The sequence below is a fragment of the Tamandua tetradactyla genome, chromosome 21 (genome assembly GCF_023851605.1).
Source record: "Tamandua tetradactyla isolate mTamTet1 chromosome 21, mTamTet1.pri, whole genome shotgun sequence".
Classification (NCBI taxonomy): domain Eukaryota; kingdom Metazoa; phylum Chordata; class Mammalia; order Pilosa; family Myrmecophagidae; genus Tamandua; species Tamandua tetradactyla.
Window position 1 is genome coordinate 2,076,597 of NC_135347.1, and position 72,089 is coordinate 2,148,685.

Genomic DNA, 72,089 nt, shown 5'->3' on the forward strand with positions numbered 1-72,089 from the left:
TCCTGTGAAAAGAGCGTCTTTGCTTTCTCTTGGGTTTTTGCAAACAACAAGCAGAGTCTAAAGCAAAAGCCTATTCTGGTGAAGTCTCCTGTGTCGTAAACACCAAAGAATTTACTCTTCTCACTGGGGTTGAGAAATCAGATTACATATTGATGGTCATTTGGACCTCAGAATACAGTGTGAGAATAAAAAATTTTGCATTTTAAGATGGACCCCATTCATTCAAATGAAGTAGGATTATTGAAACAATAGGCAGGTCTATAACCTGGGAACTAGGAGCTCTCATTCAGACCAATAAAGCTCCAAGTGACTGAGTCAAAAGCTAGTGAAGGCGGGCCACAGTGGCTCAGCGGCAAGAATGCTTGCCTATGATGCCAGAGGACCCGGGTTCGATTCCCAGTGCCTGCCCATGCAAAAAGAAAGAAAAAAATAAATAAATAAGGACAGTTACTACATGTCCAAGTTCTACTTGCCTGCTTGTGTGTGTTTACAATCATAATGGGCGGGCCACGGTGGCTCAGCAGGTAAGAATGCTTGTCTGCCAAACCCGAGGACCTGGGTTCGATTCCCGGTGCCTGCCCATGTAAAAACAAAAAACAAAACAAAACAAAAAAAAGCTGGTGAAGGACAGCAACAGACACTGAAGTGCAAAAAGTACCCAATTTGAAAACTACACACACCTCACCACCCTAGTTGCCAACTGACACTTTTTTAGACCTTGGTCCTTCAAAGTCCATTTGTTATGCTTTTTCACTGCCACCACTGGGCACGTCCTATACACTTTGTTCACTGTCACCATCTCAGGCACGCCATGACCTTGCATATCATCTGAGTCCAAGTCTAATTTACAGCCCGCTTGTGAAGCACAAGCTTCAGGTTCTCAGTCCCACTCTTGCATCCAACATGATGCCAGAAGCCGTGTCCCATCCCGTCCCACCCTGGCACTTCCCATTTCCCTCCCGCAATTTCTCATGAGAAGTGCTTGTAAGTCCCATACTCAAAACAGATGCTCCAACCCCAGCAGGAGGTTAGGATTTATAATTACATGCACAGTCATACCTGTCTTGTCTCTCATTCCAGTGAAAACCTTGCAGTTCATGTTTTAGGATCAAACCATTCACATAATCTCATGCCATCCAACACAATGAAAATACCAGCACCTCCCCTTTGCTGAGGATAGACCAAAGCAAAATAAAATAAAATTTTCTTTAATTTTTTTTTTGTTTCTGCTTAAACTGTATGTTTCATTTCTTATAACCCCAGGAAAAGCACAGAAACCCCATCATAACCATCCCAAACTGGTTGCTAGTAAGCTAGGATTATGGGAACCCTTGTCAAAGCAACTGATGCTGATGGCTCCCAACCCATGGGCACGAATGTGTCTGCAGAACAGATGGAAGAAACAGTAAACTGGCCTAAGTCTTCAAGAACTGACTTCCAAATCAATTTGTATCCTTGAAACTGACAGTGTGAAGAAGGAGGTGGTGTGACAGAGTGAAGTTGACATTGCCTTTTATTATCGCACCCTTTCAACATTAAACAGAGATCAAGAGAGAATTGATTCCAATATTTCATCGTATCTCGTCTTATGCAGTCTAAACCAAAATGAAATCCAATATTTCATTCATAGTATCTCTTCTTATGCAGTCTAAACTGAGAATGTCATGTAAATGGGTCACTGCGAAATGCAGCAATTAAATTTTTCTCCAAACAAAATGAGAAACAAACCAGTATGATATCATTTATATTAACCCTTGAAGGTTTACAGCAGTTCAAGTATTTTTGTTTCTATGAATGAAGGTTAAAAAATATTTTTTTCCAAAAATACAGGAATAAACAACCACAGAATAAAAGTAAAAACTAGAATTCTTTTCAAATTAGTCCCAATTAGGAATTTAGTTGTAGGCTGCTGCACTAACACAATGACAAACCAAAGTGTAGGGTTGGATCTAGTTTAGTTTTGGTTTTCATTTCACTGTGCAATCATGGATTAAGTTCTGGAAATGTTCCAACTGTAAAGAGGGATCTTTTTGGATTCCACCAGGGGTGTGCTCTTAGGGTTGGATGCTGGAGGGTGAGTCACCATTTGCCAGAGGCATGTCGACTACCTAGTAGTCATCAAGGTAAAAAAGTTCATCATCTCTTCCTTTGTATTCCATTCTCTGGAAATCTACTCATTACACCAAGATACTCTAATTCTACCCAATCCTTTCACAAGCTAGGATCTTTCTTGTCACTTCTCTGTGATAATGTCCAATGTAGCTCCAAATTTTTTATAGTTGTTAACAAACCACTCCAGCAGGGGAATGCTCTTAATCAACTCCTGTTCCTCTCCTGTCTCTTTGTGTGTGAAGTGAGATTTATCCTTCTCTTGTTCTGGAATTAGAGAATTTTCTCCTCTTCTGTGTCTTGGCAATGAAGAACATATCTCATTCTATCCAGATTTTCATAGACTATTAGAATCTCTACAGCTTCCATTTCCAAAGTCTTTGAAATAGTTGAAGTCTATCTTCAACTCCAAAACAGTACTTACCCATGTCCTGGCTGAGTTCATCAAAATATCATCCTATTAATTTCTTCTCTTGAATAGATTTCATGTTGGAGAGAACTTTAGTAGACAACTCAATAGTTTGGTTGAATTCATTTTCACTGCCATAGGAGACATCAACTAATTTTAAAACTTTTGATTGCAGCCTCTGATCAAACATATCAGATTGACTTAGTTCAGTTTTAAAGTCAGCTGATCCAGCTAAAATAAGACCAGCCACATTCCATTTGTCCCCAGAAATAAACAGCTGCACAGCAGTCTCGGCTACTTTTGGAACATAGTTATGTCCTTTTTCCATTCTTAAAGGGGCAAAATGCAACATGTGCTGACCTCCTCCACTGTGTTTCTTTGGAAAATCCACAATGAATTTGTGCAGAACTTCTCTTGTTTCCTCAGAGTCTTTGTGGTACAGATGCAATGGCTCCCAGGACTGAAAGGCAGTTTACTCGTGACTTAATTTTAGATTTTAGATGTAGTTCCAAACTCATGGGTTAACATTTTTGCTACTCGTGAAATCCGCTCTTTGGAAGGAATGACCAGCAAAATCATTCCTGTGACACCGTAACAACCAAGAAGGCCAAGGTTTTAAATTTGCGTGGGATCAGGATGCAATGGATTCCTACCCACAGGCCACCTCCAAGCTCTCAATGAGCTTCTTGATCTTCCAGATCTCCACATTCCCATTGGCAGCCCTGCAGTCCTTTGTCTTTCCCCTCCTCTCCCCTAAGGGTCCTGTCCTGGGCCACAATGGCTGCCCCTTCCCAGCGATAGCTCCCAGCAGGGCATCGGCTCCCTCTCTCCACGCAGCTGCTTGTGTTGCAAACAGCTCACATGGGTCCTGAGTCTATAATACTTTTTAAACAATGGCTATTTTTAACCACTGGCAAAAAAATTCCTGAACTTCAATAATCACCTCTTGCAGGTGGGTACAAGTTGGTTCCAACACACCACTAAGTTTCTCTTGCCCACCTACCCAGGTTCCCCAAAAACAGCATGCAAAAATGTTCAGGAATTTTGCTCACAGATATCTATTGGCACTTTCAGAGGGCAACTAGACTTTCTTCTGATGCTCATAGATGAAGAATGTGGGAGAGGTCCACTGGATTATTCCTTTACCACTAGTATTGATTCCCTGCTCCCTAGGATTAAAATTGTCCCAAGTTTCCCAGTGCAAAGCTTCTAATATGTCATCTCACATATGAATACTATAATATTGTGTGGTTCACTGGACTTCAGTTGGGTGGATAATGATGATTGGCAGTGCCCAGTGAACCAGGCATTAGATATGATTTTCATCTCATGGGTGAAGGAGGGCACAGAGCTCCCAATTCAAATTTTGGTTTTGATATTTCCATGGGCCCTTTAATTAGAATATCTATTAGAATAAAAACATGTTTCCAACAAAAATAATTTTTACCCTGAGGCATTACCAATGAAATAAATCTGTATTGAAAAAAACATTTCCTGAATTCCATAATAGCATCTATCTGATTTTGGATTTAATGAGTCCCCATTATTTAATAATAACAATAGTTAAATATTATACAGCTTCTACTCTCAGTAATTTTCATGTATCAACTTGCATCATTCTGACTTTAACCCTATAACCAGGAAATGTGAGAATAAGTGTCTTGCCCAAAGTTATACAACTAGTAATTGTTGGAGCTCCCTGTTCACTCCAAGGTCTGTGATGCTCTGGTTTCTTTCCTGTCCCAACAGGATGGTATTGGAAATGAAGAGCCAGCCACATTTCAGAGCCTCCTCTCGGTAACAGGGGAAGTGCTCGAGGGGTAGTTGAGAGAGCAAAACATTACAAGTTTATTTTGTCACACATAGTCTCTTTCACACAAATTTAGGTTATGCTAAATTCAGAAAAAAATTAGCAAATTTCAATCTAAAGAATGAGTATAAATCAGTGAGTAGCAATTCTGTGCAGGAAATGCAAATGAACAAAGGTAAACTTGCAAGGGATAAGTAACTTTAGTGAGTTTCAGTAATCTCTTCTGAAAAATGAAGGCCTGCTGTCATGATAAAATTTTATAGCATATGTACAGCCCCTGACATATAGCAATGTCTCAAGAAAAATAGCTATTATTAATAACCAACAATAATCGTACTAATACAACATGTTACAACAGAGGTGTATAGTAGGTGGATACAAAGAAAGAGCTACTAAAAGGCTCACGGGAATTATATTTAAATTGGATCTTGAAGAAAAAGAAGGAGATTGCCAGGAGGAAAAGGAACAGAACTATTATTTGAATCCAGGTATCTTTAATTAAAGACCTTTCCCTTTATACTTCATTATACTAATTCCATATAATTATTTGTTTAAACACTCCTGGATAGAAAATGAGCTCGTGCTTATATTCAGTTACCTAGCACAATACTTGACACAGAAAATGGGAAGCTCAGAAATGTTTTAAGTGATTTTTTTTTCACTTTATTGATGTTTAGTTAGGATTCAATAAATTGCACACATTTAAAGTATATACTTTGATAAATTTTGACATATGAACATCTGAAACTATCATGACGGTCAAGAAGATGAAACACGTATCTCCCCAGTGTCCCATCTGTTCATGACGGTCAAGAAGATGAAACACGTATCTCCCCAGTGTCCCATCTGTTATCACCCCAAGTCTCTACATGCCCTCTACAATCCGCCCTCACCGCCTCTCTCCACTCCTGTCTCCAGGTAATCAGTAATCTGCTTTCTCTCACTGTAGATTAGTTGGCATCTTCTAGATTTTTGAATAGACTCACAGTACACATTCTTTTGTCTGGCTTTTTCCATGCAGCATAATTATTTTGGAGTTTTTCTATAGCGTTACTGCTGATTAATTGTCTTTTATATGGCTACATCATACCCTGTCTGTCCATTCACAATCTAATGGGCACTTGGGTTGTTTTAAGTTTTATCTATTACTAAAAAAGCTGCTACAATCAATCATGTACAAGTCTGTGTGTGGACATACATTTTCATGTCTCCTTGTCATTACCTAGAAATGGAATGCCTGAGCTGTATCATGAATATATATTACACTTTTTAAGAAACTTTAAAAAGTCTCCCCACGTGCTTGTTCAAGTCTGCATTCTCGCTGTGAGTTCTGGTTCGTTCACATCCTCGCTAACACTTGCAATGGTCAATCTTTTAAATGGTTCCTATTTAAAGAGTGCATAGTAGTATTTAATTGTGGTATTGTTAACATTTCCATAATGACTAATGATGCTAAGCCTCTGTTCAGGTACTTTTGTCCTACCCATATATCTTCTTTAGTTCTGTCTATCAAAATTTTTCGTCTATTTTCAAATGGTTTGTTTATTTTATTGAATTGTTAAGAGGCTTTGAAAAATTATATATAGTCTAGATACAAGTACTTTGTTGGATATATGCTTTGCAAATAAAACTTTCTCCTAGTCTGTTGCTTGACTTCTTATTCTCTTTTTTTTTTTTTTTTTTTTTTTTTTTTTTTTTAAAGGAAAGACAGAGAGAAGGAAGGAAGGAAGGAAGAAAGGGAAACATCTTTTTTTTAAACATTTTCTTGTTTTATTGTATTCTGTTTCTCCGTTTTTTGTTACATGGGCTGGGGCCGGGAATCGAACCGAGGTCCTCCGGCATAGCAGGCAAGCACTTTGCCCGCTGAGCCACCGCGGCCCGCCCGACTTCTTATTCTCTTAACAGTGAATTTTGTAGCATAAACATTCTTAGTGTGATAAAGTCAAATTTGATGTTTTCCTTTATAGTTCTTACTTTTTGTGCCAGATTTAAGAAATCTTTACTAATTCCAAGGACAATTAAAATTTTCTCTTGTGTTTTCTTCTTCAAAATTTATAGTTTTAGCCCTTACATTAAAGTCTATGGTTCATTTCAAGTGAATTTTTCTGTATGCTGTGTGGGAAAAGCCAGAGATTTATTTTATTTTGTTTTTCCAATATTATCCTTTTCCCATTGCAAATTGACAACTGTTCTAGTTTGCTAGCTGCCAGAATGCAATATACCAGAAACGGAATAGCTTTTAAAAGGGGAACTTAATAAGTTGCTAGTTTACAGTTCTAAGGCTGAGAAAATGTCCCAATTAAACAAGTCTATAGAAATGTCCGATCTAAGGCATCCAGGGAAAGATACCTTGGTTCAAGAAGGTCGATGAAATTCAGGTTTTCTCTCTCAAGTGAAAAGGCACATGGTGACACAGTCATGGTTTCTCTCTCAGCTGGATGGGCGCATGGCGAGCACGGCATCATCTGCTAGCTGTCTCTTCTGGTTTCCTGTTTCATGAAGCTCCCCAGGAGGCTTCCCTGTCTCCAAGGGTCACTGGCTGGTAGACTCTCTGCTTCTCATGGCTATGTCATTGTCTGCTCTCTCAGAATCTCTGGCTTTCTCCAAAATGTTTCCTCTTTTATAGGATTCCAATAAACTAATCAAGACACACCCAAATGGGTGGAGACATGCCTCCACTTGATCCTACTGAACAACCACTCTTGATTAGATCACATCTCCAGGGGGATGATCTAATTGTGGTTTCAAGCATACAGTACTGAATAGGGATTAGAAGAAATGACTGCCTTTACAAAAAATGGGATTAGGATTAAAACGTGGCTTTTCTAGGGTACATACATCCTTTCAAAGCAGCACAGCAACTAATTGCCCATATATTTGTAGATCTATTTCTGTACTTTATTCTGTTTCATAAATCTATGCCTATCTTTATTACCTATTCCAGATGCTCTTGATTACGTAGCTTTAAATCAATCTTTAATCGGGGAATTTTTGTTTCTACAAAAGTAGAAATTTTGTTCTACTTTGTTCTTTTTCACACTTTTTTGGTTGCTCTAGGTTCTAAACTTAGTGACTTAAAAAACCCTGCTGTGACTTTTCTTGGAATTGCATCAAATCTATAGATCAATTTGGTGACAATTCACAACTTCACAATATGAGTCTTTTGATTCATGAACATATCTCTCCATTAATTCAGATCTTCTTTACTCTCAGCAATGTTTTGTAGTTTTCACAGTATAAATCTTGCACACTCAAATGAATAATTTATATTTTTGTTGCTATTATAATTACCATTGTTTTTCACTTGAATTGACCATTATTTTTGCTGATACTTAGAAATACAGTTGATTTTTGTATGTTGACCTTATATCCTGTGAAAACTGCTAAACTCATTTTTGGAGGGCTAATTTCTTTTTGGTAGATAACAGGATCATATCATCTACTCAGAAAAATATTTTTACTTGTTCTTTTCCAGTGATGTCTTTTTTTTTTTTCTTTTCTGTTGCCTATTGTATTGGTTAGAAACTCCAGTTCAATGTTTAATATAAATAGTGAGAAGGGGCATTCTTGCATTGTTTCTGATCTTAAGGGAAAAGCATTCTGTCTTTCACCATTCAGTCAGATATTAGCTATAAGTTTTCTGTAGATGCCTTTTATTAGGCTAAGGGAGTCCCTTCCTATCCTTCATTCTCTGAGAGTTCTTACTGTAAATGGATGCAGGATTTTGTCAAGGTATTTTTCTGCATCCATTGAAATAATAATATGGTTTTTATTTTTTAGTTTGTTAATAAAGTACAGCATTGATTGAATTTCAAATGTTAAACCAACATTGCCTTCTGTGATAAATAAAAACCTGTTTTTTAAAAAACTATATTGTTGAATTTACATGTTATATTATAAATTATATATGTACATATAACTGAATTTTATTTGCTAAATTTTTTGTTTAGAATTCTGGTGTCTGTGTTCATGGGGAATATTGATCTGAAGTTTTCTTGTAATGTTTTCCCTTTTTTTCTAATCTGGGCATTAGTATAATCTAGGCCTCAGAAAATGACTTCTACTTACTTTTCTGGAAGATTCTGTGTAGAATTTATGTTATTTTTTCATTAAATATATATATTTTAAAATCTATAGAATTTTACTGATCTCTTCTCTCTGATTACTGGTACTGGTATTACATGTCTTCTGTCTTTTCTTCTCTGATTAGCTTGGCTACAGGTTTGTTAATATTAATGGGCTCAGAGAACCAGCTTTTGGGGTCAGTGATTGTTCCTTATTTTGTTTCAATGTTCTCTGCTCTCCTCTTTATTGTTCTCTTCTTTTGCTTATTTTGCCCTTCTTTTTATAGTTTCTTAACGTGAAAGCTGATATCATTGAATTGAGACTTTACTTCTTTCCTAACATAGGTGTTTATTGCTATAAATGTCACTCTAATTACTGCTTTGATAATCATGTTTTCATTTCCTTTTAGTTGAAGATATTTTCTAACTTCTTGTTTTATTTCTTGTTTGAGCATGGGTTATTTAGAAGTGTGTTATTTAGTTTCCAAATGTTTGAGAATTTTTCAGATATCCTACTGTGGTTGTTTGAATATTTAATTTTATTGCGTCAAATAACAAAATATATGTGTGTTTTAATCCATTTTAATTTTTTGAAACTTGTTTCATGGCCCAGAATATGCCCTGTCTCTGTAAATGTTCCATATGGACTTGAAAAGAATGTGTAATGTGTTGTTTTGGGTTTTGGGGTATTCCATAACCATCAATTAGGTCATGTTATTTAAGTGTTGCTCATATCTTATGTATCCTTATTGAGTTTATGTCTAGTTATTCTATCAATTACTTAGAAGGTAGTATGGAAGTCACAAATTATAATTGTGGATTTGCCTACTTTTCTTTCAGGTCTCTGAATTTTTGATCCATGTACTTTGAAGCTTTGCATTTTTGATCCACATACTTTGAAGCTTTGATACTAAATATTTGATACTTAAATATTTAGCTGTGTGATGTCTTCCTGATGAAATCACCCTTCATCTTTCTGAAATTAACCTTTCATACCTGTAATTCAATTTTTTCTCATATTCATATAGCTCCTTCAGCTTTCTTTTGATTAGAAACAGCATAGTATATCTTTTCCCATATTTTTACTTTTACGGTATTTGTGTCTTTACATTAAAATGTATTTCATTTGTCTTGCAATTTTATCCAATATGGGGTACCCTTTCACTGTTATGTTTAGACCATTTACATATTATGTGATCATCGATATGGATGATTTCAAATCTATCATTTTTCTGTATGTTTCTATTTGACCAGCCTTCTTTGATTTAATACCTATTTGTGAATTACATAAGGATGTTACAACAGTTGTGCTACTCTTGTTATTCATTTGCTTCTCTATATGTTATAAAACCTACAATATATTTTCTATTGTATTTCCTTTAAAATAGTCAACTATTGGGTTGCCCACAGTGGCAGAGTCCTCACCTGCCATGCCGGAGACCCAGGTTCTATTCCCAGTGCCTGCCCATGCAAAAAAAAAAAAAAGCCAACTCTTTTAAAGATATTTTGAGAATTAGAAAACATGATTTTGATATTCTCACAAATTTACCATTTCCGATATAATTCGTTCCTTTGTGTAGATCCATCTGGTATTATTTTTCCTTCTGCCTGATGGACTTTTAATGTTTGTTTCAGTGCAGGCTTGCTTATGATAACTTTTTTCAATTTTAATTTTCTGATGTATAAAAAAAATCTTTATTTCACATTTGTTTTTTAAATATTTTTTTACTGGATAGAGAATTCTAGGTTGATGAAGTTTTCTTTTGATCCTTTAATGGGTGTTCCTCCACTGTCTTCTGGTTTGGAATGTTTCTTGCAAGAAATATGCTGTCATTGCTATATCAGAATGTACTCTTTTTCTCTTTTATTGCTTTTAAGACTTTCCCTTTATTGTTGGTTTTAGCCATTTTTGTTATGCTTTGCCTTCAGGTAGTTTTCTCGCGTTTCTTGTGCTGGTTGTTCATGGAGTCTCTTGGAGCCATGGGTTTATAGTTTTCATCAGATTTAGAAATTTTCAGTCATTATTCTTTCAAATGTATTTCTGTCTCCTTTTTATCTCTTCTTTAGAGTCTCTAATTACACAGATAATAGGCTGTTTGAACTCTTCCCAAAGGTCACTGAAGTTCTGATAATTTTTCCCAACTTTTTTCTCTGTGTTTCAGTTTTGATAATTTCCATTGCTATTCCTTCAAGTTCATTCATTTATTCTTCTGCAAAGACTAAACTGTTAACCCTATACAATGTATTATTACTTATCTCTGGAAGTTTGAGTTCTGTATTTGTTGTATTTCTCATGTCTCTTCTTAACATGTACATGCTCTCCTCTATATTTTGAACTTATGAAATATCTTTATAATAATTTTAATGTATCTGTCTACTAATTCTATAACTTTTGTCATTTGGGGGTCTATTTCTAGTGAATTATTTTATCTCTTCTTTATTTCTTTTTTGTATGCTCAGTACTAATTTATTGGATGTCAGGTATTTTGAACTTTACTCTGCTAGGCATTGGATACTTTTGGATTCCTTTGAATATTCTTAAAGTTTGTTTGGGGACATAGTTACGTTACTTGGAAACAGCCTGACCCTTTCCACAGTTGCTTTTAAGCTTCATCAAGCAGAACAAGAGCAGCTTTTCGCTAAAGCTAATTTTGTCCAGTATTGAGACAAGAATGTTCTGGTTGTTTTCCCTGGTGGCCCATGTATTACAAAGATTTTTCCACTCTGGCTGATGGGAACATGAACTATTTCCCATCTTTGTAATCTCTGAAACTTTTCTACCTGCTCATTTCTGATAATATTTTCCCCAGCCTTAGGTAATTTCTTCATATTAATGTCCTTATCAGTACTCAGCAAAAGGCTCAAGATGTAACCTTTCCAAATCTCTGGAGTCCTCTGTGTAACTCTCTCTCTCCTTGTACTCCACTCTGAAAATTCTAGCCACCATGGGCTCCCTGAATTTCCAACTCTGTTTTCACTATTCTGGGAGAAGTAGGACTCCATTCGAGTTTTCCCTTTGTCATGGCTAGAAAACATTCTTCAGGCAGGAAACTGCAAGAACCATCCTAGGGCTTATCTTATTCTTCTTCTTTCAGAAATTTATTTCCTATGCTATCTAGCGTCCAGTGTCTGAAATCCATCTGTTTATGTATTTTTTTCTAGTTTTTTAGTGTTTATGTAGGAAGATAAATCTGGCCTCTGTTACTGCATTGCAGCTAGAGCACACATGATCTTTTAGCCATGGATAAAATGACTCAGATTCAAGCTGGTGATTATTAATGCCATTTTTGTAGTTCTTCCCATTTGAACAAACTTATGAATCTTCTGGATATGTTCCATAACTTATTGTTGAGTTCTGCTGAATAATCCACACTTTAAATCTTCTTAGGTAAAATACTTAGGGTATAATATTTCCAGATAGACCTCTTATAATTTCTGGCTCAGCCCTACACCAGGGAAGGACTTAAAGAACTTGGAGGCGGTCATTGCAAAGCCTTTGTGGCTGTCAGGGAAGGGTTAAGGTGGCCAGACATGTCATTGAGAGTTGGAAACTCTCCAATCTTGGCTGCAAACTGTGTTGCCTGATGTCACTTGGGTCAGTAAGCACAGGAGGTGAGAGGTTCTTTGTTTCCTGCCAGTGTTGCTCATGCCTAATTCACTCTGATGTGGTTGTTGGAGTGGAGTTGCATGGAGCGTGCAGACATAGTGCACTCTAGCTCACCAGCCCTGCATCAAGTTTGACTGGTTTTTAAAGAACAGAAGCCCAGTCAAACCAGCTGTATTAAGGAGGATTCTCCAGAGAAACAGAGGGAAGGAGATTATGGGAATTGACTCATACAACATGGGGATTGGCATGTCCAAATTCCAGAGTGCAAGTGGCAAATTGGGAACTCTGATGAAATTTAGTGAAGTAGAAATCGAAATTCTTATATCCAACTGTGGAAATCATCATTTCTCCCTTTGAGGCTTTCAACTGATTGCATAAGACATTTCTCCTTGTTGAAGCCAATCTCTTTAGTTAATTGTAGATCTAATCAGCCAGAGATGTGATCAACTGACCTATGACTTAAATCCACAAAATATCCTCACAGTACCAATCAGACCAATTCTTACTTGACCAGACAACTAAACATCCAAACCTAGCCAAGTTGACACATCCAATTAACCATCATACCAGTTCAAATTAACATGTGTTTTTTGTAGAATGGGAAAATATAATATAAAGAGTTAGGTATGTATGTAGGACTCATAGGAACTGATTAAAATCATCAGGGTCAAAAAGGAGAGCAGTTACTTTCTCTCAATCTCCCCGATGGCCTCATTTTGTCCTACTCCTGCTTATCTCGGTAAATCCATTCCATGCTTCCTCCCCTGCTGACTTGCCTTCTCTTTCACTTACCCACACACAATAATCACAAGTCACCATGAAATAGTACTCTTGGCCCTGGTCCTCAGGATCTTTCAGGCTCTGTATCTCAGGAAGAACAATTTGATTGTCCTGACCTTGGCCAGGTGTTCACCTCGTTCTACTGTGGCCAGAGTTGGAGAGGAGTCACCAGAGCTCACACATCAGAAAGGGAATGCAGACATGCTTTTCTAATTGCATTGACCGTGGTCAAGTATTTAGAGCACCAGGCACCACGAGTAGAATAAACAAGGGAGAAAGGGGGCAATAAGAGCCTGACTTCAGCTACTATGGAGCATTGACTTTAAATGGACACTAATAAGCATACTATGGTCTTAGTCACCCTGAGGCTTCCTTGGTATGATTCAGTCCAACAAAAGGTCATGTCATGTCCCCTGATTGCTCTTCAGTCCTTTGAGGGGTTCTCTCTCATTTTGAGGAAGACACATTTCTAGATAGCTCACATTGGAAGAAATCCCATTTTAGAAGAAATTCTCTGCTCCTCATTAACTTCTCCCAGAGCCAGCTCCTTTCTAGTGTATGGTTCTTCAAGCTCAGGAAATCGCTCCCTGCAGATTGAGCAGAACTGGAGTCAATGATGGTCTTGCTTGAATGCAGCTTTGGATCTCCAGCCTCCTAAAGTGAGCGCTGGGGCACAAGCCTGAGATGCTTAAGGAATCTAGATGCAATATTTCCTCTCACTGCCTACAGTCTTTCCTCAGGGAAATTACACCCCTCTTGCCACATCTAGACTGTGAACCAGTCTATTATGTCCACGTTTTCTTTTTATTTCATTCAAGGAATCCCTGACACTTTACATATATATATATATATATATATATATATATATATATATATATATATACACATATATATACACACACACACACACACACTGTTTGAGCAATGAAAGTGAAGTCCTGTAAGCCATAGGACTTACTGGTCCCAGCAGGTAATTCTATCCTAGTCAAGTCAGTATAAAATATGAAAGAGATTCTAGATTATATCACCAGTAGGGACTATTCTCAAGCAGGGTTCTAAATCCTAAACTACTATAAGTTCTGTTTTTTAGAAGTATGGAAATGTTCACTTAAAAGACTTAAATCTAAGCAAATTTGCCTACCTGGACGACCTATTGATCCCTAGGAAAACACAATGTGTGCTTAAAATTACTGCCTCTTTGTGATTCCTCTCTTCAGTTGCTTGCTCTTTAACAAAATCCTACAAAGATCCAATGGTGACTATCTGTACTTTGCAATTCAAGCTGTTTTTAGAGTGGAGAGAATTTCCCTAGAGCTGCCTCTCGCTCCCTTCCCTCACCTCTTCACCCCTGATTCATTAAAAGCCGGGTCCCTGGCTCAAGTTAAGGGAAGACTTTTAGTTATTATCCTTGGCAAAGGAACTCTCCATTGTGGCTTTGATTTGAACTTCAGCTCTTCAGAGTGCAAGGGTCACATGTGAATTTGTCATGCTTCCTGGCAAATGTTTCAGAAGTAATGAATATAGTGACATTCTCATGAAGTATTTGATTTTTAGTGTTTCTCGAATACACAATAAATTATAATTTATGAGGCATAATTGAAGAAAATTCTGGAGGAAGTTGTGTATAAGATTAGGGGGATTATTAAATCAACTTTATTGTGTTTTCAAAACTTAAAAATGGTTTACAACTATAATAAATTGCTTGAAAGTGCTATCAACCCATAAATTTTAATAATTTAATAAACAGTCTGCAGTTAAGTTGGGCTCATGGCCAAATCCCAGGGCTGAATTTGTGTCATGTGTGGTAATATGTGTTTTAGTTTACCTGCCTGACAAAGGAATGAGCTATTCTTATGCACGACACTTGGTAATGCTCATTAATTTTAATGAACTGAAACTGGGAGCTCAGGTTTGAAGTCAAAAGGTCACATTAGGCTTCTCTATAACCCTCCCCATGTGTTGTATAAGTTCATTGTTGCTATTTAGCGTCTTCAAAGAAAGAAACTCATTTCATTTCCACTAGCCTTTTCACCTTGAAAACCAGTTACAAAAATAATCAATGACTCACTTCCTATTAGGGAGCTGTTAACTGCATTGCTAAAATATTTTTTAAATAACAGAGTTCAAAATACTCATAGTAGTTTGCAGACAGAGGGTTCCTAATGTTCATTGTCCGATTAAAATCAAATCTATTTTTGGTATGTCCATTACAAAAGTAGAAGTGCAGGTAAGCTAGATTTTTCTTTTGTGACACTTGGTGGTCAAATGCTAAACAACTTGCTGAGACCGGCATGCCCTGCGTTGTCAGCCTGGGTGTGCTTTAAATGTGCGCTTTAAGGAAATGTGCTAATTAAGTGAACATTATACAAAACATCATTCACATGTCCGTCTAGACATGCCTGTGCCTAGATTTGAACCAAACTAATTAGTTTATATTTAATAAAACATCATTGGGTTCTTTTTTCTTTTATTCTACTGAAATGAATTAAACTTAAAATTGAAGTGATAGCTTTAATTAGAATTAGATCGTTCTTCATCTGCTTTTAATGATTATCACAAAAAATGGTCAACAGCATACTACAGGAGACTTATGTAAGATTTAAACTATTGACTTTAGACTACACATTCCATATTTTTTAAAAAAAGGGGTTTGATGAATTTTAGCAATACAGGAATCTTCCCCCTGATTATTTAATCCTCACTTTCTCATGTTACTGATATGACTAAAAACATATCATACTTGATGATTTCTATCACCAAAAGAATGTCACTTGGTGACTAGATGTGTGTGTGTTTATTTATTCATCCACACAAGATAGGCACATGCTAATATATGCACTTGCCATGCCTACATTTTCACTTAATGAAGAGCTTAATAAAAATCAGCATTCATAGCCCCTGCATAGTCAGATAAATTAGTTAATGCACAATAAGCAGCTCTTATGTATAATGCAAAAGATTAGTCTGATCATTTGCATAATGTGCTACAAAAGGCCCACTGTTTCCAGCAGTAGAAGCTCCCCCATTAAATGTGAGTAGAAAGCTGAATGACGTCAATAAAGTAATTACGCTTTATTTGGCGTATCTCATTCATTCTCTGGAGTTCAGGACCCTGTGTGAGCTCTGCTGACAGGGCTGCTGAAAGGTACTTTGCTTAGCTCAAAAGCAAAGTGGTGAGATGCTGGGAAGAAGTATGGCATGCTAGAGCTTCCTCTCTCTGACTTGCTCCCCAGCAGAAGACTCCTTTACACTCTGGCCTATGCATGTATTTATGTGTAAATGTGTGTGATTAGGAAGTTGCTAGTGTATACTGAGAATAAAAGAACTTTCCAGCCGGTAAAAATACTTAGATCAGCGACTGCCAGATTTATGAGAATTCCCACTGGAAAGAAAAAGATGGCCAATGAAGGTGTTTCTGTCTTCCTCAGGGAAATGTTTATGCGTACCCAATTCTGTTAAAAGGAAAACAGGATTCACTCTCACAATGTCATTCCTGGAGTTCCTTCTTTTGCCCTCTGAGAAGATTTCCACAACTTTGAGAAATTAAAAGGCATTCTTCAGGGCGGGCCACGGTGGCTCATGGCAGAGTTCTCGCCTGCCATGCAAGAGACCTGGGTGTGATTCCCAGTGCCTGCCCATGCAAAAAGAAAAAGGCAGTCTTCAAAAAATCGATTTAGTTATAAACACACGCACACATGCACATTTTACTGTTGTAAAAACTGAGACCCAAAGAAGTTAACATGGTTTACCTAAGACCCAATTCTTCCAGGCCACTTGAGTGACTTGATAAGAGTCAAGTCAAGACACTTATTCTTAGAGCTAGTGTTTTCCTACTTTGTGTGAGTATAAAAATATGTATATTTCTTTTTATATCTGTTTACTCTCCCAAGGATGGGGAAGCAGATTATTTTGTATTTGTCATGGTCAGTTAGTAAATATTTTTGCAGTTTCATGTTAAAAATGGCAGCTAGAGAATTACCTCTGAAAGATGACACATTTGCATGCTCACAACTGCATTCTAAACCATTGCTAAAAAGCACACCGTAGTCAATCTTTTCTCACCAGCCTCTGCAACAATAGCATTTAGAAAAATGTAGCAAAATTATGACTGTCTTCTGAAAAATGGCATATTATTATACTCCTTGCTGTTAGATTGAGAATCTCTTCTTTCTTAAAGATAGAAAAATAATTATTTTGTTTGCCAGAAAACGCATTTTGTTTTGAGGTCATGTATTCAACATGTAACTATTATCTTCATATTATATTATATCAAATAATAAGTTTTAAAAAACACATCATTGAACTTACTAGTGTTTAGACAATCTCATCATTGTCTCCAGTTAACTCCACCTGTTTTTGTGCTCATGTGACCATTTCTGTACAGTAGTTCTGTCTTGGCAAGGTGAAATATACATCTTGTTACTGAAAGTAGGCTAAAATACTGTCATAAGATCTATGATTTATTACATCTATTTGAAAGAAGCCTCGTATTGAAAGAAGCCAAAATCTAGACCCACTGTTAAAATATGTATGAACATATTTATATCCATAATTCTATTTAAAAAGTAGATATTTTAGGCACTTGAAAAATAAAATGGCAATAAGAGAAAGACAAAAAAAGATAGTCTTAAAGATTTCTTATACTGTAATTATAAGAAATTATTGCATCTCAGCTTGATCATTTTATTTGATTGTTTTTAGCAGGTAAATTTAAATCAGAGTGTACATCACCTTTAGCTAAAGAGTAATGCAAATAATAGACAAATAGGTTACCAAAAAATGTCTACAGAACCTAATTTGAATGGTTCTGAATTGCTACAGAGTCAAATCTGAAATGTAGAAGGCCACTTTTCTACATAATACCAATATCACCAATTTAAAAAAAATGAAGTATCAGTTAAACAGAAATATATCCCCACATGACCAGTTTGAAAGCATTTTTGAGTGACTATACAAATACAGCTTTTGCTACTTTAATATGGAGTTTGGCTGATTATCATCTTGGCTTCTATTGCGTGCATGAATTTGTGTGTGTAAGTACAATAAGAAAATAAGGCTAATTACGTTTTGAGAATTTGGGGGTGGCTATTTTCCATGAGCCTCTCCTCCTTGGTTGATTGAAATGAGGTGGATTATCAAAATCCAACAATGAGAAAAATTATTGTTGTAGTAACACAACTGCATTTATAGGACTACACACTGAGCCGCTCGTGAACTCAGTTCCCTGAATTATGTTTATGCACCAGATACCACGTGAGCTGCAGATGCAGGAGAGAGAGAGATGAAACAGCTCAGTTTCAATGGTCATTTCACAAATTTACCTGGTAAAAAGGAATTACTACATATACTTTGAATAATATTGTTCCCAAACCTTGATATGTAATGTTCATAATTCAGACTGATTTTTATTAAGCGTGTACTTTTATCTTGTGTCCATGTCGACAATAAAGGGTCTCTATCAGGCACTAGTAAGTGATCTTTCTGACTATTGCTATGGCAGTCGGTGCTCTATCTTAATTAGTAGTATTATTTCTAGTTCAGCTAAAATAGCTAACAGGTCCTCCTGGGATCTATTCAGGGATATGATTTTGTTTAATCTTATTATTAATGATAATAAATTTTTACTTTGTTGGAGTATCATCTGCATGCCAATGATTCCATTATTTAAACAAATAATTATTGCACATTACAGCTCCTTTTAGAACACGACAATAACAAATCATAGTTATGGCTTATTCAAAGTAAATTAAGTCTAAATCACTAATAAAATTAATTGCAAGATGTTTGATTGGAAACGAGAGCCAGTTAAAACAGGAGCTCTCCATCGTGGTCTTTGATAATACATTACTCTCTGGAATAAAGCTACCAGCAGAAAATTTCTCAGTGCTTGTTAGCAAACAAAGAATAATTGAAACTTGGTTGCTAGGAGACATTATTTCTCATTGTTGACAATCTTGATTTTCTTTGATTACTGGTACTGTTCTTGCTCATTACACAAACTGAATGTTTCTATAAACTGCTGAAGAAACATATTTTGGAATCCAATTGTTGTATGAACACCACTATGTGTTACCAAAGAATGTTTACTCACAGGTTTGGCAGATTAGCCATCTCTGGTAAGCATTTGTTCAGAAGGCTAGCTATTTATTTATTTATATTTATTTGTTTATTTCTTGCAAAATGTAAATTTGACTGCAGAGTAAATTCTAAGTTTTATAGGACAAAGATTTTTGTATAATCTGCGAAACTAAGACTTTCTTAAACAGAAAAATAATCTTATCTATGTAAATCCAACTTCTTTATTGTAGTGATTTATTTTCTACCTACAGAAGTGTTTCATCTGCATGAACGGAAGTACTGTTTAAAATATGAAAAAAAGTTTCTTTTGAGTGAGATGGAATTTAAATATCCTGGGTAAGAAAGCATGAAGTACAAAGAGCACTGTAGTATCTAGTTTTTCTCTAGTAAAAAATATTCAACTATCTCTCTGTTACAGCATAAGAATTAGCATCATAGTTAGCAAGATTTCAAACATATAGACAACTATGCATTTAATATCTAGAAAATCTTTGAATCCAACTGGGATTCAATTGCTTTTGTGCTATCTAACCTCTAGTGGTCCTGCTAATCTATGACACTAGAATCTGTTAGTTCCTATTCTCACAGCTGTGATAACCACTTTTTTCCATTCTGAGGTCACTTACACCATTCTCATCCTTTCAGATTCTTGCTTTAAAGAAAAGATGGAGGACAACAGACAAGAACCCCTCAATTTTCTCTCTTCACCCCAAAATATTTTTGTCTTCATTCATCCTTATGTTCTTCCCTCTTACCTTGGAAAATTGTACACTTCCATGCTGAAACTCTTTCTTTTGCTTCTCTCCTCTTCCTCTGGACATTTTAGTTCTCATTACCCTCTCTTCCCTTTTGCTCACCAATATTTTTTCCCCATTGCCTTAGCTACATAAGCTAAGCATACAGTTCTATTTTTTGTTAGTTTCTGATTGAGAGACTTCTTAATAGATCATTCTCCATTTGTAAGTTGTCTCGTTATCTAATGCTATGCAATTTGAATCAAATATTCTATCTAAAATTGCTCTCTCATACACTGCAAATGGCCTCTAATATCCAAATCAGCGATTTTTCTCAATTCTTATTCTCTTGATTTCATAGTGCTATTGGGCACCCTCTTCTTTATCTCTGTTTTATCTGATTTCCTTTAAAATAAGTTCCCTAGATATCATTCCATATTTCTTATATGACTTCTTCTTAAACTGCACTTTCTGTTCTTCTATCCTAAAATTACCCAAATTAGGCTTGGCTCACTGCTCTTTTTTTGCTACATTCTCTCCATTTATATTTCATCTGCTCCGAGAACTTCAGCTGCGTATGTATACAAATATCCAGGTAAAATTACATATAAAATCCCAACTTTTCCCATAACTTAGCCCTGTAAATTCAACTGCCTTCCAAACAATAGTCATATAGATGCTACAGTGGCACCTTAAATTCATCAAATCCCATAATTCCTACAGTTACTTTTCAATAAAAATTTCATTCTTATTAGTTCAGTTTACATTGAGGTACTATCATTTTGTAGCCTTTTTTGTTCTATTTTCTCTCATCAAATCAGTTGCTTGGTTCCTTAGATTTTTGTCCTGTTTTCTTTGCCATGTCAGTTGAGGTTTCCATTGATTCTCCCTTGTACTACTGAAGCTCCCTAGGTTTTGTCTACAAGACAGCTGATGCAATATCAGTTTCATATTTCAAGCAAAACTATTTAAGAGAAGATGGTAACATACAGAACTCAACAACATAACATTTACAATTTTCAGCATCCAAAAAAAAATTACCAAAAATGTAAAGAAATAAGAACAGGTGAGCATAATCGGGACAATAATTCAGTCAACAGAAATACACTAAAAAATGGCAAGGACGATGGAGTTAACTTTAATAAATTATAAATATGTTCAAGGTTTTAAAGGATATCATTAACATAAAAATATAGAAATGGAAATAAAAATATATGTTTATAGCCAACTGAAACTTCTAAGATGGCAATTATACTATCTACAATAACTGAAATGAAAAAGTTACTAGATAGGCTTAAAAACAGATTTGAGTCTTCAGAAGAAAAAAATGATCAGTGCTCTTAAAAGATAGCCATGGAAAATATCTAAAATGAACAGAGACAAGAAAAAGACTAAAATAAAAAAAAGCTTCAGTGCCCTTGGAGATTATATTAAGTAGTATAGTATACATTATAATATACATCTTTTTGAAGTCCCAAAGGGCGGGGCTAGAAAAAATTTTTGAAACATATGTGGCAGAAAAATTTTCAGATTTGATAAGATAATAAAATCCACAGATCAAAGGTCAACAAATCTCAAGCAGGATTAACAGGAATAGCAACAAAAATCATAGTACAACTGATCATAATATAATTGCTAAAAACTAGTGATAAATAGAAAGAACTCAAAAGTCATAGAGAAGATATTACATCTGTGAAACAAAGATAAGTATCACAAATTCTTTGTGAGAAACAATATAAACTATGCTACAATGGCGTAATATCTTTAAAATGCTATAGGTAACAAAGCAAAGCAAAATAAGCCCTAGATTTCTATATCCATTAAAAATATTCTTCAGAAATAAAGCTGAAATGATGACTTTATTAGACAAAAATGAACTAGGAGAATTTGTAAAGGATACTGTGATAATGTAATTACTAAACTTTGTTTTTCTCTTGATTATTAATTTATTTAAAAGTTAACTGGAAAAATGCTGAATAGAATAGCTCAAGTTCACCCCTGTTTCAAAGAACAGCTAGAGAAGGGACAAAAAAAAAAGCCCGGGAGAGCAATTCCAGGGTGTAAGTGACCTGGGATGGTCTTCTACACTACATAGGGAGGCTCTGGTTGAGAAAGCAGAAGAATTGAGATGCAGAGAACCAGAGACCAGCCGCCTGGTGTGCCCATTTCCACACAGAAGTCTAGAGCCCTTAGGAGGCACAGACAGGAAGACGGGGACAAGAAAGTAAGCCAAGCCATTTCCTTGAACATGCTACTCTCATGTTCACTGTGACATGAAACCCCCCCCAGCACCTGCACCTTGTCACCTTCTCCCACTGAGCTCCAAGCACCCCAGCCCCAAACTCCTTCCCTTCCTATCCCACCCCACATCTCAGACCCGCACATGCACACACACACCCCAGCCTGACCCACTTCTCCTGCACAAATGCACAGTCTTGACCCACCCCTCCAGAGACACAAGTACCTGTGGGCAGCCCCTTGACCCCCACCTCCCCATCCCTAACCCCTACAGGCAGTCAGCTATGCATCATGGATGCAGGTGCTTCCCTTTTTTCCCAGGCCACACTAGCACCCAGCCCATATAGTCGTTCAACAACACCAGGCCCTGCCCCCACCCCTGAGCCCTGTGCATGTGCACATCAGCATCTGCCTGTGCCTATGCTCACTCATAACCTTGGGGTGGGCGCTGACCTGCACATTCAGTTCACACCCACCCTCAGACCACAGAGGCACAATCCCACCTGCTGCCCCTGAGCTCTGTGCATAAGCACACCAAATGCCCTAACCTGCATTGTAACCCTTCAATGCACTGTTCTGTTCCTCCCCATGCCCACATCCTGCTCCATACCCATCCTGCAAATTTGGTCTACAATTTTAGACTATTGAAGGAAATGAACATCCATAGTAACCTTATCAAGATATTTACATGCCACATAGACAACAGAAGATCACTAACCATATGAAGATGCAGACAGATGCAGTCCAGTCCAATGACCAAATTAAAACACCAGAGGAGACACAAACTTTGGGACAACTAATCAAAGATGCTCATATAAATTTACTAAAGAAGATCATTGGGATGGCTAATGGCATAAAGGAGATCAAGAAGATACTAGAAGAGCAGAAAGAGGAATTTGAAGGAATAAATAGAAAAATAGTAGATATCATAGAGATTAAAGATGCTGTAGACCAAATCAAAAATATACTAGAAATACACAACTGCAGATTTGAAGAGGCAGAAGAAAGAATAAGCAAACTAGAGGACAGGACAACTGATTTTGAAAACACAAAAGAACAAATGCCAAAAAAGAACCCTGAAAAAATTTGAACTGGAGAAATAATGGACAAAATAAAGTGCACAAATATAAGAATCATCAGTGTTCCAGAAGGAGAAGAGAAAAGTAAAGGGCTAGGACGAATAGTGGAGGATATAATGGTGAAAAACTTTCCAACCTTCATAAATGACATAAATATGCAAATCAAAGGAGCCCAGTGAACTCCAAATAAAATAAATCCAAATACGCTTACCCCAAGACACATACTAATCAGTCCATTAAATGTTGAAGTGAAACAGAAAATCCTGAAAGTGGCAAGAAAAAAACAATCTAGATAAGAGGGAAACCACATAAGACTGACTTTAACTATTCATGGAGGTGAGAAGGCAGTGGTACAATATATTTAAGATCCTGAAAGAGAAAGACTTCTAGCCAAGAGTTCTGTGCCCAGCCAAATTTTCCTTCAAAACTGAGGGAAAGATTAAAAGTTCACAAACAAACAAAGGCTGAGGGAATATGTCAAGAAGAGACCAGCTCTACAAGAAATACTAAAGGGAGTTCTGCCAGCTGAAGAAAAAAAAAAAAGACAGGAGAGGGAAGTCTGGAGGAAGGCACAGAGTTGAAGAGTACCAGTAAAGGTAACCTAAAGGATAAAACAGAAAGAGGGAAAAGAACATATAGATCTCACACATAAAATCCAAAGGATAAGATGGTAGATTCAAGAAATGCTTTTCAGTAATAACTTTGAATGTTAATGGACAAAGCTTTCCATGTAAGAGATACTGATCAGCAGAATGGACTAAGAAATATAATCCATCTATATGCTCCTTACAAGAGACTCATCTTAGACACAAGGATGCAAATAGATTGAAAGTGAAAAGATGGAAAAAGTTGATCCATGAAAGCTATGACCAAAAGAAAGCAGGAGTACTTATACTAATATCAGGCAAAGTAGATTTTAAATGTAAAGACATCATAAAAGACAAAGGAGGACACTATATATTAGTAAAAGGGACAATTAACCAAGAAGAAATAACAGTTATAAATGTCTATGCTCTGAATTCAGGATCTCCAAAGTACATGAGACACACATTGGCAAAACTGAAGGGAGCAATAGATGTTTCAACCATAATAGTAGGAGACTTCAATACATCACTCTCCTCTATAGATAGAGCAATCAGAAAGAGGATCAAGGAAATAGAGAACTTAAACAATTTGATCAATGAATTAGACCTAACAGATATATATAGATTGTCACACCCCCAAAACACCACAATATACATTCTTCTCTAGTGGAACATTCTCCAGGATAGATCATATTTTGGGGTACAAACCAGCCACATTGACTCAAAAAGAAATAGAAAATCTCAACAAACCCATCACAAGTAAAAAGATTCAAACAATCATCGAATACCTTCCTGCAAAGAAAAATCCAAAGCCAGATGGCTTCATAGGGGAATTTGATTAAATATTCCAAAAGGAACTAATACCAATCCTGCTCAAACTTCTCCAAAATATTAAGGAAAAAGGAATACTACCTAACTCATTTTATGAAGCTAGCATCACTTTAATACCAAAACTGGGTAAAGATGCAACAAGAAAGGAAAACTACGTACCAATCTCCCTAATGAACATAGATGCAAAAATTCTCAACAAAATATTACCAAATCAAATCCAACAATACATTAAAAGAACTATACACCATGTCCAAGTGGGGTTTATACCAGGAATGCAAGGATAGCTCAACACAAGAAAATCAGTTAATGTAACAGCACATTAACAAATCAAAAGGGAAAAGTCATATGATCATCTCGATTAACCCTGAAACAGCATTTGACAAAATTCAACATCCTTTTCTGATAAAAAACACTTCAAATGGTAGGAATCAAAAGTAACTTCCATCAACATGGTAAAAGGTATATATGAAAAACTGATAGCCAGCATTGTGCTCAAAGGTGAGAAGCTGAAAACTTTCTCCCTAAGATTGGGAAGGAGACAAGGATGCCCTCTTTCACCACTATTACTCAAAATTGTACTAGAATTTCTAGCAAGAGCAATCAGGCAGGAAAAAGAAATAAAAGGCTTCTAAATTGGAAAGAAAGAAGTAAAACTTTCATTATTTGCAGACAACATGATACTATGCTTGGAAAATCCTGAGAAATCTACAACAAAGTTATTTGAGCTAATAAATTCAGCAAAGTGGCAGGGTATAAAATTAATGTGTAAAAATCAGTAGTGTTTCTATACACAAGCAATGGTCTAGTTGAGGAGTCAATTAAGGTAAAAATTCCATTCAAAATAGCAACTAAAAGAATAAAGTATCTAGGAATGAACTTAACTAGGGATGTAAAAGACTTGTACATAGAGAAGTACATAACATTGTTAAAAGAAATCAAAGAAGATCTAAATAGGTGGAAAGATATTTCATGCTCATGGATAGGAAGGTTAAATGTAGTTAAGATGTTAAATCTACCCAAATTGATCTACAGATTCAATGCAGTACCAATCAAAATTCCATCAACCCACTTTGAAAACTTGGAAAAGCTAGTTATCAAATTCATCTGAAAAGGGAAGAGATCCTGAATATCTAAAAGCATCCTGAAAAAGAAGAATGAAGCAGGAGGATTATCACTCCCTGATCTTAAAATTTATTATAAAGGCACAGTGGTGAAAATGGCACAGTAATGGCACAAAGATAGACCTATTGACCAATGGCATCAAATCAAGAGCACAGAAATAGACCATCAAATCTATGATAAACTGATCTTCAACAAGGCCTCAAATCCACTGAACTGGGATAAAATAGTCTTTTCAATAAATGGGCATGTGAGAACTGGATATAAATAGCAAGAAGAATAAAAGAGAACCCTTACCTTACACCCTATCAAAAATTAACTTCAAATTGGATCAAACACCTAAACATAAGAACCAGTAACTTAAAGCTCCTAGAAGAAAATGTAAGGAAACATCTTCAAGGCTAGTAATAGGAGGTAGCTTCCTAAACTTTACACCCAAAGCACAAGCAACAAGAGAAAACAATAGATAGAAGAGAACTCCCCAAAGTCAAGTGCTTTTGCACTTCAAAAGACATTGTCAAAAAAGATGAAGAGGCAGCCAACTCAATGGGAGAAAATATTTGGAAATCACTCATCAGATAAAGATTTGATATGCAGTATACATAAAGAAACCATACAACTCAATAACAAAAGAACAAGCAACCAATTATAAAGTGGGCTAACAATATGAATTGACTTTTTTTTCCTGAAAAAACAAATACAGATAGCTAAAAAAGCACATGAAGAGATGCTCATTCTCCTTAGCAATATAGAAATGCAGATCAAGACTACAATGAGATACCACCTCACACCTGTAAGAATGGCTGCTATTAAAAAAACAGGAAACTACAAATGTTGGAGAGGATGTGGGGAAATTGGAACATTATGCACTGCTGGTGGGAACTTTGGAAGGCAGACTGGCAGTTCCTCAGGAAACTAAATATCTATTTGTCCTATGACCCAACAATACCACTACTCAGTATATACCCAGAAGAGTTGAAAGCAGTGACACAAACAGACATTTGCACACTGAAGTTATTAGCAGCACTTTCACAATTGCTAAAAGATGGAAACAATCCAAGCACCCGTCAACAGATGAGTGGAGTAACAAAATGTGGTATATACATATGATGGAATATTATGCAGCAGTAGGATGAAATGACATCCTGAATCACATAAGATGGATGAGCCTTGAGGACATAATGCTAATTGAAATAAGCCAGACACAAAAAGACAGATACTGATGATTCCACTTTTATGACTACAGTAAAGTTAAAATCAGAGGCTTATAATACAAAATATAGGAAACTAGAGATACACAGAAGTTTAAGATGGGTTAATAGCTTGCTAAAGAGGTTGAAATTAATTGTAAGGGAATAGAAATGAAGGCAGTTCACTAGCGAGTCTGTAAGCAACATTACCATAGTGAAGGTGAATATGATTGAAAGGGGTTGTATACACTCATATGTCCCACCAACTAATACAACAAATATAAATAAGTTCTTGCATGAACTACTGCAAATGTATCAATCTTGTACTAACAGTGTATAATTTCATGGCATAGGGGGAAAATGATATTGCATAATGTAGGTTATGTTTAACAGGAAAACATTAACAGAACTGCAGCAATACCAGGGGTACATAATTGAAGGAGGGACAAGAGTTAAGGGGAAGTTTGGATTTTCTATTTGATGAGGGGGTGTTATTTCCTATCATTCTCTTGAGAACAATGAAATTATCTAAAATTGAGAGTGTTGATGGACTATTGACTTTGTACATTATACATGAGACCCAGTGGATAGAGGTGCCTGAAAGATGCACTGACAGAGAATTAGATTGGCAAACGATGAGGTAAACATATGATCAAACACAGTGCTGCTACAAAAAAGAATAAAATTGTGAAGCATGCAATGATGTGAATGAACTTGTGGGACATTTGGTGAGGCAAAATAAGCTAGAAACAAAAGAGCAAATATTGTATGATCTCACCTAGAAAATATTTAGAAGAAATCTAGGGCCTAGATTGTAAGCTCTTATAGCAGTCACATTTAGTCTGGAGTGACAATTGTTATTCCTGGATTTTGAGGAGCTGTTGTATATATATATATATATATGACCTGCTATTTAGAGGTAAGAATGAAGCCGATCACGTCATGATTGAGGTAATTCAGAATACAGGGGTAAGGAAGACACTGCCTTTATTTTAAAACTCCTCTGACTCTTTGAAACCAAAGGAAGAAAGTTTTATTATGTCCAGAACCAAGGTTTTCTGTAGCAAATGATATAACTCAACTTGTCTGGACAGATCATTTAAACAACCCCAACAAAGGGAACCCACAATAAGAATGAGAACCTTTAATCCTGTATAGCTTAATGCAATGCCTGGATACATCCCTGAGTATATTAAGCAGATAATCAAAAAGTAGTGGCAAAGTCCTTTGAGGGATGGGAGAAAAAATAGGGAACTATTAAACTTTACCATAGGGGAAACCCCAGATATTGTGCCAAACATTAGGGACACCCAAATCAATAGGCCAAGCCCTTGATCTTGAGGCTTACTCTTGTGAAGCTTATGTATGTAGCAGAGAAGCTTAACTTACCATAGGTATGCCTATGAGTCACTTCCAGAGGACCTCTTTTGTTGCTCAGATGTGGCCTTTCTCTCACTAAGCCCAACTCTGCAAGTGAAACCATTGTCTTCCCCCTTGTGTAGGACATGACATCCAGAGATGAAAGTCGCCCTGGGGGCATGGAAGATGACTCCAAGGGATGAGCCTGGCCCTGGCATCATGGGATCAACAATGCCATCCTGACCAAAAGCAGGATAAGAAGTATAACAAATAAGGCATCAGTGGCTGATAGAGTTCAAATAGAGTCGAGAGCTTACACTGGGGGTCACTCTTATGCAAGCTTCAGTTAGACATTGCTACCTATCATAATGTGCCAAACCCCAACCAAAACCATCCCTGCCAATCCTAAAGAATCCCTAGGGCATTATATAAGATTTTACAAAGGTTCTATGCACTAGGGTAACTCTCCAAACCTATAACCTCAAGATGGGTTCCTGAACCAGATTAAGTCCTGAAATGCAGAGGGGCCAGCATTTCCAAAATATCAACTACTTCCATCCCCCATCCCATATTATCAAAAGCCCCTTCCAATATGGAAAAAATTAGAATGAGAATAGCCCAAATACCCTAAAGTGTGGGAGAAATATCAAAGGTGATGTTAGAGTTATAAAGAGAAGGTTGGGTTTAACAAATGAATATGAGTGCTGAATTATTATACTGATATTTCTTTTAGTCTCCAATATCTTAGGACAGATACAAGTAAAATCCTAAAATTGTGGATGTGTAACCCATACAAACTCTGAAATGCGTTCTACATGTAACTCTTGTGATGTGCTTTGAAATTTATTGCTTTTATTTATATGTTATTTAAACAGAAGGAAGAGTATAAAAGAGAAGAAAGGATTTAACAATGAGGATGATAGCTGAATCATTATATTGATATTTCTGTTGGTCTCCAGTGTCTTGGAGCAGCTAGAAGAAAAAATGAAAAATCATGGAACTATAACTCATAGCTGTAACTACTTGCTAAAATGTAGTTGGAAATTTTTGCTTTTGTGTATATATGTTATATTTGGCAATAAAAATGTTAATTGGCTATTTGAAGGAAAAATAATGATATGTTGAGGAGTATATCAAATGTATAGAATAGAAATGACTGTATAGGGAGATGGGGTAAGATGGCAATTTAGTTAGTTGTCTAGAGCATCTTGTAAATAGCCAAGAGCTGTATGAAACCATTTGGGGGGACATCTGTGAAAAGACACACAACATACACCAGTCTGGAATGGATGGAAGGGTCAGGATCATCATGCAGAATTGTAAGTGGAACCCCCAAGCATGAAGGCGGGCACCCCTCTCCCACAGCTTGAGGCTGTGTTGGAAACACTTCCCCATAGAAAAAAGAAGCAGTCTTTACTAGGAGCAAGAGAAGATAACTCAACAAAGCTCCAGTTGCAGTTTTAATTAACAAATCTGGACTACTGAATACAAGTTCTGAACATAGATAAACACAAGAGCAAGCAGGTAAGGAACCCTGAAGTCTCTCCTGGAAGACAGGAGGCTGATGAAAAAAAGGGAGAATAAAAAATAGAGGTTTTGGGAGACAGCCAAGCTCAGAAAACTGGAAAAGACCTGTGCCCCAAGAAGAGGGGCACATTAAGCTGGGTATCAACCGAGTTTTTGACTGGTGAACAGTGTACTCTGAGAGCTAACTCTGAAAAAGTATTTTTAATTATTTAATTTATTTTTAACTATTCTAATTTGCTCTTTAGAGAAAGCCTCAGGCATTTTCAACTGTCAGCAGTGAACCAGGCAAGGGCAGAGTTAAATCAGGTCTGAGAGACAAAGTAACTAGTCAAGTGAAGGAAATAATTTCTTAAAAGGCATATCTTTCTTAAGAAAAAATAAGCTGGGCCTAGCTCAAGTGGAGGTCCTCATTTGGATAATTCAGATCCCAGGACTGGAAAATAGAAACAGCTTAATCTTGTCTTCCACCTCGGCCTCTGTCTCAGCCACACCCATGGCAGGCTGAGAATTAAAGGGAATACACCTCTTTATGCAGGTGAGGAGTTGCGGGTTGACAAGCACCACCTGCTGGGCAGAATAGGAAAAGCACAGGGTCTGGAGGTTTCACGGGAAAGTCTAACAATCTTCTGGGCATCATCATCAGGGAAACTTGATACTGATCGCACCTTTCTCCTGAGACTTGAGCCTGTCTGGTCTGATATGATCAACATATCTAGAGAGACCCACCTCAACAAAAGTTTCCATATATATAAGCAGGGCAAGAACCAGAAAAACAAGAGCTGAAAAATTCTGATCAATTAAATAGAACCTACACTACAGGTCTCGAATAAGTTGAACTGAATGCCAAAGAACAGATAGAAAGCAAAACCAACCGACAAAGAAACCCTAGGTAAAAGAGTGAAAACAATCTTCAGAATGAACTAATCAAGGAAAGCAGATGCCTAGACACAAGCAGAAAATTATGAGTCATACTTGGAAAAATAAAAATATGGCCCAGTCAAAGGAACAAACTAAAATTTCACAAGATTCAGGAGTTGAAACAACTAATTAAAGATTTTCAAACAAACATATTAAATCAAATCAAAAGTCATATCAAGAAGTTGAGGGAAGATATGGTAACAGAGATGAGGGATATAAAGAAGACATTGGATGACCATAAAGAAGATTTTGAAAACTTTGAAAACAAATGGCAGGACTTATGGGAATGGAAGGCACAATAGAAGAGATAAAAACACAATGGAGACTTGCAAAAGAAGGTTTGAAGAGGCAGAAGAAAGAATTAGTGAACTAGAGGACAGGTCATCTGAAATCCTTCACACAAAAGAGCAGATAGGAAATAGGATGGAAAAATATGAGCAGGATCTCAGAGAATTGACTGACAACATGAAGTGAATGAATTTATGTGTTAAGGGTGTCCCAGAAGGAGAAGAGAAGGGAAAAGGGGCAGAAAGACTAATGGAGGAAACAATCACTGGAACTGCCCCATCTCTTATGAAAGACATAAAATTATAGCTCAGTGAATCATGGTGTACACTAAACAGAATAAATATGAATTGACTTACTCCAAGACACTTACTAATCAGATGGTCAAATGTCAAAGACAAGGAAAGAATTCTGAAAGTGGCAAGAAAAAAGTGATCCATCACATACAAGGGAAGCTCAATAAGACAGTGTGTAAATTTCTCAGCAGAAACATGGAGGCATGAAGGCAGTGGTATGATATATTTAAGAAACTGAAAGAGAAAAACTGTCAACCAAGAATTCTATGTCTGGAAAAACTGTCCTTCAAAAATGAGGGAGAGTTTAAAATATTTTTAAATATTTTTAAACACTAAGGGAGTTTGTGAAAAAAGACATGTTCTACAAGAAATACTAAAGGGAGTGTACAGCCAGATAAGAAAAGACAGGAGAGAGAGGTTTGGAGAAGAGTATAGAGTAAAGACATCAGTAACTGTACAGAATAAAGTCATGACACATGCAACAACATAGATGAACTTTGAGGACATCATGTTGAGTGAAATTAGCCAGAAAGCAAAGGGCAAATACTGAATGGTCTCATTAATATGAACTAACATTAAGAAGTGAACTTTGAGAGTTAATGTTGAGAACACAGGTTATCAGGAGATAGAAGAGGGTAGAGACCAGGCATTTGACGCTGAAGGAGTACAGAATGTTCAATGGGATTTATTTTAAAGATCAAGAAATAGCTAGCACAATACTATCTGATAAGTTGTGCAATACTGTAAGTCCACTGGACAAAGCTGAGTGTCAGTAGGGTTGAACCAAGAAGGTTAGGGGTATGTATGATGCCAGAAGGAAAGGTAAAGAACAAAGACTGGGACTACATAACTTAGCAAAACCAAGAGTAGACAATGATGGTGATTAAATGTACACATATAAGAATGTTTTTACCTTTGGGAGAACAAATGAATGTCAACATTGCAAGGTATTGAAAATGGGATGATAGACAGAAAAAATGCAATCAATGCAAATTAGAGTTTATAGTTAATTGTAACATCATAATATGTTTCCATTAAATGTAACAAAGGCAATATACCAAAATTAAATATCAGTAACAGGGGGATATAAGAGAAGGGTATGTTCAAATTAGAATACTATTATTTGAAAGCACATGTCACTGAGTTCAAGATGTAGGTTGTAAACACTCTACTTAAAAGGCAGAGACTTAACACTCCACTTAAAAGGCAGATATATATATATATATATATATAGTTACCTATCTATCTATCTATATCTATATCTATGTGTGTGTATATATATATATATATATATATATATATATATAGAGAGAGAGAGAGAGAGAGAGAGAGAGAGGAAAAGAGAGAGAAAGAGAAATTGTAGGTATTGGCTTATGTGACCATGGAGATTGGCAAGTCTGAATTCTGTAGGGAAGTCTACTGTTGCAAACTCTGATAAAAATGAGGTTGAATTAATCAGGAGACACTGGCTGGCTGAAGTGCAGGCAGAAATTCTTCTTTATGACTTTTGAAATCCTCAGCTTTGCTTTAAGGCTAACAACTGACTGGGTGAGGGGGCTCCACTCATGTTGAAGGCAATGTGTTTTATTGTTTTTGGATGCAATCAATCAGCCATAGATGCAATCAACTGTCTACAGATACAGATCCATGCATACAATACCCTCACAGTGACAGTCAGGCCAGTATTAGCTTGACCAAACATGTGGACACCACAACCTAACCAAGCTGAAACATGAAATTAACCACCACAGCTTCCAAAGCACGGAAAATTAAGACTATAATCTTTTCAACAAATTGTACTGAGAGATTTGCTTTCCACATGGAAAAATAGTGAAACTCAAAAGAAATCATAGATCCAAACCAAGAAAGAAAAACTAAGCATTCTAGAAGAAATCACAGGAGAAATATGTGTGGCCTTGGAGAAGGCAAAGATTTCTTAGAAAGGACACAAAAAGCACAAGCCATAAAAGAAAATAATGAGTAAATTGGGCTTGAAAGATATACAAATTAAAACCACAGTGAGACACTACTATAAATCCACTAGAATGCCCAAAATAAAATAGATTGATGAAACCAAATGCTGGAGACAGTGAACAGCAAGTGAAACTCACATATACACTGTCGCTGGTACAATCACTTTGGGAAACAGTCTGCCGGTTCTTACTTTTTTAAAAATAGGCAGAACTGATAGAATGGTTATTACAAAAAAAAAGGAAAATACTAAGTAATGAAGAGAATATGGAAAAACAGAAACACTCATTCCTTGTTGATAGGAGTGTAAGATGTTGCATCTACTGGAAGAAGTTAGTCAGTTCCTCAAAACAAAAAGTATAAAATTGCCAGATGATCCAGCAATCTCACCTCTGATACTTACCCAAAGGAATTGAAAGCAGGGACTCATCCAGATATTTGCACACTGATATTCATATCAGCATTATTCACAATTTCCAAAAGATGGAAGCAACTCAAGTGTCCATCAATAGGTGAATGGACAAACAAAATGTGGTACATACATACAATGGAATACAATTCAGCCATAAAAAATAAAGTTCTGACACGTGACAATGTGGATGAACTCAAATACACCATGTTGAGAAGAATTTGCCAGACATAAAAGAACAATACTACACATCTCACTGATACGAAATTTAGAATAAGCAAATTCAGAGTCAGAAACCAGAATTTTGGTTACCAGGGGCCGAGATAAAGGGTAGGAAATGGGGGAATTAATACTTATTTGGTACAGAATTTCTGTTTGGGGTGATCTAAAAATTTTGGTAATGGTTGGTGAATTTAACACACTGAATTGTATATTTTAATATATTAATGTTTTAAAAAGAAGGGAAACTTTAGTTGATATGTATGTTACTAGAATAAAAATGTTAAAAAACATAGAACTGTGCAACACAGTGAACCTACAGTAAAATACAGGCTATAGATAAAAGTCCAATTATAATATTATTCTTTTATCAATTGTAACAAAGATACCACATTAATACAAAAATATTAATAATAGGAAAAATTGTGTGTAACATTTTTTTCTTTCTTTTTTTTTTTTTTTAACATGGGCAGGCCCGAGGAAAAAACAAAACCAGGTCTCTGGCGTGGCAGGCTGGAACTCTGCCTGCTGAGCCACCATGGCCCACCCTGTGTAACTTTATTTGCATGATTTTTTGTAAATCTACAATTTCTTTAGTAAAACAAAAACATAACTAATCTTAAGACATAGCAATTCTATTCCTAGAAAATTATTTATAGAAAAGAAATGTCCATAGCTGCTTTACTCATAATAGCCCAAATCAGAAAACTACCCAGATAGGCATTGTATTAGTTAGGGTTCTCTAGAGAAACAGAATCAACAGGGAACACTCACAAATATAAAATTTATAAAAGCGTCTTACATAACTGTAGAAACAGAGTTCAAAATCTGCAGGGCAGGCTGTGAAGTTGATGATTCCAATGGAGGGTCTGGATGAACTCCACAGAAGAGGCTTGCCAGCTGAAGCAGGAAGAGAGCCTTTCTCTTCTGAATCCTCCTTTAAAGGCTTCCAGTGATTAGACTGAGCATCACTCATTGCAGAAGACCCTCTCCTTGGCTGATTACAAATGGAATCAGCTGTGGATGCAGCCGACATGATCATGATCTAATTCTATGAAATGTCCTCATTGCAACAGACAGACCAGCACTTGCCCAACCAGACAAACAGATACCACCACTTGGTCAAGTTGACGCATGAACCTGACCATGACAGTCCACCCCTTGTCAACTTGGCAGCTATATATATCACCTGAAACCATACCTGATTTCTAAATCAAAAACATTAAACCCACATTTTTTCTTTTCACCTAACAATACTCAACTGTCTTGTATATAACTGGAAACACAGTAACTCTCTCCAGAATAGGGTGCAAGTCCTTGGGAAATATTCATTCTTAAATTTGATATCTTACAACTTAAATAGTATAACATGAACAAAACAGCATTACAGTCCTTGTTTCTATAACTGATCATGTGGTCATAGTACATATTTATCACTACCTTCTTCCACTACCCATTCCATGTTCTCTTTATCCTCAGCAAGCACTTCAGCTCACCGTGGTTCTTTGTCTGGTGGAGTGACCCAAACCTTCATTCTTGAAGTTTCAGAGCCATTGGTAGTCCTGTCTGGAATGGGTTGTTGCAGTTTTCCATTGATTTTAATCACAGGGCATGGTAGTACTGAAAGACACCCTAGGGGATCTCCTATACTTCAAGAAAATTCTTCTCTACCTTCATTGTATACTTGCAGTCCTACTTTCCCCTGATAGTCAGGGTCAATCACCCCAGACGATAATGCAATCCCCTTCGTGGCTTGTTGATCCAGGGGCATGAGTAGTCCAAAGTGACCAGGTGGCAGTCTTAGTTTCCAGTTCAATGGAATCACTGTTGTTTCTCCTGGTGGAAGCATTCCCTATTTTGGAACTAAAACCTGTAGACCAGCAGAGCTCAGGGTCAAAGGGACAGGAAACAAAAATTTTCCTAGTGGATCACTAGGGGTAATAGTGAGTGGTGCCACTCCCATTTCCACCCCTTGGTTCCTGGACCCATGGATTCTGGCTATGGGAGAAACAGCACCATACAGTGGATTCTGATTCAGAGCATATACAGCTTCCTCTATTCCTAGATAATTATTTTACAGAAAAGAAATGTCCATAGCTGATTTACTCATAATAGTCCAAATCAAGAAATTACCCATATAGGCATCAACATGTAAATACATGTTTATATACAAGTTTAAGTACATGTAAATGCATGGATATACAGATCGTGGAATATTCATACAATAGAATACTACTCTGCAACAAAACGGAATGAACTACTGGTATAAGGAACAACATTAGGCTGAGTGAAAGAAGGCAGACACAGAGTAGTATAGTTTGTCTGATTCCATTTAAATGAAATTTTTTTCTTGAATAGGCAGAAATGAAACTTCAGTGACAGAAAGCATATATTGGCCTGGGGCCAGTCGTTGGTTTCCAGGGCTGGGGCGGATTAACTGGGTTAGGCAAAAAAGACATTTTGAAAGTAAAAGAAATGTCCTGTTTCTGGTTTTTGGTGATGATTATTTGGTGTCAAAGCTCATCAGACTGCACCATTTAAATGGGTGCATTTTATTTTATGTAAATTCTGTATCAATAAAGTTGGTTTTATAAAAATAAAAAGAAGGATAGGTGACCTGTGGTTTTGAACTCATTTCCTTGTTACCTAGTTTTAGTGTTTTTATAAAGTTTGTAACGAGTCATTGTTAAAACAGAGAGAGGTGATTCTAGGAAGCATCCTACATAAAACATGCATGGAGCATACACAAGGCCATTACATCCCTGTGGATTCATAAATGACACTTTACTACGAGAAGAAACCCAAATTTAGAACTACAAGGTCTGTGATGTGGACCTGCTTCTTGCTAAAGATTCCACTCATGGAAAATTTTGGCAAGAAGAAATGGTGGTAAGCATTGTCATGCAACTACCTATACTTACTTATTTTATTTTATTTTTATTAGTCACATTATGTTGCCTAATATCTCCAAATATGCCTGAGATAAGAAATTGTGACAGGTGAAAATAATGCATTTCATTGATAGAAAGTTATAATCGCAGCTATTTGGAAAGTAAAGGAGATTTGAAGCAACAAATCATAATTTTTTTTTTAATTAAGCGACTTTTTTTTTTCCTTATTGCACTCTATCACTATTGCAAAGGTTTTGCTAACTAGTGCTTTTTACCCCTCGGTAAATAAATGCTTCAGGTCTGAGTTCAAGAACGACTACTTCCCCAGCTGCCAATATTCAGGCAATTGATTTCATTGTATTTAATCCTACTAGCCATTTCCTTTTCCCCAGCCCCAATACTACTCAGAGAAACTAAATGTGTCCACTGTCACCATACTTAGTGTAAGTGTAATATCACATGAATCAAAGACCCATGAGACCCAAGTATAGGTTGGCAATTTATTACTGAAGAACAGAGGCTTTTCTGACATTTCCTTCAGCTCAGGCAGAGCCCCATGAATTAACTAAGCAAGAGAGCAGCAGGTGCCCTCATTAAATTTAGAGACCTCGGCAGCAGACAAGAAAGTAGTTTTAAAAGACTAAGCAGCTGTGTGGACACCTGTACTCACAGACAGGGGCAGGGGGACCAGAGCTCTCTCACGGAGCTTCAAGTAGCTCTGGCTTAAGTATTCAGGCAATGATCTTTGTCCAGAGAGTGGGGAAGTGTTCCTTGAAGTAATAGATAACTTTCTGAAGCCCCAGGGCCATGTGAAACCCTGGGCCCAAGTCTTCTGGGAAATTGTGGCCTTCTTTGGGACTATTTGGCATAGGACAGAAGAGTCTTCTTTGGCGTATTTCTTCCATCCTCTTCTTTTTCTCCTTTTTCACCATTTAGAAAAGTGAAGTTAAAAGCAACCATCACTTTTCTAAGTCAGTTTGATAATCGATGTCAAATCCAAGTACAATGGACTTCACAGAGCAATGATACTTGGTTAAAATAGTTTGTTCATTATCCATATTCTCTCTAGAAAGAATCACAATTTGACCCCCATTCAATAAATTAATGTAAAATATAAATGATGATTTTAAAAATATTACTAAGAAAAACAACTCAAACTTTATAGTCAAGACTAAATATGTCACTTAAGCAGGATAAATGAGCACACGGTATTGATGTACTTGAAAATGTTATTTGTCCAAATTATATTGGATAGAGAATCTTGATGATTTGTGGCAGAACAAATGTTCTATCAATAAGCTTTGCATTTTCCCCCTTCCGTGCACAGGAAGTTATTTTAATCAGGGTGCAGTTGATAGGCAGTGAAGAAATGTATTGTAACATCCTGTATTGTTGGTGATAGGATGCTAGGGAGTCAGCGGACAAGGCTGCTGTGTAGGCTGCTAATTTTTCTCTATTCCGTGAGGATAGATTATTCCTGTGGTTCTACCCAATCACCTCGTAAATCTCAAAGGGAAGAAGCACAGAATGTTGGAACTGGAAAGGAGCTTAGAGTTCAACTCATCTGACCATGGCTTTGCCGTTAATCATAGGAAAGGAAGCTGAGTTTGGATAAATCTGCTCCATCTGTCAGTGCTAGTGAGGGCAGAAAAAAATAGAAAGCATGGCAAAGCCTGTGGTGACTGATGACTCATCAACAGCATCATCTTTTCAAATACAGGAGAGCAAGCATTCATGATTCATTAATAAAATTTCTAAGGAACAGTAATGATAGCCCCCCTCCTGCCCTTACCACATGGAAATGACTTTTTAAATAGAAATATGCACTGAAATTACTTGCTCTTTAATAGGAATTTACTTGTCATAAATAAGGACATATTACTCCCTAACTTAATAAAAAATTCCTAAAAGATTTTTTTTAATGCTGTAGTATACAAGAGTGGGATATATCTTTGGGACCTATTTGCAGAGAGGCTTAGCTTCCATACCAGCATTTGCCCATGTGAGCATACTAAGTTATTCCATAAAGGTACATGACGTTTGTGTCTGTGTTTGTGTGTGTGTGTGCATGAAGTCTTGTGCAGCCAATACAAAAAGTATGAGAATTGCGTGTCAAATGTCACTTGGTGAATAACTAATCGGTGTGTATAATATTTAGAAAAGCACACTGTTTTGTTACTAGACTAACAGCCTGTGGGAAGAGTAGAGTGTCAGAAGTTTTGTGCTCATCTTCAGAATGGCATATATCTCTAATGGGCATGAGTGTGAAATTCAGTTCACAGTACACATTGAAAAATATTATCTTGAGAGGATTTCAAGGTACTGGTAGACAAAGACTGATGTCCTTTATTAAAATAATGAAGTATTTACACATAAAAGCAGCCAACATTTCTGACAATTTATTTTGTAAAATACATGCTTGAGTAGAGAGGAGCAGAGCTGGCTGTAAATCATCCCAGAGGCAAGTGCCTTTACTAAGATTCTCTAACAGATCCCTTTGTTGCCCAATCTTGTCACAATTCCCTCCCATGCTCATTTCAGCCCTGAGAGAGTCCCACAAGGGTTCAGCATGTTTCCTTCTGGTCTCTGACCCAGAGCATTCCTTGCCCTTGTGGGAATATTTGCGCGTAGCCTGAAGGTGTAAGAGAGTTAGTTTCCCCATGACAGCACTCAACCAATGGGAGAGGTCAGTGGGTACATATGCTCCAGCCTCTTCCTTTCCAGGAGGACAGTTCTAGAAGGCACTCTGTATGGCTGTGGGGAGGGATTGATGGATCTGAGCTCTCACTGCCCACCAGAACAATATCGTTATGACAGCCTTATCGTGACTTTTCCTCATTTCTGTACTTTCTCCATTCCCTGACTCCTATTTTCAGGGATCATCTCCTATTTTAGCTTCCTTCCTTGCTCAGCAAATACCATGCAATGGGTTGGCATAATCAATGGGAGTATAATGGCTCATGGCTTTGAGGCTAGGAGAAAGCCCCAACCAAGGTGTTACCAAGGTGAGGCTTTCTCCCCAAACAGTGGCACTCGGGACTGACTGCTGGTGATCCGTGGCCCTGAGCCCCATCTGTAACATCACAGTGCACATGGCAGCCTCTCCTTTCTTTTCTGGGTTTCGTTGACCTTCAGCTTCTCGCTTCCCCAGGTGTTTTTCTTTTTCTGTCTGAATTTTAGCTCTGTTTATAGAGGACTCTAATATTAGCATTAAGACGCATCCTGACTGAATTGTGCCACACCTTAACTTAAGTAGCCTCCTCAAAAGGTCTTACTTACAGGGGATGCGAGGGTAGTTCAGTGGTAGAATGCTCGCCTGCCATGCAGGAGACTAGGGTTCGATTTCCAGACCATGCATTTCCCAAACAAACAAAGAAATCAACAAAAACAAACAAAAAATTCAAAAAATGTGCTGCAATAAGGGGATACTCATATGGAAAAAGAGTGAAATGTGAGCCTGCCATAGAGTATACAAAAAGAAAAAGGTCTTACAATGAGTTCATACCCACAGGAATGGATTAAGTTTAAGAACCTGTTTTCCTGGGGTATATAGCACTAAGCCACCACACCACCCAAATAAACCATCTGTCTTAGGCTCTGCCCTCCAGAACCAAACCAAGGCATTTACCAATGAATTCTCCTTCCTCAAAATGGACAACAAGGATTTGTAAGATTTTAATGTATTTGTATAAAACATAAAGACAATTTTGGGGATAAGATGCCTACACTACAGTCCTCATGTTTCTCTGATTATTGGCATTACCTTATCTCGGCTATAGTTTCCTTCGTTCTAAAGTAAGAGAGAGAGACACAACTCTCAGTAGCTATGAAATATAGTTTAATCTGCTCATAACTGCTGTGCAGTATTTAATTTATTCTCTTTCTAGATGTGAGATACATCTTAACCAGTAGTGAATACCAGAATCACTGATGAGGTTTATAGTTGTTGTTTCTGTTTGTTATGAATCAAAATAACACATGTTGCACATGGTAAAAATCAAATCATACAAAAGGAACATGCATGAAAGAGAACAATACTTTTTCTGCCTCTTCCCATCTGTTGCCCAGTTCCCAGAAAGAAAATTTACCACTTCTGCATTTGTGGCTTCAGGTAACATTCATACTTTGAAATAATATGCAAAGTCCATAATTTCCTGGTTTAAAAATCGATTCTCCAATACAAAGCAGTAGAATTTAATCCTTTTGAAATATTCTTTGCTTCCACCACTCTATTTTGATAGTTATGTGTTTGTTTAGTTTTTATTTGTAATTCCTTTTAGGCCTTTAGGTAATGAGCTCGACTTCTTCCTGTTCTTCAAATTGACATTATTTCAGTCCATACTGCAACATGAGAACATTGTTTACCTGTCTACCCCATCCCCATGTGCGAGAAGCCCATCTTCTACATTATCAAGGTTGATAATATTGACATTTGAATCTGTAACCATAATGACGTCTTCTGTGTTTTAGCTATTATGTATTCTAAAAGTTGGGAAAGAACACAAACAGTGTTTACACGGTTTTATCAATGCAAATTTGGTTCATGGAATAGCCAAGTAGAGTGCTAGGATTATATTTCCTTCTCCACGGGTTCAAAATCATAATCCTGGGATCCTGTTAAAGGAAGCTCTGTCTGTTGCACTATTAATTTGCAAAGTCTTATGTCCGGTCTAAGCACTCTGTTTTTACATAATTCCAACGTATAACTCCTGCTGAAAATGACTGCCTACAGGGAAATATTTTACAGTGAACTAGGCATTTCCAGAAAACAGATGGGAAAAAAGCAGTATGAAGAACTCTGTACTTTCCAAAACAAAGGTTGCATTATTTTAAATCCAAATGAATGATCAGGGCTTACCTCGTTGTTTCTTTTATATACTTCCTTCTGCTATCTTTGGTTTTAGTCTGCTATTCTATTCCTTAATTCATAAAGTACAAGCTTAGATTATTAATTTGAGTCTTTTCTTTTCCAATATAGGCATTTAATGCTAAAAATTAACCTTAAATTGGTGCTTTAGCTGATTCCTTAGTTGTGATAATTCGTATTTATATTTTCATTCAATTAAAAATATTTTGTAATTTCACTGACAGATCCTCTTTGATCCATGAGTTATTTAGAATTGTGCTGGTTAATTTCCAAATATTTAGAGATTTTTCTAATATCTTTCTGTGATTTATTTCTAATTTAATTCAATTATAGTCTAGAAACCTACCTTGTATTATTTTTATTGCTTAAAATTTGTTAAGATTTTTATTGCCCAGATTATGATCTATCTTGGTGAATGTTCCATCTGCACTTGAAAAGGAAGTATATTCCGCTATCCTCTGGTAGAGATCTATAAATGCCAGTTAGGTCTAGTCATTTAATATTTTTTACTAAATTGCTAAATTTTTTACATAAATTACTTTTTATAGTTTTCACTAATCTTCTGTCTAGTTCTGCTATCAGTTACTAAGGATGAATATAGCTGTGAATGCTCCATTTCTTCTTTTAGTTCCATCATTCCTTTTTATTTTGAAGCTCTTTTGTGTGGTGTATTCACCCATAAATGATTCTTGTAAGTTCTTGAGGAACTGATCCCTTTGTTGTTGTGTAAGTTTCCTCTTTTCTTCTGATAATTTTCCTTGTTCTGAAGGTCGCTTTGTCTGACATTATTATAACTATTCCTTCTTTCCTTTGGTTAGTGTTTGCATGGTGTACCTTTCTCCATTCTGGTAGTGTGTGTGTGTGTGTGTGTGGTTGCGTGGTATACCTTTCTCCATTCTGTTACTAGTGTGTATATGTGTATAACATATAATTGGTCATAATTTTAAATTCAGTCTGATATCAGTGTTTTAACTGGCTTGTTTAAAGTACTCACATTTAATATAATTATGGATATAGTTCAATGAAAATTTACTATCTTCCTAGCACTTTTCAATTTGTTCCATCTACTCATTTTCCCCTCTTTTTCTGGCTTCTCCTATATTTAAAATTTTTGTTAGTTTTTTGGTAAAAGCTAGTTATCAGTGTATAGTCATTGATTTAATAAATTGACAGTGTTGTACAACTAACATCCCAGTTTGAGTTAAAACATTTATATCATCTCAGAAGGACCTCTCATGCCTGTATGTGAGCTTTTCCCATTTCTAAGCCCAGGCCCAGCAGCCACTATCTTGCTTTCTGTATATATAGATTTATCCTTTCTTCATAAAAATGGAATATACAAGGTTGATCCATACAATATATGCACATTTCATATAAATGGAATCACACAATATATAGCATGTAGTAATAATTTATTTCTTTTGATTGTTGAATAGTATTCCATTTAGTGGATATATAAGATTTTATTTATTTATGTGTCAGTTGATGGAAATTTGGATTGTTTCTATAGTTTAACTATTGTGAGCAATGCTCCTGTAAACATTTGCACAAGAGTCCTTGCATGGACATATGTTTGCATTTCTCTTGGGTAGCTATCTAGAAGTAGAACATCTGGATCCTATGGAAAATCTATGTTTAACATACAGCCAAACTTTTCCAAAGTGGCTGCAACATTTTATGTTCTCACCAGCAAAGTGTGAGGTTTACACTTTCTCCATATACTCACCAACACTTATTGTCTGTCCTTTTTATTAGACCCATCTTACTGGGTGTGACCTGGCATTACTTTGGGGTGTTAATTTGCATTTTTCCAATGATGAGCACTTTAACATTATTCCCTGTTTTTGCTCACTATTTACGTATTTTCAAAACTTTCATCCATATTTCTTATGTTATTTATCTTGTAGAGTTGTACTCTGCATACAATTCTATGCTGGTTTGAAAGGATTATGTACCCTAGAAAATCCATGTTTTAATCCTAATCAGTTTTGTGGGAGTGACTGTTTCTTTTAAACCTTATTCAATACTGTATGTTGGAAACTCAATTAGACTATCTCTACAGAGATGTGACTCCACCCATTCCATATGAGTCTTGATTACTTTGCTTGAACCCTGTAAAAGAGGCAGCATTTTGGAGAAAGCTTCAGAATGATGAAAGTAACAGAGACATGAGAACTACAGAGTCCACCAGCCAGCGACCTTTGGAGAGAAAGGAGAATGCCCCTGGGGAGCTTCACGAAGCAAGAGTCCTGAAAAGGTCACCATGTTTTCCAGCTGAGAGGGAAACTCTGAACTTCATTGGCCTTTCTTGAGTGAAGATAACTTCTTGTTGGTGCTTTAATTTGGACATTTTATAGACTTGCTTTAATTGGGACATTTTCTCAGCCTTAGAACTGTAAACTAGGAACTTATTAAATTCCCCTTTCTAAAAGCCATTCTATTTCTGGTATATTTAATTCTGGCAGCTAGCAAACTAGAACAAATTCCATTATTATAAATATGTGACTTGCAAATATTTTCTCCAAATCTGTGATTTGTCTTCATTTACTTGATGGTGTTGTGTGAAGGGTAACAGTTTTTCACTTTGATTAAATCCAATTTATCAGCATTTTCTTTTATATAATTTGCCTTTTGGTCATATCTTTTTACTTAACCCAAGGCACAAAGATTATCTCCTATATTTTCTTCTAAAAGTGTTAAAATTTTAAGTCCTACATTTAGATCTGTGATCCTATTTTGAGTTTTTGTGTGTGTACCATATGAGGTAAGGGTATAAAGTCATAATTTTACTTGTGAATCTCCAAATTTTTCAGGACAAATTGCTGAAGGCAATCATTTCCTCATTGAATTTTCCTTGCCACTTTGTCAAAAATCAACAGATCATAAATACAAGGGTGTAATTTTGGACTTTTGGTTTTTGTTTCATTTATTTAATTGTCTCTCCTTATGCCAATACCACATTGTCCGGATTATTGTAGCTTTATATGTTTTTAAATTGAGTATTGTAAGTCTTTTAACTTTGTTCTTCTTTATCAAAATCATCTTGGATTTTCTGGAACATTTGCATTTCCATAGAAATTTTAGTCAGATTGTCAACTTACACAAAAAGAAAACCCACTGAAATTTTCATATGGATTTCATTTAATCTATGGTTCAATATGGGGAAAACATAGACATCTCTGCATTTATTTAGATTGTCTTTTATTTTTTTCAGTAATTTTCATAGTTTGCATTGTACAAGTCTAATACTTCTTTTTTAAAATTTATTCTCTTTGATTCCCAGAGCCTGCCCATGCAAAAAAAAAAAAAATAGATTAATTCATTCTCAAGTATGTTTTATTATTTTGTTGCTAATTTAATAGGAATTATTTACCTAAATTTATTTTTGGATAGTTCTTAGATAATATAAATTAAATTTATATTTATGTATTTAATTTCTATTCTGTGACTTTGGTGCACTTATTAATTGTAGTTAGTGTATTTGTAAATTTCTTTTTTTTTTTTAACATGGGCAGGCACCAGGAATCGAACCCGGGTCCTCTGGCATGGCAGGTGAGCATTTTTGCCTGCTGAGCCACCGTGGCCCACCCTGTAAATTCCTTTTTAAAATACATATGGTATCATGTAGTTTTCAAAAAAAGAGGATATTTCATTTTCTCCTTCTCAATCCTTTTACCCATATTTCTTGACTGATTGCAATGTCTAAGGTCTCCAGTCAAATCTTTATTAGAAGTAGTTGAAGCAGATAGCCTTGCCTTGACCTGTTCAAAATGGTGTTAGCTGTCAGTTATTCATAGATGCCCTTTATCAGGTGAAGGAATAAATTCCTAATTTATTCGGGTTTTCTTTCATCATGATTGGATGTTGGGTTTTGACAAGTGAATTTTCTTCATCTATTAAGATGTCCTTTATTCTATCAATATGGTATATTATATCAATTGTTTTTTAAAAATATCAAACCAACTATTCCTGGATATATCTCCTTGATCTTGATTTATATTTTTTTTCTATATGCTGCTCAATTTGGTCTTCTAATGCTTTGTTAAGGTGATTTTTTTCAATGTCCACACACAGGAATGGTTTTGCTACATACTTTTCTCATGATGTTTCTGTCTGTGATGGTGACCTCATAGAATGAGTCAGGAAATGCTGCCTCTTCCTCTAACTTCTGAATATTTTTGAAAGATTGACATTATTTCTTCTATAAATCTTTGATACAATTCATTGGGGAAGCCATCTATCTGTGTTTGCATTTTACTCCATGGGAAGATTTTTAATTACAAATTAATTTTCATTCTTTATTATAGATCTATTCATATTCTCTATTACTTCTTGAGTCATTTTTAATGAAGTAAGTTGTGTACTTCTAGGAATTTGTAAATTTTGTCTGAGGTGCCTAATTTTTTTTTGCACAAAAAGTTCACAGTCATGCCTTTAATTTTTAAATTTTTGTAAGGTCTTTAGTGATGTCTCCTCTTTTGTACCTGATTTTGGTAATATTTCTGTTTTCTATTTTAGCTAGTCTTGCTAAAGATTTGTCAATTTTGTTGCTCTATTTAAAGAAGCGGATTTTGGTTTAATTGATTTTCCCCATTGTTTTCCTTTTTTCTATTTATTGATTTCTACTCTTGTCCTTACTATTTCCTTCCTTGTGTTTGCTTTGGTTCAGTTTACTCTTCATTTCTAGTTTTTAAGGTGGAGTTTTAGGTTATTGGTTTGATATTTTCATTTCTGACATCTATATGAATATATTTAGATCTGTATGGATATAGATAGAGATAGAGGTATAGAAATATATAATGGCTGTAAAGGGAATCCCCTTTAAGCATGAATCTAGTTTAATTCCATACATTTTCATATGTCATGTTTTCATTTTCATTTGGATTTATATTTTCCAATTCCCTTTGTAACTCGTTCTTTGAAATGTGGGTTAGTTAGTAGTGTATTGAATATTTTACAAATATTTGTGGATTATAGAAAAATTTTCTGTTGCTTTCTAAATTAATTTAATTGAAGTTGAAGAGCATACTTTGTACTTCAATCTTTTTAAATATATTGAAACTACCCTTTAGAGTGTTCCATGTACAAGTGAAAAAATATTTATTCTGCTGTCCTTGTTGGCGTGGTCTACAGATATCAATTAGGTCAATTGATTGATAGTATAATTTAAGTCTTATATATCCCTGCTAATTTTCTGCTAGTTAAGCTATCAAATATTAAGATGGTACAGCAAAATATCCAACTCTTGTTTTTTTATTAAAGAAGCAATGGGTTAAAGATCATGAAAAAATACAGGTTTCCCATATACCACCCCACCACTCACACCTTGCATTGTTGTGGAACGTTTGCTATAATTGATGATAGTGCATTTCTATAGCTGTAATATTATTAATTAAAGATCATGGCTGTAGTAGTGATGGTTTTGCAGGGAAACAGAACCAACAGGAGACATCTGTAAATATGAGATTTTATAAAAGTGTCTCATGCAACTGTGGGGATGCACTAGTCCAAATTCCATAGCGCAGGCCACAAGATGGCAACTCTGATGAAAGTCTTCAATGAATTCCCCAGGAGAGGCTGGCTGGCTGAAGTGGAGAAAGATTCTCTCTTCTGACTTTTCCTTTAAAGTTTCCAGCTGATTAGATTAAACACCACTTATTGCGCAAGACATTCCCCTCAGCTGACCTCCGATATAATAAACCATAGATGCAATCAACATGTTAATGGTTAAGTCCACAAAATGTCCTTACTCCTTACAGTAATTGGTAGGCCAGTGCTTGCTTGACCAGACAACTGGGCACCATCACGTGGCTAAGTTGTCACATGAACCTAACCATCACAGTCCACCCTTTGTCAAATTGGAAGCTATACACATCATCTTAAACCATGCTTAAATTCTAAAATAAAATAATAACAAACCTATTTTTTGCCTAACAATACTCAACTGTCATGCATACAACTGGAAATGCACTAAATCTCTCCAGAATAAGGTGTAAGGCCTTAGTTAATATTCACTCTTAAACTTGAGAATCCTATAAATTTAATATTATGACATAAACAATACAACTTATGTCATATAATAAGGGGTTAAGAGAAGAAAACAAAGATAATTGCTTTATGTACAAGTATAAACATGCTCACAACAAAACAAGCAACAAATATTCATACCATTTTTATCAGTGTTCTCTAAAGAAACAGAACCAGAGATTTATAAAGGTTTCTCACACACCCACAGGAATTCAAGAGTCCAAAATCCTTAGGGCAAGCTGTGAAGCTGACAGTTCCAATGAAGGGTTTCAGTGAACTCCACAGGAGAGGCTTGCTGGCTACAGAAGCAGTGAAAAGTCTTTTTCCTTTAAAGACTTCAACTGATTGGATTATATCATTTGCAGGGGACATGTCCTTAATTGATTGTAGATGTAATCAGCCATAGCTGCAATCAACTGACTGATGATTTAATAAACCAGCCTTCCAGTTTAACAACCAGCCGCTCAATATCCTTGCAAGAATGGTCAGGTCAGTGCTTGCCTGACCAAACAATTGGGTATCATCACCTGCCCAAGTTGACACCGAGCCTAACCATCATACCTCTACAGTCTTTATTTCTGTAACTGGTTGATTGGTTGTAGCTCATATTTATTACTACTTCCTTCCACTACACATTTCATGTTCCTTTACTCTCAGCAAGCACCTCAGCTGGCCATGATTCTTCATCCTGTGGGGTAACCCAAACCATCATTCATGAAGTTTCTGGGCCATTGATAGTCCTGCCTGGATGGGGTAGTTGCAGTTCTCCATTGCCTTTAATCGCAGGGCATGGTAGTACAAGAGATACACTAGGGGATCTTCTGCATTCCAGGAAATGCTTCTTTACCTCCATTGTGTAGTTGCAGTGCTATTTCCCCTTGACAAGGTCAATCACCCTATCCAGGACAGTAATCCCTTCTTTTTCTGTTGATTCATAGGCATGAGAAGCCCAAAGTGGCCAGATGGCAGTCTTAATTTCCAGTTTGATGGAATAGTTATTCTATCTCCTAATGGAAGCATTCTTCTTTCTGAACTAAGACCTATAGACCAGCAGAGTTCAAAGTTGCAGAGACAGGAAACAAAAATTTTCCTAATGGGTCACCAGGAGTAATAGTGGGTGGTTACACTCCCATTTCCACCTCTTGATTCCTGGGCCTGTGAAACTTGGCTATGGGAGAAATTGCACCACAGATTGGATGCTGATTCAGAGCATACACAGCCTCTTGGAGAACATCACCCCAGCCCTGCCACCTAGTTGGTGGCAAAATTGAGTCTTAAAGGGTCATTCCACTGTTCTCTTAATCCAGCTGATTCAAGATAATGGGGAACATGGTAAGACCAGAGAATTCCATGAAGCACATGTCCATTCCCACATTTCATATTATGTGAAGTGGGTCCCTTGTTCAGAAGCAATGCTGTATGGAATACCATTCTGTAAGTAAGAATAAGGCGTTCTGTAAGCCCATGGATGGTATCTTTGGCAGAAACATTTCATTCAGGGAAGGCAAACCCATATCCAGAGTTTGTGTCTAATCCAATTAGAACAAATCACTGCCCCTCCAATGATGGAGGTGTTCCAATATAATCAACTTGCCACTACATCCTAAGCTGATTACATTGGGGAATGGTACCAAATCAGGAAATGAGTGTGGGTCTATGTTGCTGGCAGATTGGGCACTCAGTAGTGGCTGTAGCCAGGTCAGCCTTGGTGAGTGGAAGCCCAGGTTGTTGAGCCCTTGTGTAACCTCTATCCCTACCACCATGACCACTATGTTCATGAGCCTATTGGGCAATAGCAGAAGTGGCTGAAGAAAGAGGCTGACTGATAGCCACAGAATGAGTCAATTTATCCACTTGATTATTAAAATCTTCCTCTGCTGAAGTCACTCTCTGGTGAGCATTCACATAGGACACAAATATCTTCGTGGTTTTTGCCCACTCAGAAAGGTCTATCCACATACCTCTTCCCCAGACCTCTTTGTCACAAATCTTCCAGTCGTGCTCCTTCCATGCCCCTGACCATCCAGCCAAAGCATTAGCCACAGCCCATGATTCTGTATACAAACACACCTCTGGCCAGTTCTCCTCCTGTGCAAAATGAACAACCAGATGCCCTGCTTGAAGTTTCATGCACTGGGAGGATTTCCCCTCACTACTGTCCTTCAGGGACATCCTGAAAGGGGCTATAGTGCTGCATTTATCTGCTTTTGTGTGGTACCTGCATATCATGCAGAACCATTTGTAAACCAGGCCCGAGTTTTCTCTTCCTCAATCAACATACAGTATGGAGCTCCTCAAGAGCCCAAAGCTCTGGTCTGGGAAAGAGAAGGCAATGTGGGAGGAGTGGGGACTGGGGTATTTGAGCCACTTCTTCATATAACTTACCTTCAGGACCTGCTTGGGCCCTATCTCATATATCAATTTCCATTTTATGATGGAGTACTGTTGCGCACGCCCGATTTTATGACTTGGTGGGTCAAAACAACACCGAGCTCATGATACATAACTCAAGTTTCTTGGTGGCCCATGGGTAAGCATTCAGTCTATACTAAGGCCCAATAATAAGCCAAAAGCTGTTTCTCAAAAGGAGAGTAGTTATCTGCAGAGGATGGCAAGATCTTACTCCAAAATCTCAAGGGCCTGCATTGTGATTCTCCTACAGGCCCTGCCAAAGCTCCAGAGAGCATCCTGTTTGCCATTGACACTTCTAGCACCATTGGATTTGTGGGATCATATGGCTTGTTCTAGTTTACAAGCTACTGGAATGGGATATACCAGAAACAGAACAGCTTTTAAAAGGGGGAATGTATTAAGTTGCAAGTTTACTGTTTCAAGGCTGTGAAAATGTCCCAATTAAAGCAAGTCAATAAAAATGTTCAAATTAAGACACCAACAAGAGGTTACTTTCAGTCAAGAAAGGCTGATAAAATTCAGGGTTTCTCTGTCAACTGGAAAGGCATATGGGGACGTCTGCTAGTTTTCTCTCCAAGCTTCTTTTTACATGAAGCTCCCCTGGGGGCATTTTCCTTCTTCATCTCCAAAGGTCTCTGGCTGCCTGGGTTCTGTGTTCTTGGGGCTCTCAAGCTCTCTCCGAAATGTTTACTCTTTTAAATGATTCCAGTAAACTAATCAAGACCCACCTGGAATGGGTAGAGTCACAACTCCCTCTAATCAAAGGTTAATACCCACAATTGGGTATGTCACAGCCCTGTGGAGATAATCTAATCAAGTTTCCAACATGCAGTGCTGGATAGGGATCAAAAAAAAAAAAAAAACAGCTGCTTCCTCAAGATGGATCAGGATTAAAACATGGCTTTGATAGGGAAACATAATCCTTTCAAACCAACACATGGCCCAAGTGACAAAGCAGCATACACAGCACCCTGGACCTGTCACAGAGCCTCCTTGTATTCATCTCCCCACTCAAAGCTAGCTGCTTTTCTGGTCTCTTGTTAAATGAGCCAGAGCAGCAAACCCAAATGTGGAATATGTTGCCTCCAAATTCCAAAGAGATCAACTAGGCATTGTGCCACTTTTTTTTTTTTTTGGTTGTAGGAGGAACCAGATGCAACAGCTTATCCTTCACCTTCGAATGGATGTATTAACATGTCCCACACCAGTAGACAGCTAGAAATTTCACTGAGCTGGAAGTTCCCTGTATTTTTGTTGGATTCATTGCCTATCCTCTGACATGCAAATACTTTACTAATAAGTCTGGAGTAGTTGCTATGTGCTGGTTTGAGAGCATGTATGTCCCCTAGAAAAGCCATGTTTTAATCAAAATCTCATTTTGTAAAGGGAGAATAATCCCTATTCAATACTGTATTCTGTGATTGGATCATCTCCAGCGGTTGATAAACTGGATTAGGTGACAACATGTCTCCACCCATTTGGGTGGGTCTTGATTAGTTTCTGAAGTTCTATAAAACAGGAAACATTTTGGACAATGAAAGAGATTCAGAGAGAGCAGAGAAGAACAACATAGCCACGAGAAGCAGAGAGCCCACAAGGCAGCAATGGAAATGAAGGAAAACGCCTCCCAGGAAGCTTCATGAAACAGGAAGCCAGGAGAGAAAGTCAGCAGATGACACCGTGTTCACCATGTGCCCTTCCAGCTGAGAGAGAAACCCTGACGGTGTTCACCACATGCCTTCTCACTTGAGAGAGAAACCCTGAACTTCATCGGCCTTCTTGAAAGATATCTTTCCCTGGATGGATGCCTTTGATTGGACACTTCTATAGACTTGCTTTAATTGGGACATTTTCTCAGCCTTAGAACTGTAAACTAGCAACTTATTAAATTCCCCTTTTTAAAAGCCAATCCATTTCTGGTATATTGCATTCCGACAGCTAGCAAACTACAACATGCTATATTGCTCACTAGGTCCTATCAGCATGATATCATCAATGTAATAGACCAGTGTGATGTCTTGTGGAAGGGAGAAACAACCAAGGCCCCTTCGGACAAGATTATGGCATAGGGATGGAGAGTTTATATACCCCTGAGGTAGGTAGGATAGTGAAGTTATATTGCTGGCCTTGCCAGCTGAAAGCAAATGTTTCTGGTGGTCCTTACTAACAACTATTAAGAAAAAAGTATTTGCCAGATTAATAGCTGCATACCAGGTCCCAGGGGTTGTGTTGACTTGCTCAATGATACTATATCTGGAAAAACAGCTGCAATTGAAGTCACCACCTGGTTAAGATAATGATATCTACTGCCATCCTCCAAGACCCATCTGTTTTCTGCACAGGTCAAATAGGAGAGTTGAATGGGAATGTGGTGGGATCACCACCCCTGTGTTCTTCAAGTCCTTAAGAGTGGCAGTAAACTCTGCAATCCCTCCAGTAATCCAGTACTGATTCTGATTTACTGTTTTGCTTGGCAGGGATGATGATAGTGGCTTCCACTGGCCTTTCCTACCTTAATAGCCTTCAGTCCACAACTCAGGGAACCAATGTGGGGATTCTGCCAGTAGCTCAATATGTCTATTCCAAATACGCATCCTGGAACTGGGGAAATAACTACAAAATGGGTTCAGGGACCCACTGGACCCACTGGGCCCACTATGAGATGGATCTGAGCTTAAACTCCATAGATCATCTGACCCCATAAACCCCTACTCTTGACTGGTGGACAAGACTGATGTTTTGAATCTCCTGAAATTAATGTCACTTCTGAGCCAGTGTCTAACAATTTCCTAAATATCTGATCATTTCCTTCCCCCCAGTGCACAGTTACCCTGGTAAAAAGCCATAAGTCACCTTGGGGAAGGTTGGGAAGAAGATTAGTAGTATAAATTTTTTACACTGTATCATGTCTTCCCCTTTATTCTGTTAATGTGCTGTATTTCATTATTCATAGATTTTCTTATGTTGAACCAACCTTGCATACCAGGGATAAATCCCACTTGATCCGTTTGTATAATTATTTTACTATGCTGTTGGATTCAGTTTGCTAGTATTTTGTTGAAGATTTTTGCATCTTCAAACCCTCACAGGCTCATACCTGCTCTTATCTTCCACAACTCTTCCTTTAATGCTTTCTCCCCTAGCCACACTGCCCATCTTCCATTCCCTTACATGTGCTTCTTCTCAGCTCAATCCTTTGCCGTACTAGGTCATCTGACTTAAATGTTTCCTCCAATTTAATCAGGTACCTTCTTTAGTTTTCCTTATTCTACCTCATTTGAATTCTTCAGAAGAGGCTTCACTGGACTCCTTACATGTTCATTTTACTGTGGCTTTTCCTTCATCCCTTTATCATAGTTGAGACTTTTGGTTTATTTGGATAATTTATTTTTATTTTTGTTTCTTAACAACTAGACTGACAGTAGGGATCATATCTGTTTTTAGCTCACCATTGAATCCCAATCCTGAGGCAAGTACTTGGTACATAGTAGGTACTTAATCAATATTTGTTGCATGAATGTGGCATTTTCCTCTCTCTCAACATGTCCCAGGTTGAACTAATCATTTCTAATTTTATGATCCCAAATAGTATCTATATGAAGCTTTTGCGATTCAGGATGGGCTGATAAATGACAGGTTTGATATTGATTGGTGTCATGGTCAGGTTTTGTGTCAACTTGGCCAAGTGGTGGTTGGGCAAGTGATGGCTTGCCTGTTGTAATGAGGACATTTCATAGAATTAAATCATGATCACGTCAGTTGTATCCACAGCTGATTCCATTTGTAATCAGCCAAAGGGTTATGTCTTTTGCAATGAGTGATGCTTAATCTAATCACTGAAAACTTTATAAGGAGGTTTCAGAAGAGACAGGCTCTTCCTGTTTCGGCTGGTGAGCCTCTCCTGTGGAGTTTGTCCAGACCCTCCACTGGAATTGTCTGCTTCACAGCCTGCTCTGTGGATGTTGGACTCTGTGTTCCCGTGGTCATGTGAGACACTTTTATAAAATTTATATTTGCGAGTGTTCCCTTCTCTAGAAAACCCTATGGCATATAGTCCATTAAAAATTTTTGGCCATAAAATGCAGAAAGAAATTTGGCATCAGCGTGAGTAAAGTGTTCTGAGTGCAATGATGGCTCTTGATTCTCTGAGCTCTGTAAATATAAAAATATTTATTCTAGTTAAGGTTGGCTAAATGTGGAAATTACAAATGGGCTCCAGAATGTCAGCAACCTGACCCTAAAAGATTTATTCATCACTCACACTACATACCTAGTGCTGCTGTTTAGTGAAGGGGACTATACCAAAACCAGTTTAATTGAAATTTTGCTGTCTAGAACATTACCAATTACAATGGCAAAGGAAGGGAATGCACAAAGAACTTAAATGTGATTTTCTAGGGTTTGACTCAGAAGTAATGCTTGCCATTTCTGCTCATAATACATTGGCTAAGTCTAGTCACATGAGTCCATTTAATTCATAGACGTCTAGAAAATCTTGGAGAACAATATTCGGTGAGCAGTAATTACTTCTGCCAGAGTATTCATGTTTAAATTATTCATTTACCTCTTAAGTTTAGAGTTTTCAAATGAACATCTATTAAACAAAGTATAACCTAGTATATGCATAAAATTGCATGTGCATCTACTCTGTGTGTCTAGGGTATAACGGCCCAGATTAATTTTATATCTTATTGATTTTTCTTCCAGAGCAGAGAGCTAGAATGTGGATTAACCCAAGTTTCAAACATAAGTCTGTTATGTTTTGCCTGACTGAAATATTCCAGAAGACATATTAGAATAATTGTAATATTACCAATTTCTTGGTATCTTGTATTACATTTCCCTGAATTTTCTTAATGAGGCATTCTCAGAAGTTCTATTGATTATTGTTATTTTGTTTTGCTTCCATACCCTTGAATGGTCTATATTTTTGAGGCTCTACTGCTGTCTTAGCCTTTCCGATTGTATGAATTTTTGTTTTGTCTTGTTTTTCCTTCTGTAAGTATTGCATCAGGAGTTGTGGAGAGTTGTTGAACCAGACAGAGGTGCAGGTAACCAGACAATGTTCTGTGGGTCTATTCACAATATGGCTTCAATAGTTGAGCTGTGTGACCTTGAAAAATTTCTTCATTTCTTCAAGTCTTGTCTTCCCTTTATGTAGAATTAGGTTTATAGTACTTCCTTGAGGTTTTTAAATTTAAAATAATAGGAAACAATAACCTATATAAAATACCTAACTCAATGCTTGGCACCTAACAGACACTAAGTAAATGTTACTTCCTTGTTATCAGATTGCTCATTCAGAGACTGTGTGGTCGAGTAGAAAGACTCCTGAAGAACTGTGCTGGAATCTCATGCATTATTATTTACTAAGAGGATAACAAATGCATGTTATTTGGAATTTATAAATATGATTTTTATGCTATGAAATAGGCACACTAAAGGCCACCTGACCATGTGGTCATAAAAGAGTCAGTCAGGGATGAGAAATGTGCTTCTGAGATCTGACTACGGAAGTTCACATCCCGATGTGTCATTCAACTTGCTGGTAAACTTGGATTTCTAGGTGTTCACCCAAAGCAAGAATAACTTTATTTGGAAGGCAAGGTTAAATTTTCTTTCCTTTAAAATGTGCAATAGGGTGGACATTTCAGAGCAGCAAAGCTTTATTCATCATTCAAAACAATTTGATTATTTATGCAAAATTCAAGTGTCTCTACTTTAGTTTCACTCCTCTGCTTGTGAAAAGTCAACAAAGTTTTCTATGAACCACCAACCTTTTAAAGATTGGAGATGTAGAGTTTTTCCTGCAACCATTCACGTGCTTTCAAATAGGGTGCCCTGGCCCTTTTATAGCCTCTCCTAGGTCAGGATTAAACAGCAGTGATGGCAGAAGATCAACCACTCCTTTCTCACATTTGAGGCAAGTTTACTGGAAAAGTCCCTATGATTTTTGGTAATAGCCTTAAACCACAAACCAGCACTTTCTGAACAGTTTTTCCCCCACATAGAAAATTTTCAATCTTTAGACACTCCATTTGCAATAAAGAAAATATTATCTTTCTGAGAAAGATGCACAAGATCTCAGTGTGACTTTCTTTAGAACAAGACCAATCACAGTTTATTCATTTAATTTGTTTCATGAAGATGCATCAGTTGTAAGGTGCAGTAGGGGACCGCTTCCTGCCTTTCCTTGTCCTGAGACCCACAGACAAATCCTCTGGTCTGGAGTGGTATCTCAGCTCCGAGGTTGGATGCCGAAGGCTGGCTGACTCTCTTCAGAGTGTGGAGAGATAAGACCTACCGGGACTGGCATCCCTCCACCATGGAGCAAACACAAGAAGGATGTCGTGGGTTCAAAATCTCCCTGTGTAGACCATGGGAGACCAACACCCACTAGTGAAGCTGATCTTGCTCTGTCTCTTCTCTGTGTGGGTAAAATGTTGTCCCAGCCAGTGCCAGTGTGAGTCATGATTTTTTTGGAACCCCACACCTAAAAACCGGGGAGTGGGTTGTGACCCTAGGACTGCTGTTCCTGCGGCAGGCGTTGTTGTACTCCACATGGTGAGACACCTCTCTTGGAGGAGGTGCTTGGTGTTTCTTGTTCTGACCGACAGTCGGTACAGCTGGCCAGGGGCCGACAGTCCAACAATTTGGTGCAGTCATCAGGGTGCCAACTTAAAGTGAGGGTAAGGGTCTTTGGGGCATCAAAAAGCCTCCTAAACCCCTAGGCAAGATTCTTCATCTCTTTAAGCCCCACTCTTCTTGTTCATTAAATGAAAATAAGGTGAGTAACATTACTAGAAGGAAGTATAATAATGAGAAGAATAGCCTTCTCTTGGTGGTCGGGTGCAAGGGAAAGACTCACCAAAAGTAAGTTAACTCTTATTTGAAGTAGCTATGGTAAAGGAAATACAGCTATCACCAACTCCACAATTTGGTTAGTGGTAAATTTCTATAGTAAGCAGTATATTTTCAAATAGCACAGAAAAACACCCTAAACCTTACAATTTTAAGAGTATATGGCCTATTTAATTAAATTGTTAGTGACGTCCTATGTTCTCACATTTGTGTGAATCATCAAGTGTTGATATTCATAGTATGAATACTCATATGTGTATGTCATACAAGATAGCAAGAAATTCTTAACTAAAGGTTAGTAGACAAGTTTGTGCTTTTTATTAAATGATGAAAATATTTTTGTAATTCTTGTGTTGGGGCTGATTATATTTAGTAAAGGACAGGTGTCATAGTCACTGTTTTAGATTTGGATTCAGAACTGATTTCTAAGCTCCCTAAGAATTCTCTTTGATTTTTAGAGACTCATCTCATCCTTTGGCCAAAGATATTAATTTGGGGCTTTTGGATATCTGCAGAATATTTTGAATGAAATATTACAAAGTGTGAAGAAATGCTCAGAAATTTCAAAAGTGATTTTTGGAGCAGTAAAATTATTGAATAGCCTTAAGATGATTTTTGGAAACAATTGCCACTTTCTGGAATATTAATTTTAGTGAATACAAACACATATTTATAGCAAGTTTTAGAATTGGTTTATTTAAGTAAGGTTTTATAGTTAACATATAGTTAGTGCATTTTGATAAAAGAGAAAACTTTGTTTTCAGAGTTCTATCATGAGGATTGTAAGATATTAATTTTTACCTACATTCTAGACTTGCGTTAAAGAATAAATGAACTTACAAAATTGTTTCTATCTCACATGAATTATTGGTCTTGAATTTTTGAATCTTTGAGCCCTCTTCTATGTTTTATAGATTTGTATCCAAGTTCTTATTTCAGTAGTTAGGATATAGATATCATTATTTCCTCTTCAGTGGTACATCAGAAGAAAGCTATTAAACAAGCCATAACATCAATGAAGCATTTATTTTCTTTTTTCTAAATAAAGATCAAATAGCTCAAGAATAATGGCAATATCAGAGACATAGTTTCCAATGAATTTCATTCACCTTGCTTTTTCCTAAAGGAGGAAAAGTTGGTGTTGTCATGTGGTTTCATTAGAGGTAAACCAGAGAGATTTATTTATTTATGAGTTACTCAGGTTAGATAATTTGCATTCATAACTATATTAAAGAAATTGCATGTGAAAGTGGCTATTAAAAAATAACTAGGGATTTATTTCTAGCTGAGATCAAAATAAATCAATTGTATATAAAACTAACTAAATATACATATGAAACATTAATAACACATTCTTTAAAAGCAAATAGATCTACTTTAGATATCGTTTTTGGTATCTTTTTTCTTTTTCTTTCAGATAAGAAACCATCACAGTTTGATATCACAGAGTATTGAAATGTCTGACTTTTAATAGAAATATCCAGGGTGGAAGTGCTGGTGGTGGCAGGGTGAAGCAGATAGCATCCCAATTCCACATCATTTTGTCCATGTGCAAACTCTCTTCCAGGATTGCACATCACTAAAGACAGATGTAGTCATCTGCACACTGTTTTGAGGAAGACATCTCCTCTCTTCTGTTTCCTATTTACAATTCCACTGGGTTCATAAAATGGTCAGATGCTACAGAGCTATGAACAAACTACTGCGCTTTTAATAGAGCCATTCATCTGCTCCTTTTGAAGGTTAGCGCTCGCTCTCTCGGGAGGGTTCTCAGATAATAAGAGGAAAATGAATGCTAGTTGAGCACCTGTAATCAAATTACTCTTAATTCCCTCAACTCCTGTCAGATATTGAGCTCCTCATATCGTTTCATAGGTGGGCATTTACAGACCCCCATGGTATAATGCAGTTAGTTTCCTTTCCCGCTTCCCTTTCTCTTTCCTGTTCTCCAGCCACCATCCATCACGACTGGGTAAATCCTGTCAGGGGGAAAGTTCCAGCCGCTCACACAGTCCGACGCCGGGTCAGTCTGGTTTACCCTTGCACCTGTCACTCTGCAGCATTCAGCTTGGGAGAAAGGCAGCACAGAGCAAGGTCCCTGGAATGGATGTGGCAACGTGCCCAGGGTTTCAACAGGCATAGCGCCGGCTCAGCAGCAGTCCTGGTGGGATGCTAATGCTCCTGAAAAGAATCCACAGTCCACCCTGCCCCCACTTCCTAAAAAAAGGACTGATTGATGTAAAAAATGCTTGCTGCTTAAAACCTAGAGCAAAGCATAATTTAGTCCAGACTCTCGCAGACCCAACATGTCACGTGTAACAAAACACGTGCAGTACAAAGCACTGGGCTTCTGAGTCTTTCAGCTGGTCCATAACTCATCCTATTCTAAAGGCTGCAGAGGGAATTTGTAGAATGGGGTGAAGTGTTCCATTTCATTTGTATTGTACCACTTGGGAGCTGAGATGAATTCAGGATGCGGCCTCAGACATGCTTGGAATTTCATTGATTTTACTTTGTGGTTGGAACTTACATATTCTTTCCAGCTCCTCTTTTTAATCTCAATTTTTGTTGAATATTATCCATGGAAGATAATAACTTTACACAATCGTGGAGGAAAGTAGAACTCTGAAGGAATTGTCTTTTTAATTTTACCCTGAGTAACTTTTCTCATGAAAAACCTGAGCCAGAGATATGCAAAAATACAAATCTAAGAATATGTACCCTTAGAATGAAAATAACGAATAAACTGTATTCTAAATAACTATCTGCAAATGGATGACTCATTTACCAGTTGTTGCCTAATGAATGAATGTTAATGTTTAATATTAGTCAAAGTTCTTCAGAGAACCAGAATCAACAGGCTGTGTGTGTGTGCACACATGTATGTATGCATGCATATATGGAGAGAGGAATTTATTTTAAAGAATTGGATCAAGCAATTGTGGGGGGCTGGCAAAGCTGAATTCTGTAAGGCAGGGAAAGTCCAGAAACAGTGATGTTGAAATGATGAGTCTGAAATCCACAGGGGAAGTCGGTGGCCTGGAAATTAAGAGCGAATTAGTGGGTGTATGTGGTCTCAAGACAGAATTTCTTCTCTCCAGAACCCTCTGTTCTTTGCATTTAAGACCTCCCACCAATTGGATGAGCCGACCCATCTCATGGAGTGTGATCACCTTTACTTCAGATGCTAATCCATTCTATGAAATGCCTCCATAGCAACGGTTAGGCCAATGGTTGACCAAACAATCTAAGTTGACACCAAAAATTAACCATCACATGTTGAAAATGTCTATTTTACCAGTTTGTGATAAGGACAAGTTATAACAGAAAGTATATGCCACCAGAAATATGCCTTGTTAAATCAGCTGTAAGCTAGGATGCTAATCTATTTTTTGTCCACTCTAGGCAGTAAAATCCATGCAACATCATCTACCATATTATCTGTCTATCTATTTATCTATCTATCCATCAATCAATCTACCTCCCTATCTATCTTCTATCTATCATCCATCATGCTTAATAAGGGTCAGTCATTATATTAGCCTCTGTGCTAAAATTGTGAATGAAACAGATGCCATTTCCATGTTTTTGAGCTTATGGTCTGGTATTTTCTAAGTATTCACCAACGGTTAAAGTGGTTATATATAAAGAAGCATTACTTACAAAGATTATTTAACCAAGGAATTTATAGGGACTTTTAAAAATGATTAAAAATGCGTGGAACATGATTAAATCCGACTCTGCCATGAGACCAATACACATATTTTACTTTATTTCCTTTGGTAAAGGCCTACACATGTGCATTCTTTTACTAATATGCAGTTTACCATCCCCACAGCCTTGTGATAATTCCTTGGCAGAATGCATAAGGAAATTATATCCTGTCTGTGTGGATCTTCTGTGTGTCCCACACTATTTATCCCCTCACATTTTGCTGAAATGCTCATTTTTTGTTCCATTGCTTTCTGTGATATGTATTTCATTCTTTGCTTTTGTAAAAGAATTAAGACTTGTCACCTGATTGCAGAGAAAGACTTTGACTCTTCTAATACATTAAAAAAATGGTGAGTGACTTTTGGTAAGTGAATATTGTTGTTCTATGTCTAAGCCAGTGCTGCTTTGCAGTCTCTTATTATCCATCAACCATTTGATAAGCATAACCATTTCTCACTCTTTGTGATAGCAGAGATGGTCATCTGTCCAGCAGTAGTTTCCTCCTTATTCCCTGTTGACAGACCCCAGAATTGGTTCACCATTTTGAGTGTCTGCAAATTCTGGAGAAGACGGCTGTACGGGAGAATGTTGGCTGGGTCAAATCAATCGGTGGCTTTTTTTCCCATGATGTCTTTTGGTCTAAGCATGATCACGTGACATAAGTGTGACCAATGAGCTAGTAGGGAAAGTCTGAAAAGATTGTTCTCACTTGTAAAATGGACAAATGAGAGGAATATTTCCTTCTCTTTCTCTTGACATTATTATCTGCATATAATTCTTAGAACTGAGATATAGCCATCTAAGGACCTTGAAGAGAACAAGTTAAAACTTTGGGGACTTAAAGAAGAAATAGAAAGAGTCTGTGTCTGTGAAAAAATCTGTGTTTAGCCTTGGAATCACCCTATTCTACACATTGTACTATATGCGATAATATATAAACTTACTATTTGCTTGGCTTGCTATGTTTTCTGTTATTTTTAGCCAAAATATATCTGAACCTACTTACTCATCTTGAATATATTTCATATTTCAAAATATAGCAAAGGGCATGACTAAGCAAATCAACCTAGTTTTTGAACTTGAAACATTTTTTCATTTGACCATTTCATATCAGTGTAGTAATTCAAGCTACTTGCTTGCCTCAAGTTTTTTCTTCCTTCATTGTGTGGAAGGTAAACAATACAATAGACCACTTTTGATATCATATCTGTGTTCCGTTTTGTTTCCAAGTGCATGTACACCATTTTCCATAGTCTTCTAATTTGTGCCCTCTTAGAGGATTATAACTCTAATATCGAGTTTCCAGCTCTGTTACTTGAAGTTCTATGCTGCTGAGACAGAGGTTCTTATATTCTTTGATAGGAAATTACATTCTTCAGTCATCTGAAAACATGACTTCCATGTGTATCTCACAAACGAATCATGTATACTTTTTAAATGAAGCTGCATAAGATGAGAGCTTATGTTGACCATCTTTCCTACTACATGGGTAGGGCTCAGGAATAAGGCTAAATCAGAGAACAGTGATACCAAATTAGAACATTATAGAGTCTTGTTATTATTTTTGATTGATAGATTCAGCTGTTCCTAAAGTTCAATCTACTCATTATACTTGTTCATTTATATGAGTTGAGGTGCACTTACTGTTGTTGGCAGAATAACGGCCCCTCAAAAATGCCCACATTCTCATTTCCAGACCTTTGAATATGTTATATTACATGGCAAAAGGGACTTTTCAGATGTCATTAGGGTTGTGGACCTTAAAATAGGAAGACTATCCTGGATTTTCTGGATGGGACTTGTGCTGGTTTGAAAGGATGTATGTCCCCTAGAAAAGCCAGGTTTTAATCTAAATCCTATTTCATAAAGGCAGAATAATCCCTATTCAATACTGTATGTAATTAGATCATCTCCCTGGAGATGTAACCCAATCAAGAGTTGTTGTTAAACTAGATTAGAGGAGATGTATCTCCACCCATTTGGGTGGGTCTTGATTAGTTTCTGAAGTCCTATAAAAGAGGAGACACTTTGGGAGATTCAGTGAGAGATTTCTGAGAGAGCAGAGAATGACCTAGCCATGAGTAGCAGAGTCCCACCAGCCAGTGCTCCCAGAGAGCTTCATGAAACAGGAAGCCAGGAGAAGAAGCTAGCAGATGCTGCTGTGTTCACCATGTGCCCTTCCAGATGAGAGAGGAAACCTGACCGTGTTCACCATGTACCTGTCCAGATGGGAGAGAAACTGACAGTGCTCACCATGTGCCCTTCTACTTGAGAGAGAAACTGTGAACTTCATCAGCCTTCTTGAACCAAGGTATCTTTTCCTGGATGCCTTATATTGGACATTTCCAAAGACTGGTTTTAATTGGGATATCTTCTCGGCCTTAGAACTGTAAACTAGCAACTCATTAAAATTCCCCTTTTTAAAAGCCATTCCATTTCTGGTATATGGTATTCCGGCAGCTAGCAAACTAGAACAGGACTAATCTGATAACATGAGTCGTTAAAAACGGAGAACCTTATGTGGCTAGAATTGGGACAGATATGTCAGAAGGTGAAAAGCAGAGAGAGTCCAAGCATGGAAAGGATTCAAGGAGCCATTGCTTAGGTATAGGGGATTACATTCAAGAACCCTAGACAGGGGGTGGGCCATGGTGGCTCAGCAGGTAAGAATGCTTGCCTGCCATGCCCAAGGACCCCGGTTCGATTCCCGGTGCCTGCCCATGTTTAAAAAAAAAAAAAAGAACCCTAGGCAGGGACCTCTAGGAGCTAAGGGTTCTCCTCCCACCCAACCTGACAGCCAGCAAAGAAACCAAGACCTGCAATTTCAAGGAACTGTGTTCTGCCAATAACCTTGCTGGGCCTGAAAGCAATTCTCTTTCTTGATTGTGACTTTGTGAAATCCAGAGTAGAGAAACCAATTAGGACAACTGAGACTTTTGATCCCCAGAACTGTGGAATTATACATTTGTATTGTTTGAAGCTGCTAAGTTTGTGGTATTTTGTTTTAGCCACAACAGAAGACTAAATAGAGTTATTGAGTAAGAGTTTTGGTTCTTCCAAACAAAACTGTCCTGACTAATATAATATTGTTTTTAGGCCCCAATACATTACTATATTGGGAGAAAATGTATTGAATTTTCTTTTGCATATGGAGTAACCATGATCTTGGAGTAAAATAGAGATTTCATTCTTAACTATATTTGGATTTTTAGGAGGTTGTGTCTATTTTTTGCTTGTTTATCTCCTTGTGATAGAAGAACAGATATCTTGAAAACAAGAACAAGGCCTTGAGTTGAAACTAAGTGAACTGTGTAGAGTCTAGAAATAGAGAGCAAAAGAATGCATTTAGAGGACTGGGTTTGACCATGGAACTTCCTGCAGGGATGACTGAGTACCTTACAGGTCAAAGGCAAGTTAATCAGAAAAGGCTCACAAGCCTTGCACATAATGTCTGGGCAGGTGAGAAGGAGGCCTGAGGGAAAAGAGGTTTGATGAAAAGAGACTGGGAAGAACCAAAAGAAAAGAAAACCTCTAAGCCTGCTTAGGTGTCCCTGGCGAGAAGATTTTAAATATAGAGCAAAAGGATGAAAGTGAAAATCTAGGAAACTTGGACTGTATAACCCCAAAGCTGATGAAGGGAGTAAGAGGGATACTTGGGGGAAATTCAAGCTATGACAAGTTAGTTTAAAATTTAGCAAAACAATCATTTATCTGATCTGCTTTTAGATTGCATGTATTTGGAGAGTACCAAACAGGGTATTAAAATGTCTTAAATTATGAAGAAATGACTAAGCTTGTGACTAAGTCACTAAACTTGTGACTAAGCACACCAGAGGAGTGCTATAAAGACTTGCTAGCACTAGCCTGTGGACTGTGGAAATATCCCAAGGCACTTTGACTCTCTTTTTGTTTATTTTCATTTTCTTAGACTTCTCAGTTAAATGATATGCAATCTCGCCCCAAACATACCACCTTTTCTTTTGGAAAGTAAAAGATATCTAAACTTTACCTCAAGGAATACTGCTGATACTATTATTGTTATTATTATTATTATCCCATTTCTGAAATGTATGGTGTGATAAGTACCAATAGCAGAGAAGAGAGAAGAATTTCCTGAGTCTGTGAGGTTTGGAAGACCTGAATTCAGATACGGCCCTTTGAATACCGGCAAGAGCATCTCAAGGATGCATCTCTCTAAATACTGATTGTTCATTATAAAAAATTCCCTCTTAAGCATTTTTCTGTCTTTGGGAACCTCTTAATCTATGACTACTGAGGCAAAAACTAAATGACTAATTCCTCAGAGGAAGATTACTACTCACACTACAATTTAATTTCACTTTTGAGCTCATTTCAGCTGATGATTGAAAATGTGATTCAAGAGGAGTTTAGATTCGTTTTGTTTTTGCCTTAACCTCAGGCAGGGCAGGCTTCACACTTACATCCAGCAGCAGCATGATTACCCATCTCCTCTTGATCTGTCTGCAGGGACCCCTGAGCTCAGAAGAGAGAGTGGAAGGGGCTTGTGTGTGCTGGGAAGGGAGCTTCTCCCAGTCACTCCCTGAGCCCCTTGGAGTCCTGTTGTATGGAACTCACCTCCTTGGCCCTTCATCTCAGGCTGTAATTCACCTCCTTAAGTTGAGGCCCACCCATTCTGCATCCTCAATTTTGAATATCCTATTAAAAGCAGTAGCGTCCAGAAAAATGAACTTTTCACTGTGATTTGACCCTTGGCTTAATGATATCCTCTCTTGTTTCCTTATGAGCTCTAGGCTAGCATCACCCTTGAGGACTGAAAAATTCACTCTTGACTTAGTATCTTGATGCTTTAATACATCACCTCTTCTATTCCTTGTGGCCTAGTCAGTAAACCAGAAATACATGGATCCTGCTTTGCAATTAGAGAATGAGTCGAAAACACTCTGAGTGGAGATGGTTATTCAGTGTTCTAAGAGCACAGAATACACAGAATCACTCCTGGGTTCTGAGTGAAAGCACCGTATCTTTGCCTTGCCTTTTTCTCTTAAAATGGAAGCTTCTTTTCTGTCCCCCGCTGCCAGCTGCTCACTGGATTGATGCTTGGCAATTACTTAGGGCAATGGAGAGGGTTAATGTGGCTACCACAGACAAGAGGGAGGTAGTAGACTGCCTGGGAAATTAATAGCATGGTGACAGTAGGGTGATTGTGCACTAATCTCATTGCAAGTTATTATACGTCTAGCATTTATGTATAATAACCAAACCAAAGAGAAAGAACTAAGCATTTAAAGGAATTACTCTGTTGTAGAAACTTTCAGAAATTTAAGTTCCGTTCTGTGCAAAATGTCCTTTGCCCTTTTAACAGCACTTGTGGTGTTTATATTGCTTTGCCATGGGTATCCAGTTTTGGACAGATAGAACCTGTTTTCAAAACTCCTTCTTTTTCCCTAGATCAGGAGTCCTGTAAATGACCAGACTGTAAATATTTTAGGCTTTGTGGGCCAAACTGTCTCTGTTGCAACCATTCAACTCTGCCATTGTGTTGCAAAAGCAACTATAGCCTGCACATAAACAAATGAGCCTGGCTGTGTGTGTTGGTTTGTAAGCTGCCAAAATGCAATATACTAGAACTGGAAAGGCTCTTAAAAAGGGGGATTCAGTAAGTTACAAGTTTATAATTCTAAGGAAGTGGAAGTGTCCAAATTAAGCACCAACAAGTGGTTGGCCTCACTCAAGAAAGGCCAATGGGTCAGGAACCCCTCTATCAGCTGAGTAGTCAAGTGGCTGGCATCTGCAGGTCCCTTGCTCCTGGGCTCCATTGCTTTCAGCCTCTGTACCTATGGAGGTTCCTCACTTTGCTTCTCCAGGGCTGGCTTTCGTCTCTTGGCTTCCCTTGGCTCTCTCCAGGTTCTGGCTTGCTTAACATCTCACGGTGACGTCTGCTGGGCTCCAAGCATCTCCAAATATCTGAGTCTGTATTCTCCACGTGTTCACATCTGTGTCAGCTCGGCTCGGAGTTTCTGTCACCTCTGAGGCTGCTTTCATTTCTTTAGGCTCTGAGGTTTCTGAAATTTCTCCAAAATGTTTCCTTAAAAGGATTCCAGTAAACTAATCAAGACTCACCTGGAATCACATCTCCATCTAATCAAAGGTCATGCCCACAACTGGGTGTGCAACATCTCCATGGAGCTAATCTAAACATTTTCCAACCTACAGTGCTGAGTAGGTATTAAAAGAAATGGCTGCTTCCACAAGATTGGATCAGGATTAAAACTTGGCTCTTCTGGGGCACATAATACTTTCAAAGCAGCATACCGTGCTTCAGTAAAACTACCTATAAAATCAGGGAGCTGGATTTGGCCTAAAAGCCATCATTTGCAGACCCCTGTCCTATATCAGAAAATAATCCTTTCCCAATGTTTTTTCCCACTGGAGCAGAATAATGAAGGAAGGTGTAAGTGGGGAAGTACAATCATTAACAATCCCTCCCAACTCTCGGGACCAGGTTGCATCTCTCTGGTTCTACTCTGGAAACTGCACACCTGGTATCACGGTTGGTGCACACTGGAATAATCCTCAGTATATAGGAAACATTTAGCTTTCTTTTTGGGGGAAAAAAAGAATATGAACGTTCTTCTCCTAGTCTGTACAAATGAGGGCATGTGTTCCTGCCTTCTCTTGGCAAGTTTCTGTGACCAAAGGCAAATCTGAGACATATGGACCACTTCTCGGTGGAGAGGTAACAGGAATTGTTATTGGCAGAAAGAACATCCTGTACAAAACAGACCAGAGTCTAAACATGACACATTCAAATGCTCTGCTTGAGGCTTTTCCGAAGTTGACATTTTTCAAATGTGTTCTTTATAGATGTCTTGAAATATTTAATACCTAAGAATTGTCCTGAAGAGTATCGTTTCATGTTAATTATATGTCGCCATTTGACAGCATCTTTTGGGAGGGGCTAAATGATGTCAATTATTATTTCATTAGCGCTAAAGGACTGAGCCGTGGCTTCCTCCAAATTCTATTTCCCCAGCCTTTGTTCCCTCTAATTGCCATTGTTTTTATTAGCACCTTAGAGGGCATGCAAAAAACCATTACTGGTACATGTATCTGTCCTAGAGATACGTCTGCTTGTAAATGAAGATTGCAGACAATCGGTTTTGTTGTCATAGTCAGTTATCAGTGAGTTCAAAGTGCTGAAAGATTGCAAGAGATTTAAATGCCAGCATTTTATATGAGACACTGACACCTTCCACTTGGGGCAAGATGAAAAGTCCCTTATTTTCTTCATTGTGATCCAAATTAAAGCAAAGTTTAATTAAAATTTCATTAAAGGAAGATCGTTTGTAGTCCTGGGAAGCATCTTTTTCTTTCGACGAAATACGTTTTAGAATGGCATGCTTTCATCTCAAGTTTTTAATGTTTTGCTGAGGGAAGAAAGGGAATGGATAAACCGCTAATGAGGGGTGATGTGGCTCAGCCAAGAGTAGAAAGCACCAGGTGGTCTGTCGAGTCTCATCTGGACTGAATATACCATGGTGCAGCACCTGTAAGCTTTCTTGACTGACAGTCTCTCAACATGTTGCCACCGAGTGACCTCTAGTAGGGTGCTACTCCTCTAATCAGGTTTCCATTGCATTCCCATCACTTTATTGTTTTTCCCCATAAAGGTTTTTGATGCCAATTTTCTTCAGTTCCTTCACTATCCATCCACAACTTCTTCCTCCATCTTCTGCAAATAACAATAGCAGTGTTATGCTCCTTTGAGACTTCATACAATTCTTCTCACACTCAATATTTTACACATGCATCTATTCTTCCTTTTCCATTTGGTCTGACTCTACTTATCCCCAACATTATGACACTGCTACTTACAAATGAATTCGAATTTTGCTTATAATTTGGGTGGAGGTAGTTTGCAAAAGGGCTACACAATGGGAAATAACAGTACAAATTGTGATTAAATAATAATCTATACTTTCCTTAGCTCAAGTTCCCTGGGAAACAGATTCTGGGGCAGAAATATGAATATGGGAAGATTACTGGCAAGTGCCCATGGAAACAGCATGTCTGAGAATGCAAGGGCACCAAGACTAGGCCCGAGGAGGAGCTGGACTGCCAGACAACTGCAGCCGAGGCCTCTGTTGATCTGCAGGGAACTCAGGCACTGAGATGGTCCTGTAAAGACACAGCCATTCCTTGACTGGTCATTGACTATTGGAGGGAGGCATCCCATTGGTCGGAGGGCTCTCTCTGGAGGTGAACAATACCGTGAGCTCTTAGCAGCCTTCACTTCCAGCCTTGGAATGAGGGCTTTTGTCCTGGGAAGGAGGTACCTGGGAGATGCACCACCTAATCTGCTACACACATGCTGTCATCCCAAAAGAGACTTAAATTAAATCCTCCCACAAAAGCTACATTTTTTATAATTATGCATTGAACATTAAATAAACTGACCATGCATTTTTTCCTGTGTATATTTAGTGGCATACATACATATCTATTTTTTTTTCCTAGATCGGTTATATTCAATTTTCAATTTGTTTTTCTTCACAAACAGAAAAAAAGGAACTTTAAAAAATAAATACTATTAAAAGGGAGCATCAAAATAAATATTCAACAAAGGAAGTCTTCTTCAGTAACTTTTGTTGTGGAGTGAGAAGGGGATACAGTGAAGAGGTTCAATAAAGTAGGAGAGTGGTGGGGTAGGGGCCTTGAACAGCTTTTCTGTTTGTAACATAAAGCGAAACCGTAGGGCAATGAGAAGGGAAAGCAAAGTAAAAGACACCCCATGCATGCATTTACCCACATGAAACATGATTATGTAAATATTTTGAAATAAAGACTGGGGTTTTGTGACCTTAATGTGACCCACAAGATATAGATGCCCAGTGTGACAAAGGCAAGATACGCTCCAAATAGTCTCTTCCCTCAGCAATTCCAAGCCCCCTTGCTCTAAGACAGGGTCCTGTGGTCTATTCTGGCCAAGGCCTGTGGGCAGGCATGGTAGCGTTCAACCCAATAAGACTCTCTTTCTTAGCTGCTTCAATCAAGGAGGACTCATGCTGATATGGTGGAATCAAAGGATTAAAGCAACTCTGACTTTCTGCATGGGGCCCATTCCCTAGAGAGTAATAGCAGTCTTTGTGCATGAGAACAGTCAACCTTTGTTGTGTTAACTCGCTGATACTTTGATGTCAACTTACCCTATTCTGACTAATACATCAGAATTTCAAGGGTACTAGTACAATCCAGCAGTGGCTTCTGAAAAACAAAATTCTCGGTTTACTGCTATAAGACAAATATAAAGAAAGATATTTGGCCTAGAACTCTTAAATATAGGTGACCAGAATTGGGAAATATCCATTTATTTATTACTCATACTGATGACATACTCAGTATAGAGTATCGTGCTGGCCTTATGGGAAATATAAAAATTGATCAAATTGTGTTCTTGTACAGAAGTCTTCACTTCTAGTTGGGTAAATAAGATATGAACTAAATATTGACTCCAATTTTCTTACTTGTTTACAATATACAAAGCACTTTCATCTAAGGCAAAGGTTCTGAACCTCAGGTGATTCTGTTCACCAGGGGACATTTTGCAAGGTCAGAAGACACTTCTGGTTGTCAAAACTGGAGGTGAGGGGTGGGGGAGGGGGGTAGTACTATTGGCATTTAGTGGCATCTAGAGGTCAGCAATACTTCTAAACATCCTACAATGCACAGGACAGCACCCTAAAACAAAAAGTATCCCAAAATATCAGTGTGGGAATGAAGAAACCTAATCTAATCCATATTACTTGATCCCTCAAAACAGACTTTTGAGGTAGGGAGTTCTGGCATTATTATACCCATCTTACATGAAAGGCCACCACATTTCAGCTGCAGGACATGTCTTTTTATGATCACACAACTAGTAACTTACTCAAACCCAGATATTATACCTCCAAATTTAGTTTTCTTTTTCCATGGCTGTATCAATGGTGGATAAAAGCAGATATCTTGAGAATATGAACCTAAGGGCCAGAAGTAAAAGGAGAATTGTGAAACCCAAAAGGGAGAAGAAGAGAGGTAAACACAAAGAAAAATATCATTGTTGTTATAGATGACAGTTTATTCATTTATTCATATTTTATTTTACATTCAGGAAAATAGGAAAATAATTCTGCTATCTTATATTACAGAAAGCGCTCTGTTAGAGTTTGTACATGTATGCTTGGAATACATAGGCAGGTTTCTAATCCAATATGAAAGGAAGAATGTTGATCACAGAGAGCCTTACAGAGGAGTTAATGAATAGGTTGAGTTCTAATGATAAGCCTGGTTCAGCTCTCTGTTCTGATTGCCTTATTTTGTGCCTTCTGCATAATAGGCATTCAGAGTTGGTTGAACAAATGAAGATTATAAATAGAGTAGTCAAGGCATAATGTTGCTATTCCTTGACTGTTAACAACTTGGACCCTACTACTCTCTAACCTTAATGTGAAATTTCACTTTCTATCTATCCTGTCTATTCACATTTAGGACTGTTATGGCCCCGACTGTACAATGAAAAGTACCATTAATAATATATATGAAAACAGTTGGTAGAGAATACTCAGGTGAGGACAAAATGAGCAGGGAAAGTGCTTGCTATTTTTCATCTCGGGTAATGGTGTATTATTGTTGGTACCTGAGACCTGTTAGGAACTAAAGCAACATTTTAACAGAAGACCAAGTAGGACCTGGTCATCAACCAGCTCAGGAGCCACAATCACCCCAAAGCTGCAGCAATTTAAATTTTCCTGCAGCAATTCTGGCTAATGCATGGAGATTAAGTATTGACTTTTTGTTGAACTCAGAGACGTGCCATCCAAATGCCCCTTCTAGTGGAAGCATATCAAAATGTGATGCTATGATTGTCAAAAACAGTTAAAAATCTAGTGATGGTAAATTGTAATGGTATACCATCAGAGGACTGTTGGTGTTCAAATGTCTGTTCCTGTCCCTGCTTTTAGATCTTCTGGGTATATACCCCAAGTAGTGAAATTGCCAAGTTTAAGCAACTCTTTACTTCCTGAGAAACTACCAAAACATCTTCCATTGCAACTATAACATGATACGTCCCCACCAACAGTGAATAAGTGCTTCAATTTCTCCACATCCTCTCCAGAACTGCTGGTTTCCTGTTTGTTTAATAGCAGCCATTCTAGTAGGTGTGAGATATCTTATTATGGTTTTGATTTGCATTTCCCTAATAGCTAGTGAAGCTGAGTATCTTTTCATGTGCTTTTTAGCCATTTGTATTTCCTCTTTGGAAAAATGTCTATTCCTGTCTTTTACCCACTTTCTAATTGGGTTGTTTGCCTTTTTACTGTTGAGTTGTAGAATTTCTTTATATATTCTGGATGTCAAACTCTAATCAGATATGTGATTTCCAATATTTTCTCCCATTGAGTCAGTTGCCTTTTCACACTTTTAACAAAGTCCTTTGGAGCAGTAAAGTATTCAGTTTTGAGGAATTCCCATTTATCTATTTTTTTTTTTATGGCTTGTGCTTTGTGAGTAAATTCTAAGAAACTACCACCTATTAGTAGATCTTGGACATATTTCCCTCCATTTTCTGCTGAGAGTTTTATGTTACTGGTTCTTCTATTTAGGTCTTTTATCCATTTTGAGTTAATTTTGTATAGGGTATGAAGTAGAGGTCCTCTTTCTTTCTTTTGGTTATGGATAT

At 37.4% G+C, this 72,089-nt stretch overlaps 1 pseudogene; it reads right to left on the reverse strand.

Moving 5' to 3' along the window:
- Positions 1 to 2,108: 2,108 nt before the first annotated feature.
- On the reverse strand, positions 2,109 to 58,814 carry LOC143665799 (eukaryotic peptide chain release factor subunit 1 pseudogene; annotated as a pseudogene).
- Positions 58,815 to 72,089: the final 13,275 nt, after the last annotated feature.